This window comes from Octopus sinensis, linkage group LG20 (genome assembly GCF_006345805.1).
Source record: "Octopus sinensis linkage group LG20, ASM634580v1, whole genome shotgun sequence".
Lineage (NCBI taxonomy): Eukaryota > Metazoa > Mollusca > Cephalopoda > Octopoda > Octopodidae > Octopus > Octopus sinensis.
This window is the reverse complement of record NC_043016.1, coordinates 31,417,907-31,486,744: the sequence shown is the minus strand read 5'-3', so window position 1 is coordinate 31,486,744 and position 68,838 is coordinate 31,417,907. Positions and strand designations below refer to the sequence as shown.

At 38.9% G+C, this 68,838-nt stretch overlaps 1 protein-coding gene and 1 non-coding gene across 2 annotated transcripts; both read left to right on the top strand.

Moving 5' to 3' along the window:
• Positions 1–15,356: 15,356 nt before the first annotated feature.
• On the top strand, positions 15,357–27,777 carry LOC118767274. Its single transcript, XM_036511594.1, has 3 exons — positions 15,357–15,404; positions 22,212–22,798; positions 27,670–27,777. The coding sequence occupies exons 1-2, from the start codon at positions 15,359–15,361 to the stop codon at positions 22,787–22,789; spliced, it is 624 nt and encodes a 207-aa protein (XP_036367487.1). The 5' UTR covers positions 15,357–15,358; the 3' UTR covers positions 22,790–22,798; positions 27,670–27,777.
• Positions 27,778–57,199: 29,422 nt separating this feature from the next.
• Positions 57,200–62,586, top strand: LOC115222644. The gene is made up of 2 exons (XR_005003156.1): positions 57,200–57,495; positions 62,298–62,586. It is a non-coding gene; the product is annotated as an uncharacterized LOC115222644 (transcript).
• The last annotated feature ends 6,252 nt before the right edge of the window (positions 62,587–68,838 follow it).

Genomic DNA, 68,838 nt, shown 5'->3' with positions numbered 1-68,838 from the left:
CCGCAAAATTACCAGTCAGCGGACACATAGATAGATGTGCTGGAAATGTAAATCCGAAATTTACAACTAACCCCGCTATATAAATTCAGTGACAACGCAACATTCACACAACGCCAAAATAAAGAACTATATGTCATAAAAAAATTTTGACAAGTTTAAACACCCTGGGCAGGAATACTAAAACAAAAGATAAGTCCTCCGAAAAGGAGAACCAAATTTCACCACGGCCGCTACTTCAAACAGACACTCACTCTGACGGAAATATGCCTTAGTAAAAAAGGAAAAAAATTTTTTCGTGCAAATCTGACCCTGATACATACGATACAGCTAAGGGTCAGACCCGATTCTGATTGGTCAACAAGTTGATGACGCTAGCTCTGCTAGAATGGACAGGATACAAACAGGGGACAGTCATTAGTCAGAATATTGATGACGTCCTTTTCTGCTTGAATAGTCACCTAACAAGTACAGACAGGGGGCAGATCTAATGTAGCTATAAGTCGTGATTGGGCAGAATCTGGATGACGTCCCGCTATGCCTGACTAACGAAGCGACTGGTCAAGACAGGAAACAAACAAGAGGAGTTATAATGCAGCGATTGGTCAAAATAATGATGACGTCCCGTTCCACTTGGTTAAAGCCACCTAACGAAACGATTGGTCAAAAACATTGATGACGTCACGCTACGCTAGATTGACCACCTAACAGGCATTAAAAACCGAGCATTTCACAAAAACTCACTAGAACCACCCAGCGAACTCCACCATGGGTCATCACAATTGCTTAAGGTAAAAAATGAATTCCTCGCTCTTTCGCAAAACATCAATCTTCTGTATTGACCGCTTTCCACCACTTTGATCTGTTTTTTGTATTGAATACGTATCGCCACCGTGGGCCACTGCATCGAACACTTTGAACATTACTTCAAACTATATATCAACTATACATGAACTATATATCAACTATACATGAACTCTAAGATGTCTGACTCCGTTGTGTATTATAAATGAATTTCTGTGTTTTGACGGCATGAGCTGTCTCTTTTTATATATAACTTTTTTTGATAAGGTTCATTTCAGGAACTGAAACATGTTATAATGTATATATAAAAATTAAAAATTGTATAATACAGCAGCATTTTCGAACTTCATTTTTTACAAATATATATATATATATATATAACATATATATATACATATATATATATAATATATATATATATATCCCTATATATATATACATATATATATATATAATATATATATATAATATATATATTATATATTATATATATATATATATATATAGATATATATATATATATATATATTATATATATATATATATATATATATATATATATATATATATATTATATATATATATATATATATATATTATATATATTATATATATATATATATATACACACAGGTGGCAAGCTGGCAGAATCATTAGCACACCAGGCGAATTGCTTAGCAGTATTTCGTCTGCCGCTACATTCTGAGTTCAAATTCCGCTGATGTCGACTTTGCCTTTCATTCTTTCGTGGTCGATAAATTAAGTACAGTTACGAACTGGGGTCGATGTAATCGACTTAATCCCTCTATCTGTTCTTGTTTGTCCCCTCTGTTTAGCCCTTTGTGGGTAATAAAGAAATAATATATATACATATGTATATATATGTCTATGTGTGCATGATCCCAGGAAGAGAGGGTGCATGGAGTGCTAACACACCTCCTAAAATTCTTGGAGGCTGCAGAATCAAAATTTGCAGCCCTACTTACTTTTCTCAGGTTTAGAAAACATGCATAAAAAGGGATGGTGACACACAATCTATAGAGTGTGCAAAGGTCAAGCAATCATTCCTCATTGTCATTTATGCTACTAATCCATGACTTTCTCAGGTAGCCTGGCCAGGAGTCTTAGTCAATATCCGCTCTGGCATTAAAACTGCTCATAGAACTTAGCTTGAAGTCAGATTTCTTCTGAAAAAAAAAAGAAAAAAGGGAAAAAAACCTTGTTTGTAAAAAAAAAACTCTGGACTTGAGTTTGCAGCCCCTAAGCAAATTTTATTCCCAAGCCACTGTATGTGTGTGTAAGTCTTTATGTTTGTAGCTGTCCTTCACATCCACTTGACAACTGATATTTGTTTATTTACATCCCTGTAACTTAGTGGTTTGGCAAAAGAGACCAGTAGAGTAAGTATCAGGCTTAAAACAAAATAAGTCCTGAGACCAATTCATTCAACTATAACCCTTCAAGGCAGTGCCCAATATGGCCGCAATCCAATGATTGAAGAAAGATAAAAGATTGAAGACTGATTCCATGAGATTTTTGGAAAATAGTACAAGGGTTCCATAAGAAAGTAAGTTTAGGAACCCTTGGCTTAGATAATGATACCTGAAGGAAAAAATATCTCCTCAGTAAATTCTTTGAATATTTGTGGCACTGTCAGTCAGTGGCTCTAAAACAGACAAATATCAGGTTCACCATAGGGACATTTTTTACCCAATCCCTTCTTTATTAATGTGATTACAATATAGATTTCGGAGATGTACTTGCATAGCAAGTGACCTGATCTGAGACTGTGCGCTGAAACAAAGGCAATTGCAGTGTGGAAGGTGCTTATAAGCCATTTAAAAACACACAAAAACCATTAGATTCACTTCAACATTTAAATTTAATTTTAAATATTTTCATCACTTTGAGACTGTGACCTGTTCACTGACAAAATTCTGTGCTGCATCTCATAGATTTCACATCCAAAAAATTTTTCTTTCTTCATCAAGGTGTTAGATAAGCTAAAAAAAGTTTCAAAAGTCATTTTAGTTTCATTTAATGTTTGTCAACAGTTTTTGTAGCTTTCATCACATCCTCCCAAGAGCATCACTGAGGATTAACTAAATTTTTCATCTTTTATACATAGGTCCATCTTCTATTTGCAGTATTTCTTAGGGTGCATTGTAAAGATTGATTAAACTTATGAGAGTTAAGTAGTTTTATTATTTATGCAATCTAAGTCTTCTTGTAAGGAAGTATACAACACCACAAAAGCCAGTGCAATATAAACTGGAAATCCTTTGAATAGAAAGCAGGCACTTTCTGTTAACTCCTTTCCAAAAAGATTCTACAAGTTTGTGTAATTTTAGTCTTTGGATCTGCAAAGTCTTTGGATCTTGTCACTGGCAAAAATCAATTCTTATTCAGAGTAACTGCACTCTTTGATGAGTTAGGGACTGTATGCCACTCAAAAGTTCTTTCCATATGTATGTGTGTATGTTAGTATTTATGGATGCATGCACATACGTACATACATATGTATGTATGTGTGTGTGCGTGTATGTATGCATGTATGTATATGTATGTTTATGTATGTGAATACACACATATACACACACATACATACATACGTACGTACATATATACATACATACATACATACATACATACATACATACATACATACATACATACATACATACATACATACATATACATTTGGCCTTCTGAACTGGTCACTACAGGAACTCAATGAGACAGATGTCCAAACTCACAAGTTACTCAATGATATGAGAAACTTCAACACCAATGGAGATGTAGTCAGGTTGTACTTCTCACGCAAGCATGGTAGACATGGTCTCAAATCTGTATTGATGTCATATGAAGCAGCACATATCGTGACACTAAAACAACATCTGCAGCAGGGGAAAAGGAGACCAATAACTATCTTACCTAATTTGTAAGCATGAAAACAGTATCATTAGGATAGGTAGTGAACTTGAGGAGAGGGATGAAATAGGAAATGATATTGGTCTCTCCTCAAACAGCATTGGTATATTCTGTTTATTGGAAGAGCAAAATAAAAAGAAAATGGACTTGTTCACTGGGAAGTTATTTCATGGGTACAAATCATAGAAGGTACTGATCAAGTCAAGAGCTTAGTATGAAGTACTGACAAGTTTATGACATTCCACTTCAAAGGCTACCTCCATACTATTCAAGAACAAGACCTTCTAACCAAGTACCTACCACTTATGATTACTTACCACTCACCAAGTACCGACCACTTTAGAGTACCTACCACTTAAGAGGCAGAAAACAATGACAGACAACAAATGTAGGCTGTGCAAAGCCAAGAGTGAAGACATCAACCACATTATTGCCAGCTGTGAGAGAATGTCTTCTAGATATTATCTTCCCATGAGGCATGATGCAGTGGCCAGAACGATCTGGAACAGAATAACAACAAAGAAAATACCTACATCCAAAGCTGAAAAACAATTACTGAGGTTTTCTATAAATTTACAAGTCATATAATTCTATCAATATATTTCTGAGATGAAGAATTTATATTAAGCCTATTCTTCATATTAGTTGAACTGGTGTCCTCATCTTGGTTGTTGCTTTCACCACGTTTTGGTTGGTGTAGGTTCCAGCCTTATTCAAGTGTCTTCTGTTGAACTCAGTTATTGTATCAGAATTTCAAACATCTACCTATTTCAAAATTCAGATATAATGGGCAAGTTCTACACAAGACACCTGAAGAAGGCTGGAGCATACAACAACCAAAACGTAGTGAAACCAACAGTTGAGATGAAGACATCAGTTTGACTAATATAAACAGCAGACAAAATTGCAAGAGTCAGTTGCAGTGATTACAGAGTAGTGCCACTGTAGAAAGAAAATAGCTCACTGACTGTAAAGTTCTTATGGATAAGTGAACTGCTTTCAGAAGACCTCCCTGAGTGAACAATTCAAAAATTGTTTTCACTTCTTTTCTTGGAGATATATAAATAAAAAAGCCAGAGGCAAGTGACAGCCATTGATTACATCAACATGAAGAAAGAAAATATAAAGTCAATCATAAATGGAGTTCGTTGGATCTCAGCAACAGACCATGACAGTTTCTTGACAATTCTGGTAATTCTACTAAAGACATGAAAAAAAAGACTAGTGAAACTGCTGCTGATACATTTTCAGTTCCCTTGCTAGTGAGAAACTCCCATAAAGTTAAAAGAAAATATGGACAAAGCAGAGCAGAAGATAAAAATGGCTGGTCTATCTTTTTGACTTCAAATAGCTGAAAAATCATGGAACAAATTTTCAATGATTTTACAAATTACATTCAGCACAACTTCCCTTTAGAAAGAAGCCATTAAACACAGCTACTACAGCATTATGATTGGGTATTGAAACAGTATTTTTACATCTACTTTATTATGCTGGCATTATTCCGTATATTTATTGTAAAGATACCAACAATAAACAAGTAACAGGTTGGCTGAATTCCAAGATCATTCAGAACAAGAGAAGAGGAAATCATATTTGTCAGCCATCTAGACTATTGTTATCAATTATGGACATCACATAGTACCAAGCTAACAGCAGAACGTGAGGTAAGCCAAAGCTATTACACAAAAAAAATTGCCTCAATATAACAGATGACTTGCTGAGAAAATTTGAAAGAATTGAAATTTTATATGTAGTGGAGACAAGTGTTTTTCTATCTCTCTAAATAAAAGAACAATAACACTGACATTGAACACATATACACCCTGCTATGAAATACATTTTATGATCTCTTCTTCCACTAGAAGAAAACAATAAACAACTTACTGAGAAATACAACTGTTGCTTAAGTTCAATAGAATGTATGACCTAAATCACACAACATGTGATGAATCTTGACGTTGAAAACATGAAAAAATATGGAAACTTAGTTGGCTAAGTGAGAGAAACAAACCAAGTGCTGCAATCAACAATCCTGATAAATCCTGTACTTCAACTCTTGCAAATCTCTTTCGTTAATGAGATATAAAAGAGCATCATGTGAAAGCTTTCTTTTGCCATGTACAAATCTATTAAATCAAAAACGAGCACCATTGACCAATTACAGCATTCTTCTGTTTCATGTACTTGGACATTTTGCCTCCATGAAAGGAGACCAATCTCCAACTAGAGTGGAATACTGGCATCTCTGTCTTTGAACTTACCTCCATGAATTCTAGCACAATTTCCTTTTTACATTTCATGAATCTTTTTTTGGCACCAATTCATCATCATCATCATCATTTAACGTCTGTTGTCCATGCTGGCATGGGTTGAATGGTTTAATCGAGCTGGCACACTGGAAGGCTGCACCAGACTCCAGTCTGATTTGGCTTGGTTTTCAACAACAGGATGCCCTTCCTAATGCCAACCACTCCGAGAGTGTAATGGGTGCTTTTACATGCCACCGGCACAGGTGCCATTTGTGTGGCACCGATATCTTCCACAACTGTGACTTTGCTAGGCTTGATAGGTCTTCTCAAGCATGACATAATGCCAAACGTCTTGGTCATTGCCTCCATGAGGCCAAACACTCGAAAGAAACTCAGCCACTTTGCTTCTGTGAAGTCCAATGCTCAAAAGGTGTTCTTTACATGTCACCAGCACAGGTGCACTTGGCTTGACAGGTCCTCTCAAGTACAGCACATCATCAAAGGTCTCGGTCACAAGTCATTGCCTCTGTGAGGCTCAAAGTTTGAAGATTATGCTTCACCACCTCATTCCATATCTTCCTGGGTCTACTTCTACCACAGGTTCCCTCCACAGTTAGAGATCAGCACTTCTTTACACAGTTGTCCTCATTCATACACATCATATGACCATACCAGTGCAGTTGTCTCTTATGCCTAACTTTTCTCTCAAGATGCTTACACTCTGTCAAACATGCATACTGCCTTTATTTCTTTTAAGCCTACATGTCCTCGGCTGTCACAGCCCAAATTTCACTGCCATGCAACATAGTTGTTCACACATAGGCATCAAACAATCCGCCTGTCACCCTGAGAGAGAGACCCTTTGTTGCCAGCAGGGGTAGGAGCTCTCTGAACTTTGTCCATCCTAATCTTATTCTCACAGTTACACTCTTGGAGCATCTGCCTTCACTACTAACTTGGTCACCTAGATAACGGAAGCTATCTACTACCTCTAGCTTGCCCCACTGGCAGTTGATGGAGTTTATTTTCTGCCCATTTTCAGCGTTTATTGTACCTGTACATCTTCCACATACAAAGCTAGTTACTCTGTTAACCTTCCTCTGATATTGCTGCACCTTTTATGTGTGCAAAGCTTACACCAGGTGCATCTTATAGAGTTTCTACCTATGCCTTTTCTACAGATCGAGCAGGGCTATCTACCTGATGGGATTTGAAATTCGTCTGCCTTCCTTTTTACTAATACCTTGGGTTTTGCTAGGCTAACTCTAAGGTCCTTCCATTCTAGACCTTGCTTCCATACCTCTAGTTCAGGTAGTGATTCAGCCTAAGAGCAAGGTCATCATCATAGAGTAGTTCACAGGGGCAGCCTGTCTTGAATCTCTCTGTTATTGCCTGGAGGACTATGATGAACAAAAGGGGGCTGAGCACTGATCCTTGGTGAACCCCTACTTGTGCCCTGAATTCTTCGCTGTACTCATTGCCAACCCTTATCTTACTGGTTGCATCCCTGTACATAGCTTGTACAGCTCTCACAAACCACTTGTCTATACCTAGTTTCTGCATTGACCACCTGATAAGGGACCAGGGTATCCTGTCAAAGGCTTTCTCCAAGTCAACAAAGGCCAAGTACAGAGGTTTATCTTTGGTTATGTATTTCTCCTGCAGCTGCCTTACCAGAAATATAGCATCAGTGGTGCTTCTCCCTGGCACGAAACCAAACTGCATCTCATCTAAGCTAACTCTCTTCCTCCCTAATTAGTTGGGCTCTGACTCTCACCGAAATTTTCATCACCTGATCCAGCAATTTGATACTCCTGTAATTATTTCTATTCTTACTTCAATATCAACTGATGATATCTCATTGATATCATAAGAATGTTACAAGCTTTTAAGTGAATGTCAACTAATTCTTTCTTTGAAATACCTTAAAGCACAAACATAAAGCTATAAGTAATAGCTTGTAAATATCTTGTGTAAAATCTCTTTTCAGAAAAAAAAAGGCTCACAGACAGCCTTTGACTTTTTCTATCCAAAAGGGTTTTTTTAACTCAGTATTTACATGCTTATCATTACATGCTTTATGTTTGAGCTTTGAGATATTCCAAAAACAGAATTAACAGATAATATATTTGAACATTTTTTTTCTTTATTTTCTTCTTTGTTTTTCTCCTTACACGGCATGCTTTTTTTCCTTTCAAATAGTTTTTTTTTCTGACTTTATTTTTGCTCTGTTTTGCATAACATTTCATACATGTTGGCACGTGCTTGAGCGCATATTGCTTGGCATACACATACTACAGAAACTGAATTTTCTCTGGTGATTATTAATTTTTGTCTTGCAGCTTTAGTATTCATATTGAACACACAGTAGCACAATATAACAATATTATATATTTCAACTTTCTATAAAGCAATTTTTGTCATGTCTCATTCATAACCTGTAAAATTCACCTGTAGCTGGCATTCATTCCCATTTCACAATTCTTACATGCACCTATTGCAGCTCCAGTGCAGCTTTGAATTCCATGCCATCTTTAGTTTTGCAGACACCCATATGACTAGTATCATCTCATGATTCACACTTGTATCTGGCTTTACTACGCAACTCTCAGTTCAGGATATTTAATATTCTCCTTTTGCCAGCTTGCTGTTTGTCATTCAGTTACATTGTTATCTTTCAGTGCAGTGACACATATGAGACAAAGGTGAGTAGTAACAAACTAATAAAACATCAAGTGCACATTGCAACACATTGCAGAATCAAGATCTCTACATGACGGAGACTATATTTTCTTATTTCTTTATTGCCCACAAGGGACTACACACAGAGGGAACAAACAAGGACAGACAAACAGATTAAGTTGATTATATCGACCCCAGTGAGTAACTGGTACTTATTTAATCGACCCCCAAAAGATAAAAGGCAAAGTCAACCTCGGCGGAATTTGAACTCAGAACGTAGAACTCAGACAAAATACCGCTAAGCATTTCACCCGGCGTGCTAACGTTTCTGCCAGTTCGCCATCTTCAGGGAGACTATATTTTATGTCAGGGAAAGAGCTCAGCTGAGAATAGAGGAAATAGCATTGGCTTGACTGTGAGAAAATCTCTACTGAATATGGTGGAGTCCAGTGCAGGTACAACAGAATTTACTTTCTTTCTTCATTTCATAAATCCAATGTGCCTGTCAATGTTATCAATGTCAATAGACCAAATTTCAACTCTACACAAGACAAATAGGCTGAGTTCTTTGAGCAATTTTAGTGCCAGAGTGGATGTTGACTAAGTCTCCTGGCCAGGCTACCTGAGAAAGTCTTGGATTAGCAGCATAAATGACAATGGGGAACGACTGCCTGATCTTTGTGCACTCTATAGATTGTGTGTTGCCATCATTTACTTCTAGAATAAACCCCAGTCCAAAACGTCTCTGAGACATGCCTGCTGCAATGATTAACACCAACTAAACCTGATATTTATACAGTGCCGCTACCTGAGAAATGTATTTATGACTCAATCCTTTCAGTTGCTAACTGCAACACAGATTACTCTTGGGATGGCTGCAAGTTTAGATTTCAGCCAAAGAAAATGCATTATATGAAGTCTCTAGGCAAATAGTTCCTCAATACCAGTTTAACACACACCTAGTGACAGAGTTCAAGTTGCTGGAGGATGGTCTCTGTACAAATCCAGCAGAAAGAGGTGCATGACTAAAAGTAGACTCTCCCAGAACACCAACCACAACACTGTATTCAAAACTTTTGACAAGAAATGGAGCAAATCACAGGATTTGCTTGAAGTGAACACAAGGAAGTTCATTGCTGGGGTTTTTTTTTTTTTTTTTTTTTTTGAACCAAAGTATGCTGAGCTACTGGAATGAAAATGCTACTTTTCCTAGGTCACCCAAGGAGCTCTAAAATCAAGAAGCAAAGCCTGGAAAACAAAAACAATCAGTTGCAATGAATGCTTTTCAAAAGCATTCATTGTTTTTAACACAGGTGTCATCCATGAATGTTTTAGAAGATCAAGAAAGCCATTGGCTCAACCATGGGCTAGGCAGCATCACTAAAATGTGTAACAAGAAAGTTCATCAAAGACAGGCAAGAAGACAGGTAGTGTGCTACTCTGAGCTCTACTCCACAGGAAACATCTTGGACATTAAACTTAACACTGTAGAATACCTGCTTATTTTGATGGAACTGAATAACAGAGTAAAACTGTTGACAGTCTTCTTGGCATGAAAGGATAGCATTCCAGTGGCTACGAAGACAACAAAAGACAGTCTTATTGTACAGGTTTAGGAAAAAAAGAGAATATCATAGGACATGAGCGGCTGCAACATTCAGTTTCCGTCTACCGAATCTACTCACAAGGCTTTGGTCGGCCCGAGGCTATAGTAGAAGACACTTGCCCAAGGTGCCACTCAGTGGGACTGAACCCAGAACCATGTGGTTGGTAAGCGAGCTATTTACCACACAGCCACATACATACACACACAAAAGTTTACTATGGTATATATCCAAAGACTTTAGATGTCATTGCACACTCATAAATTACTTCAATTTATCAGATACGTATGACTGTTGCAAACATTTACGTTTACACAAATACATCATGGACAAGTAATGACAGCACAAATGGACAACCTTTGAAGAATCATTATGTTCTCATCAGCTGCTGCTAACCTTATATTAACTACAGCTGCGAAATTGTATTTAAAGCCTTTGTTATCATCCTTATAACTTAATCAGATTATAACAATTGTTTTTTGTTTGACACATTTTTAGTTGTGACATCGATCCCTCTTTTCCAATCCAATTAAAGGTTAATAGAAACATAAACACTTTCAAGTATCTTCTGTAACTCCATAGAAAAGTCTTCTATGAAAATCAAATACTACTGCCACATAAGAAATTTTTGTAACAGGACTAACATACAACATACAATATGGCTATGTGCATGGATTTAACATCCTTATACTACAATTTTCCTTAGGCAGATCTCATTAAAAGGACATAAATTATGCAAGTAATTTAATGTTATTAAAAATGTTATATTTCCAGTTCTTCTGATCAAGGGGAAGTTTTATATTGGTAAACCTAGGAATAATGATCACTATTGATGATTATTTTTTTTATATACAGGTGTGGCCATGTGGTAAGAAGTTTGCTTCTCAACCACATGGTTCAGGGTTCAGTCCCACTGTGTGGCACCATGGACAAGATGAAAGTCAGAAACTGATAGAAGCCCGTTGTATATGTATATATATATATATATATATATATATATATATATATATATGCATGTATTTGTTATTTGTGTCTGTGTTTGTCCCTCCACCATCGTTTGACAACCGATGTTGGTGTGTTTGTGTCCCTGTCACTTAGTGGTTCGGCAAAAAGAATCAAATAGAACAAGTACTAGGCTTACAAAGAATAGGTTCTGGAGGTGATTTGCTCAACTAAAGGCAGTGTTCCAGTATGGCCACAGTCTGAAACAAGTAAAAGAATATATATACAGTGGGCTTCTTTTAGTTTCCATCTACCAAATCCATTCACAAGGCTTTGGTTGGTTCAAGGCTAAAGAAGAAAATGCTTGCTCAAGGTGCCATAAAATGGGACTGAACCTGGAGTCATGTGACTGGGACGTACGAGGGGCGTTCAATAAGTAATGCCCCTGACCCACTTGCATTTGTTTGATCTAGCTGAAATTTTGCATGTGCACTTATTTATACCTCTATAGATTAAGTGGCGAATTACAGCTCTGAACTAATTGTGGTTTCTGATTTACAGGTGTTTGAACTGAGTCAAGTGTGAAATGGAGCCTGTTGAGTGTCGAGCAGTGATCTGGTTTTTGTATTTGAAAGGACGCACACCACGGGAGACTTTTGATGAAATGAAAGTAACTTATGGTGATGATGCCCCATCATATGACCTTGTAAAACGCTGGCATTGGGAATTCAAACATTGTCGGAACTCTGTGGAAACAGCTCCCAGATCTGGTCGCCCCCTTCTGCCGTTGATGAGACGTCTGTCCGTCAAGTTGAGGCTGCCATTTTGAAAGGTCAACGCATAACTATTCGCCAAATAGCCCATAAGGTCAAGATTAGTACCGGGTCTGTGGAAACTATCATTCATGACCATTTGCGTATGCAAAAGGTGTCTGCCAGATGGATTTCCAGGTTGCTTTCCAGAAGCAAGAACGCGTTGAGTGCTCGAGGATGAATTTGGAGATGTGCCAAGAAGATGAGTCAAAATTTTTCAAAAGACTGATCACACAGGATAAAACCTGGGTCCATCACTATGATCCATAGACCAAAGCGCAGTCAATGCAGTGGAAGCACCGTGACTCACCCCCTCAAAAGAAGGCAAGGGTGCAGCCCTCCGCTGACAAGGTTATGCTCACAGTCTTCTGGGACCAGGACGGAGTAGTGATGACAGATTTCCTGGCAAAGGGTACCACAATTACAGGAGCCTATTATGCTTCACTTTTGAGGAAATTAAGAGAAGCTATCAAAATCAAGAGGCGGGGCAAGATCAGCAAAGGCATCCTCCTCCTGCAAAACAACACTCCTGTCCACAACTCGCGTGTCGCCAGATCAGAAGCACAGGCATGCAGCTATGAACTCCTCCCCTTGCACCCTTTGATTTTCACCTCTTCCCAGCCATGACGTTGATTTTGAAAGGAAAGCGTTTCCCAGATGATGCAGCCTTGATTTCTGAAGTCACGTTGTGGTTGGAGGACCAAGCTGGGGTCTTCTACAAAAGCGGTCTCCAGAGCTGTATCAAACTCTGGGTAGTTCCTATGTAGGAAAAGACTAATAACTGTGCCAAGTGTCGTTGCTCTTCTGCTATGGGAAGTGGGTCAGGGGCATTACTTATTGAACGCCCCTCGTAAGCTTCTCACCACTCAGCCACACTTGCACCTATATCTCAGATATTTTCTTCTATTTATTGTTCACTAATCTGTCCATTAACTTCTTCCTCTAGAATATTTAGCAGTGTTTTGATTATGTTTTTACCTCCACCAAGGAAGTAGGTTATGTTTTCATTGGCATTGGTTTGTCCGTTTGTCTATCTGTGTGCAAAATAACTCAAAAAGTTGTTAACGGTATTTGATGAAACTTGCAGGAAAAGTTGGTAATGACACAAGGAACAGATACTTATTTACTTTTACTTGTTTCTGTCATTTGTCTGTGGCCATGCCGGAGCACTGCCTTTAGTCGGGCAAATCGACCCCCGGACTTATTCTTTGTAAGCCTAGTACTTATTCTATCGGTCACTTTTGCCGAACCGCTAAGTTATGGAGACATAAACACACCAGCATCGGTTGTCAAGCGATGTTGGGGGGACAAACACAGGCGCACACATATACACACACACACACACACACACGCGCATACATAGATTACAGGCTTCTTTCAGTTTCTGTCTACCAAATCCACTCACAAGGCTTTGGTCTGCCTCAGGCTATAGTAGAAGACACTTGCCCAAGGTGCCACGCAGTGGTAGATGATGAAATTTTGGTAGTAATCCAGGAATTTAATGGATTCTTGAAGGATTTTTCATTTGTTATATTTACTTTACATGAAGTATTACAATGTTACGTTCTTTGATTATCTCCCTTGAAAACACGTTCATCGTTTTCATGTAACCTATGGTGGCGTTGCTGTTTCAAAAGTTTATTTTTCGTTTCTCTGTTAGTCATTTTACTCGTGTATCTATCTTAAAATGAGCTGCTTGGCGGAAGTCTGCGGAGGATGACATGACAAGCCTTGACTATTGGGATCGACTCAAAAAGCTCAGGCTTTGCTCCCTCCACCACCACTGTGAGCTCTATATCATCTGTATTATGTGGAAAATATTCCATCAACATTACCCATCTTTAAAATTCGTCCGAGGCTTGGCCCCCATACCATCCATCCACTACAGAAATGTTCGTGTCATCTCACAACACTATGACAGAACTACTTCACCTCAATTGGCCCTGTTCTCTTCAACATCGTGCCAGACACACATAAAGGAGGAAAGTGACTACACAGTATCCAAACGATCCCTAGATGATTACCCACAACAAATACCAGATAAACCACCGACACTCTGATATGTCTCTGAAAACAATAACTCTCTGCTTGAATGGGCTACGCTTCCCCAGAGCTGACTGTGTATCACTTCCAGGTGGTGCTATTAAATTAGACATAGCCTGAGTCAACTTTGGCCGAAACTTATCTAAGTAATCTAATCTGTGCTGTAACCTTTTAATCAAAGCATGACAACATAGGTAGAGGCTGATATCTTAACATTTCTGATGGTCTTAAGTATTAAAAAAAATATTAGAGATTTATATAGAACTACATTCAGAGTATATCTATAAGCTATTGTGTTTAGTTAGACCTGGTTTTAATAAAGCAATCCGAAATTAGAAAAATCAAAAATCTGCAACAATCTCGGTCCCATGAGTATCGGATAATGGATTTTCAACTGTGTAGAGAAACTGATTGTGGTGATCGTAGTTTTGACGGTAATTGTGGTGAAGACAGAGACAGTGTTGATGATGATGATGGTCGAGATAAGTATGGGAGGAGGATAAAATAGTATCAGTATGGCTGTGTTTTTTTTTAACCCCGCCAAGGAGGTTATGTTTTTGCTGGTGTTGGTTTAGGAAATTGGGCAATTTTCAGCATGTGTGTATATGAGCTGAAATGAGCTGCTTGGCGAAGGTCTGCGCTCTCCGAGTGCTTTTCTAGTTTATATATTTTTTTCTTGTATTGCTTAATCTGCCATTATAAATGTGTGTATTAGCAATTTTGGATGTGAAAATATGTTTATAAATAAAATTTTTAAAGTTTGTGAAATGAGCCTCTTTTTAACTGTTGTCTACCTGCCAAATATTGAGAGCAGATATTTTTTAGGCAGTTTTAGTTCTTTTTAACAGTAACCCAATGAAAACTTTATTTGGTAATACTTAAATAGATTGTATTTTGAAGAAGGAATCAAAAAGACATTTCACACCAGGAGAATTAAAAAATATAATCTTTTCCTCTCTAGGCATAAGGCCCAAAACTTGGGGGGGGGGGGAAGACTTCTGCCCGTCCTCTCCCCCCACAAAAACCACCCTTAAAAATTTTTTTCAGCACAAACACCCCTTTTCCGCTACAGGGAATATGAATCTGCAAAAAAATTGGCAAAAATCGACATTACTAATTACTCATTTATTTGATCCCTGTTTGTCGAATGGTTAAGAACTTCAATCACAAGATTACTGTATGCCACGAAATTATTTCTCTGTCTACTGATAAGTTTTACTTTAATTGTATATTTTCCAGGTTAAATACATTTTATTGTGATTTCTGAGGAAAGAAAATAAAAAAAGAGAAGATGAGAGCAATATATATATTGCTGGCACTATGTTTTATTTTATCAGGTAATACTCTTTTTATTCACTTAAATTTTTTTCCTTTCACTGCTCACTGGATCACCTATAACCCTTGAAGTAGAAAAGAAAGGGGATTTTCAAAGATTAAGAGCAAGAAATTTTCTAATGTTTTTCCTCACACACACACACGTGCACACACACACACACACACACACACACACACACACACACACACACATTAAATAACATATACCAAAGAGTGTAGTTAGAAAATCATTTTCGTTCATTGTTTGCAATTGTTTCATCATTGGTCACTGTAACCAATCTTGCATCAAGTCATAACCATGTCAGTTACCCGACATCTACATGATAACATGAAATAAGTATAGTGAGTTTTTCACAAACCCCCATCAGCTCTAGTCTTTGCTGCAGTATGGTAGCTTTTGTACCTTAATGACCCTGAGAACTGCACCAGCAGAGCACACATCCCTGACAGAGCTTCTAGTGCTGGACAGGCCAAAGGATAGAGACCAGACTAATACAGACCACCTCTTCCCAGAGATAAAAATGGGTTTTTGTACAGCCAACATTCCTACTTGGATAAAAAAGCAAAGTTACAGAAGCATCAATGACAATTTAATATCAAGACCTGGAAGAGGAAGGCCTTTAGGAAACATATGCTTGATGCACAAGAGGGGACAGAACCCACAAGGGAGATGGAAGAGAGACTGAAAAAGCAGGGATCCAACTGGAAAGGAACTGAAAAGATAGCTCTGAGTCAAGAACAGTGAAGGAAAAACATCAATAACCTATGCTTCATGGGAAGTTAAAAGCTTAAGAATAAGATTTTCACAACAAATCAGTTTGAAGTGAGAACTGAAGTTAAGCAGATGTGTGTTATAGTCACTACTCTCTTTTCTATTTTCCTCATAGCTATGCATAAACTTGAGACCAAGTTTGAGTGTAAACTCTTTCCTGATGTCCATATTTCATATTGCACAGACAGATGGCAAACCACTCAACTTCGTCAGACTCTAAGCCAGAACAAAGATTATTTGGATTTTAATACACAGATAATACCAGAGTTAGTCAGATTTTAGCAAAAGAACTACAACCAATTACCGACATTTTTGTTGATGCAAGGGTCTGGTTACCTATCAACATTAGTAGAACAATACTCTTGGATCAGCAGTAAGATAATAATCAGGAACTTAGTCCAACCACCCAGATATATCAACAAATAGTGAAAAATGTGAAGCATCCCCAATGACTAGGTTGTCTTTTATCATAGAATGTGGATATTGATGAATAAGATCACACAGTGGTTAAAATGTATCAGTGTAATCTTTAATCATCTGAAAAGCCAAATATACGATGGCGATGTGAAATAAACAACCAAACTTATTGTATATAAGACAGTTGTATTTTACCTGTTCTCCTAGATGGCTCTAAAACCTACACATATTGTCAAGAATTTTTGTTGATGCATGAGTGTGGCTACCTCTCAACATTAGTAGAACAATATTCTTATATTAGCAGTCAGATAATGATCAGGAACTCAGGCCAGCCTTCAAGTCTGACAAGTCATTTATACCACTAAAAACCTTATAGGTGTGAAACCAATGGTCACTCTCTGACCAACCATAACCAACAATCTTTTAAGTATTACTGCTCCAAATTTTAGACAATGATTTTTTTCAGATTTGTGAACTATTAAACAATTACATATATATTTATATATATCATTGTCATCACCATTTAATGTCCATTTTCCATGTTGGCATGAGTTGGATGGTTTGACAGGAGATGCCCAGGCTCCACTTCTGGTTTGGCATGGTTTCTGTGGCTGGATGCCCTTCCTAACACCAACCACTTTACAGAGTGTACCGGGTGCTTTTACACAGTTCTGGCACTGGTGTATTTACATAGCACCAGTACAAGTGCTTTTTATGTGGCACCAGCACCCCCAAGCCCACAAGATTAAGAATACTCAACCGGAAAGAGATGCAGGAGACAGACTTGTATGCAAGAACAACCATGCTTTTACTTGGTTGGGCATGTTTTGTTAAGTACAGTAAAGCGTCAGGTGTCTCAGTACCTTGTCATCCCACCACGTGAGCCCCAACATCTGTAGATCCTTTCTCACCATTTCATCCCATATTTTCCTGGGTCTACTCCTTCCACATGTTCCCTCTACAATTAGAGATCAGCAGTGGATCTCAAAGCACATTAAGCTATGAATACTAGCGTGTAAATATTGGCTTGAAAAACCCTTTTGAATAGAAAATGCGGCATAAACTGGAAATAAAGATGTCTGACAAAAATCAGGTACATCCAGTGGTAGAACATCTGAAGCATTCTTGAGCCTACCAATATATTCTCATTCTGCATTAAAATCATTTTAATAATTATAAATATGTGTTTAATATTGTATGATAATTTGTATTAGTTAAACAAAAATAATAAAATAAATAAAATTCTGAAATAATTGATATTTACATACAAAGCATTTCATATTTACAAAGAATGCTCATGAGCAAAAATGCCATGAGATAAAGCACATGAATGAAGTCAAAAATATCTAAATAAAAGATTGTTCATGAGAATAATTAACACATTCATGTAAAGCAGTGGTTCTTAACTGGGGTCCATATAAGATTTTGTGGGAGTCCATGCAACAAAATAGTAAATTGGAGATCCACAATAGTATTTTTTTAAAATTAGCTTTAGATGTATGTATTGGTATGTATTGCAAGGAACATCTAGGTTTCTTTCTCTAGCATTTGACATACTTCAATCTATACAAGTTAATGTGTGATAAACAAAATAGGAATTTTGAAAGAAATTTCTATAAAACTACTTCTTAAACATTGGATGGCTATGGGGGTTCACCAAAATAAAATAATATCCATAGATGAAAAATGGCAGACATTCCTGGCATTATATGTATTTAATGCTATGTATTATTGCAAGAAACAGCTAGGTTTCTTTCTCTAACATTTTACAAAGTTTAACCTATGCAAGTTGATGTGTGAAAAACAAAATAGGAATTTTAAAAGAAATTTCTATAAAACTAGTTTTTAAACATCAGATGGCTATGGGATCCACCATAATAGAATAGTAATCAACGGAGTTCATAAATAAAAAATAGTTGAGAGCCCCTGCTTTAGATGTATGTATTGGAGTATGTATTACAAGAAACAGTTAGGTTTCGTTCTCTAACATTTTACAAAGTTTAACCTACACAACTTAATGTGTGAAAAACAAAATAGGAATTTTAAAAGAAGTGTATTTCTATCAAACTAGTTTTTAAACATTGAATGGCTATGGGAATACATCAGAATAAAATAATAATCAAAGGGGTCCATAGATAAAAAATGGTTGAGAACCCCTGATATAAAACATAACCCATAAAATCCATAGAGACATTATTTTAATAGTGTTAATATGAATGAATAAGTATCAATCTGAAAAGGACAAACCTTGCCATTCATCCTTTTCAGGTTAATAAAATGAGTATCAACTGAGCACTGGGGCCAATGTAATCGACTAGCCCTATCCCACAAAAACTTCAAGACTATAGTAGAAAGAAGAATTATGAATGACTGAATGGATGTGTGTGTGTGTGTGTGTGTGTGTGTGTGTGTGTGTGTGTGCACATGTTTCTCAGTCATTATATATTTGTAGGAGTTTATAACTTCATTTGTCTTGTATTCATTACATTAATATCTGCCTCTTGTTAAAAGCAGAATAAAGACCCTTTTATATTAATGAAAGGGCTATAAATCAACTTTGAAATGCTCAAACTTACTAAAACTAACCATTCCAAACACCTGAAAATAGCTGATCTCAGCAACTAGACCCAATGAAATTTCAGAGTTTGGTAGCATTGTATTTGTAGCTGATGCTGGTGTCACGTAATTGGCACCTATGCTGGTGGCATGTACAGAGTGTCTTTTGAGTGTTGGGCCTCATGGAGGCAAGGTGGCTGATGCTGGTGGCACATGAAAAACACCTTTTGAGCCTCACGGAAGGCAATGACCAAGACCTTTGGCATTATGTTGTGCTGGAGAAACAGATCCATCAAGCCAAATAAAAGCACAGTTGTGGCAGATACCACGCAAATGGCACCTGTCCTGGTGGTGCATAAAACCACCCATTACACTCTCGGAGTGGTTAATGTTAGAAAGGGCATCCAGCTGTAGAAACCATGCCAAATCAGACTGGAGTCTGGTGCAGCTTTCCAATTTGCCAGCCCTGGTCAAACCGTCCAGCCCATGCCAACATGGACAACAGATGCTAAATGATGATGATGATTATGATAATGATGTTTAAGCCAAACAATCAAGAGAATATTTTGGTCTTTTTGTACAAGATACAGGCATTTGAATAAGTGGAGACAAAATTGAATAGTTAAGAAGCTCATCTTGTAACCACATGGTTTTGGGTTCAGTCTCACTGCACAGTACCTTGGGCAAGTATCTTCTGCTATGCCTTGAATTTTATAAAAGGGACTATGTGAAAGCCTGCAATATGTGCGTGTGAGTGAGTGTCTGTGTGCATGTTTTTGTGTTTGTTTTCACCTCTCCATCACATCCTCACTTGATAACCATCGTTGGCTTGTTTAAATCCTCATAACTTAGCAGTTCAGCAGGAAAGACTGCTAGAATAAAATACCAAACTTAAAAAATAAATACTGGGGGACTAATTCGTTTGATTAAACCCTTGAAGGTGATGGTGATGTTCCATCAAACTGTGTAGGGAAAATAACAAGTATTGATTGGATCAAATCATTATCAAAAGGCATATCAGAAAAATTGTTGATAGGCGCAGGAGTGGCTGTGTGGGAAGTAGCTTGCTTACTAACCACATGGTTCCGGGTTCAATCCCACTGCGTGGCACCTTGGACAAGTGTCTTCTGCTATAGCCTCAGGCCGACCAAAGCCTTGTAAGTGGATTTGGTAGACGGAAACTGAAAGACGCCTGTCGTGTATATGTATATATGTGTGTGTTTGTGTGTCTGTGTTTGTCCCCCTAGCATTGCTTGACAACCGATGCTGGTGTGTTTATGTCCCCGTCACTTAGCGGTTCGGCAAAAGAGACCGATAGAATAAGTACTGGGCTTACAAAGAATAAGTCCCGGGGTCGGGTTGCTCGATTAAAGGCGGTGCACCAGCATGGCTGCAGTCAAATGACTGAAACAAGTAAAAGAGTAAAAGAGTAAAGAGAAGTTGCACTCTTCACTATCATTACATGACTTCGGTTTTGATGAGTCATCTATGTCATGAGGGTGGCAGATGAACCAGCAGCTGTCCAAAAACTGTTGCACAGACATCTGTTACATTCACAACTGATTGAAGTAAAGTACACATGAGAAGTACACAAAAGAAGTAGTTCAAAAATGTATTTAACCCTTTCGTTACCAACCTGGCTGAAACTGGCTCTGGCTCTGAGTACAAATGTCTTGTTTTCATAAGTTTTGAATAAAGATCTTCCACCAAACCTTAGTAGCAATTTATGTTCCTAACACTAGCTTAATGATAGCTAAGTTATTTTACTAAATTCTTTGTTATATTTAAAGTAATTGAAAGAAATACAGAGCATCTCAAAATAAATACAGTAATGAAAGAGTTAATGGAAACTTGGAAAAGCAGGCATCTCTGTCTAACACTCTTCATAGATGCCAGGTCACCAAGAATGTAATTGTAGTTATCTTTGAAGTCCATGGAATAAATAACAGAAGAAAATAATGGTTGGAATGAATCATTCTCGATCTTGAGGGATTGCCACTAATTTGTGAATGTGTATTGACGCTCAAATTGTTTACATTGACACTGTTATAAAAACAGTTGTTGTTTTTGAGTTACATCTCTTTATTCTCATAGCATAGGGATTTGACAAAAATGGATCAATGAAATAGATTCCAGACTGAGGTAGTGAAGTAAAGTTGATATGATCAACTGAAGCTCTTAAAGGCAATACCACAGCAGGGTTGCTGTCCAAGGAATGAAACGAGCAAGTATAAATAGAATAGGTGTTGATGTACTGAAGGACTTAAATAATAAATTAATAATGAGTTGATGAAATGAAATGTCTCTCTTGGTTAGAGAAACAAAAATAAAAACATGGCAGTAACAGTTGGTGACACACACAAGAAAAGGGTGATAATTTCAAGAAGTTGAGAAGGTGAATGTTTTTAACTCTTTAGCATTTAAATTGGTCATATCCAGCCAAAATCTTCAACCTGTTTTGTGCTCCAACTGACCAGATTCAGCCTCTCACACCAACCCTACAATGTCATTCTAAAACTAAACCATCACATCATTGAAATCTCAAAGCTATGGGATAATGCATGATTAATTCAAATCAAGTGAATAAATAAGCATTAGAGTGATTTGATAGAGTGATTTGAATGCTAAAGGGCTGATTTTTCTAATGATGAAATGGAAAAGCTGATCTGTTTTGGTGGGATGGTTAGAGCTAAAATTACCACTAGTGCTGTTTTAGTAATTTGTTTTATGTTTTTAATTTCCCCACCCCTCACCCCTCAACAAAAAGTTCATCAGAAATGTTTTTCATATGCCATTCAGTAAAACAACATCAATTTGATCTGTCTTCATTCATGCCATTAGCTTATTTGAGTTGTATCCCTTAGCTCCATACTGCTTAGTATAAAAGTACAGTGTTTAAAGAAACAAATTCTCAATAATGAACAAGTTCCTATTTTAGAAGCAAGTTATTCAAGGCAAACTGAATGAAGAAAATTATATTTCGCTGATGTCATGAAATAATTGCATGTAACTTCTTCTTAATTCTTTTTTTCTTTTTACTTATCATTTCCATGCTGTTTTTCAGTACAACATCTAGCCAGTGGTCAGCAATCTGAAGCTTCAGATGACAACGAAGTTGAAAATGAAATGGAAAATGAAGTTGAAGAAGAAGTTGAAAAGGAAGTGGCTGAATCTCCAGATGCCAAAAAAGCTCCTGCTAAAGAGGCTGAAGAGAACACTGCCATAAAAAAGGAAAGCAGTGAACCTGATAAAGATGAAAAAAAGGTGAAGAAAACAAATGCTGATTATGCTAGAGGTAGACGACGTCCAGTCAGAAGACAACAATCTTTCCAAAGAAATGCCCAACCAAAACGTAGACGATCAAGATATAATAAAATGTGGCAGAGCCGAAATAAAGGAGGGAAAGTTAATAAAATGAATAGAATGCATAGAAAGAATAGAATTAATAGAATGAATAGAATGAATAGAAAGACTAGAATGAATAGAATGAATAAAATGGATAGAGTTGTAAGACCAAGAATGCCTAATAAAATGATGAGAGGTGGAAATTCAATGCATTCAAGAAATATGAAAATGTGGAACAAGAATGGATATCATAAACGGAGGAATGCTCTTATTAAAAATAATAGGAGACAGGGATAAATTTTAAATGTAAGTCCTACTAAAATATATTAGTTTTTGTATTTATATGGTTGTTATTTAGATGCTGGCTAGACTTGGTCTAGGACACCTAAAAACAAAGACATTCTAGACATAGCCAGCCATTTTTTTTTAATGTATCTAGACAAATGGTGTAGCTAAAGTGTATGTTGCCTAGAGACAACGCCTGAGTTTGTTTCCTCAAACACGCACTTCCTGGATCAATACAACATAAAGGAGCTTATACCGCAGCCCCATAAAAACAGCCCTGATAAAATTTTGCATGGAAAGCTATAACATACTTCATTTCAAATTAAATATACAAATACCAATCAAAACATCTACTTCTGGCAAGTTAAATACATTAATTTTCATGAAACACTAAAAATGATGAAGCACTGATATAGCTAATTTAAAAGTTTTTTAAAGGAGAAAAGAACAAACAAAAACCCATCAATCCATAGTAAATAAATAAATAAATTAACATAATTTAATGTCTTAAAGTTGATGAACCACTTATTGATTCCCTCCATTTTCTTATTGCTCTATAAATTAATGGTGAAATATCTCTTTACCCTCACCCATTTAGTACACTCGGTAATGTAATTGCAATGCAATAAAAAACATTGTGTATTAATAATTTGGTATTCTACCAGCAGTATATTGGATAAATATTATCCCTTAGTGGGTTGGATTCACAACCTCTAACTTTCTTGGAGTTTTATATAAATATAATATATTACAAAATTAGAAAATGGAGAAACATACTTAAATCAATCAAACATCAACCAACAGATGATACCCAATCAATACTTTATTACACCATTACATAACAGTAAAGGCATTATACAAAATATATTGTAAATATAATTAGACAAGGAAATAGAAATCTAAAATCTAAAATATAATATGTAATTATATCATATCTGACAGCTGTTTCGGCAGTAAAGGCAAGCATGCCTCATTTAACCTATAAGCCATATAAGGCAGGTATAAATGAGACATTAACAAGGATGCCCCACGGCCTCTTCAGAGAATTTAATTTATTATAAGTGTGAAAAATTTTTTTTTTATATACATATAAATATAAAAATATAAAATATAAAAACGTGTGCATAGACACCCATAATACTACACATATATATATATATACTCATTAATACAATAATACAAAATAAACAAAACAAAATAAAACAAAATATATATCAATATATATTAATAAACACAGTTATTCTACATATTGGGCTAATAGTTCTAAAAACTAACACACAGGAAAATATATGCACACTCACATTTAAATTAAAATCAGACCTATACATGAAAAATAATAAAAAAAAAAACACAGTTCAGTTCATAAAATTATAAACCTGTAAAAGTCAATAAAAATTACTATTGATATTAATAATAATAATAATAATAATAATAATAATAATAATAATAGATACAATTGTGTCTGTACCAAGTACATCCATCGGACATCGACATATCTATATATATATATATATATATATATCAGTCTGTCTACTTATCTATCTATCTACCTATCTGTCTGTCTGTCTGTCTGTCTATCTTCTATCCATCCATCCATCCATCCATCCATCTATCTATCCATCTATCTCTCTATCTATCTACCTATCTATCTATCTATCTATCTATCTATCTATCTATCTATCTATCTATCTATCTATCAACTTACCTATCAAACTACCTACATACCAACCTACCTACATACCTACCTACCTGCATGTCTGTCTGTCTATCTACCTAACTGACTAACTAACTAACTAGCTACCTACCTACCTGTCTGTCTATATGTGATTGTATGTGCACGTGTGTGTGCATGCATGTATGTGAGTGAATAGTCCTTCTGTCACTAACAAACATACAGGCATATATGTCGAGAGAGAAAGAAATGGAAAAATCACAGCATTTTTATTTGCTTTTTATTTTTGATATTGAACAAATGTATGCCTGCCTGCATACATACATACATACATACATACATACATACATACATACATACATACATACATACATACATACATGCATGCATGCATACATACATACATACATACATACATGCATGCATGCATGCATGCATACATACATACATACATACATACATACATACATACATACATACATACATACATACATACATGCATGCATGCATGCATGCATACATGGATAGATGGATGGATGGATGGACGGACGGACGTACGGACGTATGTATGTAACGGGAAGCTTTATGAAAATAAACAAAAGACGAAGGCAGGTGGAAAACAAACGAACAATTGTATTAGTATGGCGCTCAGGAAATATAAATAAAACAAGTCTTTAACGTTTCGAGCCTACGCTCTTCAACAGAAAGATACACAGAGAGAGAAAAACACAGAAAGAAGGAGAGAAAAAAAATGCGTGCAGTAGCTAACGAATCAACATGGCGATCTGATTTCGGCCAGAGGTCAAAGATCAAACATGAGACGCGAGAGCGAAATAAGGGGAGATAATAGGGTTGAGGGACCAGCTAAAAGTGCGTGGGAGGGGTCTGGATGTGTATGTATAGGGTTGGTGTATGTATTAGTATGTATAAGGGTGTGTGTGTGTGTGTGTGTGTATGAGAGAGTATCAGTGCGTGGGATTGGTCTGGACGTGCGTATGTATGGGGTTGGTGTATGTATTAGTATGTATTAGTATGTATTAGTACGTATTGGTATGTATAGGTGTGTGTGTGTGTGTGTGTGAGAGAGTATAAGTGCGTATGCGGGGTCTGGACGTGTGTATGTATAGGGTTGGTGTAAGTATTAGTATGTACTAGTATGTATTAGTACGTATTAGTATGTATTAGTTGGTGTGTGTATTAGTATGGCACATCATATGTGATGTGATGTGTAAAGTCATGTGGTGTAGTGAGGAGAAGAGGGGGAGGGGAGAAGAGGGGGGAGAAGGGGAGGGGAAGAAGAGGGGGGGGGAGGGTGAAGAGGAGAGGATGGGAGGGGAAGGAAGGGAGGAGAGGATGAAGGAGGAAAGAGGGAGGGGGGGAGAGAGAAGGGGAGAGAGGGAGTGAGGGAGCAGAGGGAAGAGAAGAGGGAGGGAGAAAGAGGAAGAAGGGAAGGGGAGTAGGGGTGAAAGGATGAAGGACTGAAGAAGTGGGGGTCGGGGGGAGAAAGGATAGGTGAGGAGGGAGAGGGGGGTTAGATGAGGAGGGGGGGAGAGTTGAGACCAAATGGCGTATAAGAGCGAAGAGAGAAGATTAATTCCTGTTCACGGCGCAAACGGGAATCCGGATGGCCTCTGTGTAAGGACAAACCGAACACAGATAGGTGTTGCAAGGAGTGACCGGTGGAGCGGAAATGGCGTGAGACCGGTGTGTCGTTCGCAAGGTGGATGTCACGAAGGTGTTCCGCGAACCGGTCAGCCAAGCGGCGTCCCGTTTGTCCGATGTACAAGGAATTGCAGAGAGAGCAAGAGATGCAATAGATAATATTGCTGGAGGTGCAGGTGAAGGAGTGGATGATGGGATAGGGTCGATGGTGGGTGCTAGTGAGGCGGGTGGTGTTGGAGAGGTAAGGGCAAGTGCGGCAACGTGGGCGGGAGTATGTATGTATGTATGCATGCATGCATGCATGCATGCATAGATAGATGGATGGATGGACGGACGGACGGACGGACGGACGACGGACGGACGGACGGACGGACGGACGGACGGACGGACGACGGACGGACGTATGTATGTATGTATGTATGTATGTATGTATGTTCAAAGGGAGGTAACTCTGTCTCTACCAGACGGGGTTTACACTTTGAAATAAATTTAATTCAGGGGTCTTTTTCACCACAAAGCTGACTATTTTTACCTCCATTAGTAAAGAGGTCTTGTTCCTCTGGCCAACAGGTCTGAGGAGTCACCTATACGGCTAAGTGCAATAATAGATGTCAAATCAATGATAACTTTCTGACAGACCATAACCAACAACTACATAAAATATATGTTTATGTCTGTCTATCTATCTATCTATCTATCTATCTTTCTATCTCTCTCTATATATATGTGTGTGTGTGTGTATACATATACATATATATATTAATTACTGGTGAAGGTTGGGTTTCTCGCCATAAAAGGTAACTTTATGGTGCATCATCAGACTCTAAGACCTGTTGGCCTATGGCCTCTTTAAAATGTGGAGGGAGAAACAATACAGATATAAACAATGGGGATTTATTTCCCTTTGGTGCTGGTCATCGGTTTCACCTGTCGGCTATGAGGGTAATAGGTAGGGGGCTATCCTCATCTCTCATCAGTAATCAACACACACACACATGCACTCACTCAAACACACACATGCACTCATACACACACACACATGCACTCACACACACATGCACACACTCACACACACACACTCCCTCTGCACTCACATACACACGTGCACTCACACACACATACAACTTTTATCTTTTATTTGTTTCAGTCATTAGACTGTGGCCGTGCTGGGGCACCACCTTGAAGAATTTTTAGTCAATTGACCCAACCTCAGTACTCACCTTTTGTTAAGCCTGGTACTTATTCTGTTGGTATCTCTTGCCAAACCACTAAGTTACAGCGACATAAACACCCCAACACTGGTTGTCAAGCGATGGTAGGGGGACAGATTCAGACTCAAAGACATATAAATATATATATATGTGTGCGTGTGTGTGTGTAGTGGACTTCTTTCAGTTTCTGTCTACCATATCCATATGGTATATATAAGTGGCAGGATATTGCGAAGGGAGTGTGATTAAAGGGTGCAAGTAAATGATTATATCTATTAAATTTTCAGTTTATTTTTATATTTTGAATCATTCTTCTCTTCTTTTATTTTTTCTCTCTTTCTTTTCAGATGTGGCTTTGAAAACAATATAATAATTATAGAAAATATTTACTTTAACATCAGCAATAGGAATCCTAAAGAAATATAAGCGTTGCCAGTGAAAGATTCTATACTGAATAAAAATATTGATATATTACCATCTCTTTTTGTTAATTCACTTTTCTAAATTAATATGATTAATTAAATAAAAAGTAATGTGAATAAATAAGCATTACATTTGACAAAGCAATCTGAATACTAAAAGGTTAACCTATTTGATAATACTGGCTTGGTTTTTTTCTTGTTGTTTTTTGTTTTGTCTTTTTCTTTAAAAAGTAGCCATTATTCATGTAGCAGAGTGCCCATCTGCATTTCACATGTGTGATCCAAGAAGAGCATAGAAGCCAATACACTTGGAATCAGTGTTGTTGCAGTAATTACCAGAGCGATGTGGTACTCAAAGATTCTGCTTCAAGATCAGGGGTTATCAAGCACTTTTTATCTATGGACCCCTTTGATTACTCTTTTATTCTGATGGACCCCCATAGCCATTCGATATTTAAAACTAGTTATATAGAATCATCTTTTAAAATTTCTACTTTGATTTTTCGCACATTAACTTGTATAGATTGAAGTGTGTCAAATGCTAGAGAAAGAAACCTTGATGTTCCTTGCAATACACACCAATACATACATGTAAAGCAAAATGTTTTCAGGATCTCTTCAAATTCTATTGTAGATTTCTAATTAACTATTTTGCTACATGGACAACCAAAAATCTTATATGGACCCCGGTTGAGAACCACTGTTTTAAATAGACATTTTTTCTCCAGACAACTCCCAAAGATTTTCCAAAGTTGTCCTTCTCTTAGATGGGCTACCAAGTATGGTTTATTAACTCTATCTTCCTCAATGTAAATGTTTTTGAAGCACAAGTGAACAGGCTTCGGCCTTATTTCTGTCAGAAGCAACAGTTCTGCAGGGTTTATGCGCTAAGCCACATGAATAATGTATGTAGACTAGTTGGACAGCAGTAGATTGATAAAGCTGGAGGAAGCTTGCTACCTTGTGCATATTCCAACACAAAAGAAGATAAGCGATGTTGGGGGACAAACACAGACACACAGGCTCAAAACGTAAAAGACTTTTTCTATTCCTGAGCGTTATACTAATACATTTGTTTGTTTTGTACACCACCTGTCTTCGCCTTTTGTTTTTTTCGTAAACTTTCCCTATATATATATATATCACGTGATCACGTGACCGACCAGTCCATCAGATGTAGTTACACATTGCTGGTCACAATGTGTTCGCATTGTTTTAGCCTTCAAATGATGCCACCCCGCCGGCTAAGCGAGCAGGCCATATATATATATATTTATATATATATTATATATATATATATATATATTATATATATATATTACAGAGATGTACTCGCATAGCAAGTAATTTGATCTGAGATCGTGTGCTGAAACGAAAACAATTGCAGCGTGGAAGGTGTTTATAAGCCATTTAAGAAACACACAAAAGCCGTTTGATTCACTTCACAGCTTTTGTGTGTTTCTTAAATGGCTTATAAACACCTTCTACGCTGCAATTGTATATATATATATATATATATATATATATATTATATACATATATACAACAGGCTTCTTTCAGTTTCCGTCTACCAAATCCACTCACAAGGCTTTTGGTCGGCCCGAGGTTATAGTAGAAGACACTTGCCCAAAGTGCTACACAGTGGGAATGAACCCAGAACCATGTGGTTGGTAAGCAAGCTACTTACCACACAGCCACTCCTGTGAGATTTCACAGAATGGATTGGTTTCCTCATATTGCCATTCATTTCAGTCATCTGTCATCTCTGAGAAACTCAACATTTTGAGGTCAATCTTCACCACATCGTCCCACATCTTTCTCTTCCACAATCTCTTTCTACATTTAAAAATCAGCACTTTTTAGTACTGCTGTTCTCATTATCTGAATCTCCTGGTCTTCCGGTGCAGTCATCTCTTTTGCACACTATATCTGGTGCCTCTTATGCCCAGTTTTTCTCTCAACACATTTGTACATTGCCATGCATGCACACTGACATCAAACATCTATTAGAGTGTGCTAGCTTCATTTCTTTCTAGTCTTCACATACCTTTTTGTGTTCTCAGCTGAAGTCTCACATGAACCATGTAACATTGCTGTTAGGACACAAGCATAATACAATTTGCCTTTAACTCTGAGAGAGAGTCCTTTACTTACCAGCAGGTGTAATAGTTCTCTGAACCTTTTCTAGCCAGTTCTTATTCTAGCAATTATACTGTCGGCAAGTCCACAATAAATTCCATAGCTAATGAGGTTTTGTAGGTAAAAGACACTATCTATTACTTATAAGGATCCACCTGAGTTTTCCAGACAATCTATTTCTTTCATGCTATTACTGTTTATTTCACCTATACACCTGAAGTCTGGTATAATATTCTTGGGTCACTCTATCTTTATTCACAGTGCCTGCATATGATACATTTTCATCTATACCTAGGTACTTGTAACATTATTTATGTGGAATGGGGGAGATAGAGAGACCATTGATGGTCTCAACCAGGCATGAAGTGGATTCAATCCACCATAGCCAAATTTCAAGTAACAGCTCAACAAAACTTTTCTCACGGTGGAAAAATAGATTTTCTGTGACAGCAGTTTTACATTTTCCAGATTGCCTTTGCTAGGCCGAAATAATGTCTTCACCACTTGACCCTGCTAACCTCTTCTATTTCACCAAAAGCTAGAATTAAGATAACAAGATCACCAACTAAATCTATTGTCTATCCTTCTGGATAGTTATAAAAACAAGAACCCCTGGTTCCAGATGCCATTTTGGGATTTTCATCCACGCATGCGCAGGGATTAGTCTTCCGGAAGCCCCTTATGCACATGCACAGTTATCAGCAGCAGCTAGGCTTGACTGCTATTCTCTCTCTTCACCTTTGCTGCCGACCGAGACAGGCGCAACCAGACCAGCTCCGTGTGATGGCGATCCACGACTTCAGCGAATCTGTAATTAAACCGACTCTGCTGCTTCCACCACCACTACCCCCACCACCCCAGCGACCAGGTTACCAATGTCCAGAGATGAAATACTTATTTCGGTGAAATAAATTATTATTGTTATTTGTTCAGAGATTCTTGTTCTCACTATTTTCCTTTCCACGACTATGTTAGGAATTGTGAGGCACCCATCCAGTGCCAACATCATTTCCTACATACTCTTTTCAGGATGCTGTTTGCTGAAACTCACTTAATGAACATTTCTTTTATTATTCTTCACTCCTTAAACTTGGAATTAGGCACTCTAAACCATTGTATCCTCTCAATATCTTTTGTAGTCACATTTTCTCTTTGACTCCACCTCGCTGTTTCTGATGTCACATAAAAAGAACCCAGTTCACTCTGTAAAGTGGTTGGCATTAGGAACAGTATACGGCCATAAAAACCATACCAGACAGACCTAAGTAGCACCCAGCATATTCCACTCTGTAAAGTAGGTGGCATCAAGAAACTATGTCAAAGCAGACCTCACCAGTGTTGGTGCCATGTAAAAGATGCCCAGAACACTCTGTAAAGTGGTTGGCATTAGGAAGGACATCCGACTGTGAATTAAAACCATTCCAAAGTAGACAGTGGAGCTTGATGCAGTCATTTGACTTGCTAGACCCTGCCCAAGCTATTAAATGATGATGATGATGATGATGAAGCTTCAAAAAATGAAATAAAAGACACTACAATTGACCAAACTTTGAAATTTTCATCAGAAGCTTACAGAAGTCTAGCTTTCAGCTGAAGGAATTCACAGCATTTGTTGCATTTGCCATTGCAAAATTTCTATAGTTCTGATTTTTAAGTGTATTAGTAAATTTAGCTTAAGTCTTATGTGCAAGTAGGAATGTAGATTATGTTCAATTAAATAAATATGTAAAGTCTAATGTTTATACTTAAAAGTTAAATAAGAGTAACGGATCTTTTCGGTTTGATTGGCAGTTTTTTCTAGCGGTGTCATATGAAATTGTCACCCATAATTATGACCCTAGTATCGATCTATTGCATTTCAATCTGTTTTAGGGTTAGGGTTAAGGGTGGGGGGAAGGGTATCTTTCTTACTTCACAAATGTAAATAAACCCAATCTGTTTTTTAAACGAGGGTCATATTCATACGGCACAGAATATTTCCCCCTAAAATAGACGTCATTGATTGGTTGAAATTGCAGAAATTAAAGAAAAAAACAACAAATATCTTACAAACTATAGAATTTTCTCAATAAAGCCAAGAGAAAAAGATGTTTTATAAACATATTCTACCAGTATACGAAATTTAAAAGTGTTAAGTTACGTGGAAATTATTTTTTAAAACTGCCGTTCAAACCGAAAAGATCCAGAGTAACTTATAAACTAGAAACGTTCATCTATTATGAAAACAGAATATGATATAAAAAAATATATTAAAAGCTTATTTCAAGAGAGACTGAGTTCTGTGCATAGTCATCCAACCTGCTAGAAACAGCATCTAAATCTCACTCACATTACATCCTACCATAACACAAACAATAAGATTATCGGTCATAATAGAACTCGAGAATATAATATACATTACGGAAATTTAGCTGGCAATTTTTTTCTTTCATATTTAATTTTTTATCTACATGTTTACCACCGAAAGTTCATTTTTTTAAAGTGAAATAAATAGGTTAGTGTGCCCTACATTTCTGACAGCTTGCAGCTTAAGTTTTTCCGACTTGCATATATTCTTCCTCACTTTAATATAATGAATATATCAGTTGTTTTTCTATACAATCTCAATAAAATAAGCAGCAATCTCTCTCTTGTATATATAATTTTTTTTTGTGGTAATTTAGTATTATTTTTAACATAATTTAAATTATAACATTATGGTTGTGTAAATTAAGCGTTCGATTCCTCGTTTCAGTGATTCTTGACTAGTATATAGGTAATATTTGCAACATTTTCTGTCAGCAATAATATCATTCTGTTTCTTTTTATGCATGCAACAATTTAGCCATGAAAGGAAATTGAAGACATCGTTTAATATACACATTTATAGTATTCGCAAGAAAAACGAAATCAAAGACGAAGTCGATTAGAAGTAGATGTATAGTTTATTCCCATTATTCATAAGACAATTGCATGACAAATAAATAACTTCAATTTAGTGTGTGTGTGTGTGTGTGTGTGTGTGTGTGTGTGTGTGTGTGTGTGTGTGTGTGTGTGTGTGTGTGTGTGTGTGTTTGTGTGTGTGTGTTGACATACAGACTGATAATAAGAAAGAATTGCTTCCTTCTCATGATCTATACTCCTCCAACAACTCGATCATCGTATTTAAAGATATAGATATATAATCAAAGTTGATACCAGTTGTTTTGCCTGTTTAACATATTCATCCCTTCATGTATCATCACTATCATCATCATTTAACATCCATCTTCCATGCTGGCAAAGGATGGATGGTTTGACTGGAGCTAGTAAGCCAGAAGGTTGCACTAAGCTCCACAGTCAGTTTTGGCATAACTTATACAGCTGGGTGCCCTTCCTAACATCAACCACTTTACAGAGTGGACTGGGTGCTTTTTGCATGGCACCAGCCATTGCAAGGTCAGTTTTGTCATGGTTTTTATGACCAGATAACATAGTGGACTGGATGCTCCAGCACCATCTGCAGCAAGGTCACCAGGTAACTTGCAAGACAAAGGTCCTTGTTGTGGGGAGCACTGAAAGAGGTGGATTTTTATTACAGGTAATGAGATATTAGAGCAGAACAGAGGGACAGAAACAGGTGTCTTGCTGGAGAGGAGATACATGGTTACCCCAGACAGGAGGAGGAAGAGGCAACACACACACACACACACACACACAGTTAACAAGGGAGATGTTCACTTTCTCTGGCGATGTGCCAAGACATATTCTCTAGGTACAAGGATGAGAATATAAACGGGATGGTAGAGGATCGCCCAGACTGCATGAGTAGAGAGTTCACACGAATCCAGGCAGAGTAGGGAGGAGAGGATTGGGTTGCAGGAGTGGAGAGGGAGAGATAAACATAGTACATGATGAAGGGGAGATGTAAGGAAGAGAAGATGAGATGTAGTTTGGTTTCTTGAGGTAGTTTGTGTGAAAAATTTAATGCTACATGTGCGATGGAGTACACAGCATTCCCAGAACTCAGTTTTGCTAAGGTTGGTGGGTCTTCCCAAGAACCTCATATCACTAGATATTTCAGTCCATAATCATCTCCTCTGTGAAGCCCAACATCTTGAGATTGCCCCTCACTACTTCATTCAATGTCTTCCTGACTCTTCCCCTTCTAAAAGGTGCCATCTACTATAAGAGATCAGCACTTCTTTATACAACTGTTTTCATTTTTATATATCACATGTCCAAATGACACATATGCATGCTGCATCTGATTCCTCTTATGCCCAACTTTTCTCTCAGCATATTTTCACTTTGTCGTACATGCACACTGATGTTGCATATCCACTGGAGCATATCAGCTTCATTCTTTTCTATTCTATGCATGTCTTCTGAATTCAGAGCCCATGTCTCACTAGCATGGAATATAGCCATTCATCATTCATACACAAACATCACACAACCTGACTTATACTCTGAGGGAACAATGTTAGCTGTGAGGTAAGAAGCTTGCTTCCCAACCCCATGGTTTCAGATTCAGTTCACTGCATGGCACCTTGGGAAAGTGTCTTCTACTATAGCCTCAAGCCAACTAGAGCATTGTGAGTGGATTTGGTAGACAGAAATTGAATGAAGCCCATTGTTTATATGTATGCATATGTGTGTATGTGTGAAAGAGAGAGAGGGAGTCTTTGTGTCTGTATTTGTCCACCCACCTATCCACTGCTTAACGACCAGTATTGGTGTGCTTATATCCCTATAACTTTGCAGTTCAACAAAAGAGACTGATAGAATAAGTACTAGGCTTAAAAAGAAATTAAGTACTGGGGTTGATTCATTCAAATAAATTTTTTTAAATCCTTCAAAGCAGTGCTCCATCTTGGCTGCAGTTTAATGACTGAAACTAGTAAAAGACTGGGTGCTTGCAAGTTTTGTTTTTTTTTTGTGCTTCCAACCAAATATTTCACCATAATAAAAAAAACCCCTGCTTAACACATAAAGTGTGATGGGCCATGATTGTGGTCATCAGGTACAGGTCAACAGGCCATGATAGATGTATTTAATTTATGGGCATTTTTTTGGGTCTAATGTCACTCCAATGCTCCAATACCCCGCAGAATGCAAGAGGACTAATAGCTCAACTAATAACTTTTCAGATGATGTAAAACTTGCCACCATTATATACTAAGAAGATATTTAAACTATTTTTTTGGTTTTTGTGTGTGCATGGTTGTCTCATTTTCATAAAATGTGCTTTCAGCAGTGTATGTGATGTAAGTGCAAATCCCAGCGATTTATGGGTTAAAAGACTTCAGCTGATTCACAACCAGCATAGAGTGAATTGAAGAGGTTCATACTCTCTCTCTCTCTGTTGTACTGACCTTAATATGTCATTGTAACCACATGTGATACCTTAGAGAACCAAAGGTGGCGAGCTTGCAGGGTTAAAAGACTTCAGCTGATTCACAACCAGCATAGAGTGAATTGAAGAGGTTCATACTCTCTCTCTCTGTTGTACTGACCTTAATATGTCATTGTAACCACATGTGATACCTTAGAGAACCAAAGGTGGCGAGCTTGCAGAAACATTAGCACACCAGGCAAAATGCTTAATGGTATTTCGTCTGTTTTTATGTTCTGAGTTCAAATTCCACTGAGGTCAACTTTGCCTTTCATCTTGTGAGAACGACCATGCGAAAGGAGAGGTGACGAATGAATGACTCCTTTAATACATCGCACAGTCACTTACAATGAAAGCAAAATGGATAAATGAGTAAGAGTGCCAGCAAGAAAAGAAAGAGACACAACCGTTAGAATGTTTAAGAGAAAGATTTTATTTAGGTGTTAACATGTGTGTATGTGTGTGTTCGTCATGCATACATAATGTGTATATGTGTGCAAACAAGGGTGTATGCATGTGAGATAAAATACAGAGCATAGAATGAGTCTATATCAGGATGTTAGAAGAATGTTCTCACACAATGAAGATAAATACTAGTTCATAGTAAGGTACACAATAGTTGAAGAGCTGTAACAAGAAGTTGTGGCAAAGAAGCAGAGCCGGTTGAAGCACGTGTCGTGTAAGAAGTTGTGGTTGCTATGCCACTGCTGGTTACTTGATACAGGAAGATCTCACAAGTTGCACTTGTTGTTAACCATGGTCAAGTGATTCACAAACAGTGTGGAGTTGCACCTGAGTGAATGTTGCTGTGTACATAGAAATGTTGTTGACATTTAGACAGAGACAACAGAGATGGAGGTTCTGATGCTGCTGGTGTTGTCTGTCGCTGTGTGCTCTGCAGTCAGTGGTTAGATCTTAGAAGGTCTAGAACCAAAGACCTCAACTCAATGAATTGCTGAAGTTTTATAGCAAATTATCAGCTCAAAACGGAGATTTAGAAGAGAATCTCTTGTAACCTTATCAGAAGGCTGAGATTGGTTGGGTTGCACATTGGCACGTAATAGAGCAAGAGACAAATTGCGCCAACACCAACCAATCAGAGCAGTGGACACAACAGGGTCCAAGCAGCCGAAGGCTAGCTGTCATCCACTATGTCCATATTTATGCTATATATAACAGAGAGAGAGAATTTCACTAAGTGTCCACTACACTCTTTTCAAGGTCAATAAATTAAGTACCAGTTGATCTAATCGACTTGCCCTGCCCCTCCCCAAAATTTTAAGCCTTGTGCCTAGAGTAGAAAAGGATATCTAATAGAACCAAAACTCTTTACTGCTTTTCGAATGCATGATGCAATTTGCATGTCCAAAGTTCCTTTTGAATTAATCACGCTGTTGAGCATGTTTTGTTTTGTTTTTTAAACTGGATATTTTTATATTTCTAAAATGTTTTAAACAGTTTTCTTATATATTCTTTACCATCATCATCATCATCATCATCATCATCATCATCATCATCATCATCATCATCATCCTCACTAGCATCATCATCGTCATTTAATAACCCTGCTCCATGTTGGTACGGGTTAGATGGTTTGACAGGATCTGATGGATTTCTGGGGACTGTGCCAAAGCATACACTGGAGCATCATGTTCTAAGTACTCTTTTAATACTACTGGCACTAGTGAGGGTGCCATGCAGTTTGCAAGCCTATGAAACTCAAGGGAAGGGGCTTTATGCTAGAAGATAAGAGTTAAGGTATAAGAGAAGGATGCTGGGCAGAACAGGTTCTTGTTGTGAGAGAGGGAGAGTGAGAAATTAATCATAAGCTTCATAGTGCTAAATAGTGATGGTGAGGTGTCCAAGTGGAACTTCAAGGTACAAGGGGGATAGGCATGAGAGGGAACACACACACAGACATGGAATTCCAGCAGCCTGGTTCCCGCCTCATTGCAGGAACCAAAACCATAGCCACCATGTATGCCATGGAAGCCCCCTGCATCTTGTCCAACATGTCCATTGAAGTCACCAACCACAAAGAGACGGTCCTTGTCATTCATCAACAAGGTAGTCTGCAAGAGGGTGTCATAAATTTGGTATATTACATATATACCCAGTCATAAAATTGAAAAAAAATAGTGTAAAAGGTGCAAAATGTGTAGTAAACGAATATGATTAAAAAATGGGCATGGAAATATTTTATTTTTACCTTATAATGCTAGTATATATATACATGAACACGTATACATACATATATATACACACACACACATACATGCATATTTATATATATATATATATATATATATGTATGTGTGTGTGCATATATATCATCATCATCATCATCATCATTATTGTTTAACGACTGCCTTCCAAGCTGGCATGGGTGGGACATTTTCACAAGAGCCAGCCAGGCAGAAACCTTCACCAGACTTCTGTAACTGTTTTGACAGGATTTTTACAGCTGGATGCCCTTCCTAACACTAACCATTCTACAGAGTGAACTTAGTGCTTTTTACGTGACACAAGCACAGGCAAGGTCAGTTTTGGCAAGGTTTTTACAGCTAGATGCCCTTCCAAATGCTAAACTCTTTGCCATGTGGACTGGGTACTTTTAAGTGGCACCTGCACTGACAGGGTCACCACGTACGCACTGGCAAGACGAAAAAAAACCCTCTTTTGAGAGGGCAGAGTGCATTGGAGGAGGTGATTTGTGTTGGATGATGAAAGCTTATAGTGAGGCAGAGAGACAGAAATAGGTGTCTTGCTGTAGAGGAGGTGCAAGGTTATCCAACCGAGAGGAGGCAGAGAGAGAGAGCAGGAATAAAGACAAAAACAGGTGCGCTGCTGCAAAGGAAATACATGGCTATCCAACCTGAGGGAGGTGCAGGAGAAGGAGAGAAAAAGGGAGAGAGACAGCAGGATAGAGATGGTGGCAAAGTGCTGGCCATATGCAATGATACAGTGAGACAGGGCATGGGTGGAATATGCAGGTTGGAAGCTAGCAGATAGCAATGATACAGTGGCACAGGGTCAAGTAAATAGGATTGGGGAATGGGATGTAAGCCTGGTGCATGAAGTGGATATGTGAGGAAGGGAAGAGTTTGGTAGTTTGGTTTGTTGTTGTAGAGTGTGTAAGAAATTTTCTTGTTAAGTGTGGGTGGGACACATACACATATATATATCTATATATACATATGAACTAGAACATCACTTTCTGGTTTTGCACTCGAAGGTGAAAAAAATAATTCTTTGTGGCTGCGTGACTGTTTAGAGTGTAGGTAGTATGATTTTGGGGTGCTTTTACAGTGTGGGCGAAGTATAAAGACTATTATTGCCTGTGTGGTGAGTTAGTTCATGATGGACGCTGATGTGAATGGACAGAAATGGTGTCTGCTGGAAGACACTGTGCGACATTGAGATCTGATATGATGGAAGCTGACATGAGCGGTTTTATGTAGTAGTCGGTGCCATGCGGTTGATGTGAGGAATGGATGTGAGATAATACCAGGCAATTTGTATGGAATTGTTGACAAAATATTTGATGTCAAGTGTGAAGTTGGTTTCAGCAGTTAATGTGAATAGTAGATGGTTTTGAACTTGCTGCGAAACTAGGGTGAACTTGGCAATGTAAAGAATGCAGAATGGTACCATGAATTCAGTATTAACAACAGAATCCAGTTGGAAAAAAAATATATATGGCTCCCCGTGCTGGTGACACGTAAAAAGCACCATCCAAACATGGTCGATGCCAGTCTCGCCACCCCGACAGGCTCCTCTGCCAGTAGCACATAAAAGCACCATCCAAACATGGCCGATGCCAGTGGCACATAAAAAAGCACCCACTACACTCTCAGAGTGGTTGGCGTTAGGAAGGGCATCCAGCTGTAGAAACACTACCAGATCAGACTGGAGCCTGGTGCAGCCACCTGGCTTGCCACTCCCCAATTAAACTGTCCAACCGATGATGATAATGATGATGATGATGACGAAATCAAGCTCACCAAAAGAAGTCTATACATTTGAGATAAATGAAAGAACTCTCTTAAAACTCTCTAAATAACTGTCTATTTATTCCATAACTGTTTATTCGCCTCTTTATTAAAGTTCTTTTATTTTGGTTAAACTCAACAGTTTTGTTTGTTATTTTCAACTCTCCTAACTTCTTTGACTGCTGCTTCTTCTGCTCTAAGCAAGTTAGTTTGCTGAGTTCATCTACGGTCTTCTGAACTATCAGATACAAGACTATTGGAACCTGTTAGCACTATCAGAAGGTCACATGAGGCATAACAATTATATATGATTAGCTACATTCAGTTTCTGTCTATCAAATACACTCACAAAGCTTTGATTGACCCAAGGTTATAGTAGAAGACACCTGTCCACGGTGCCATACAATGAAAGCCAACCCAAGACCATATGATTAGGAAGCAATTTTCTTATCATACAGCCATGCCCATGCCTAAACTGCCATTCCTACACAAGTCACTACTGGTAGTGAAGACATCTTATTCTTCAAGATTTTTAATTAAGGAGAAAAAAAAATAGTAAAAAAAACTATAGCATAAGAAATCCTTTCTACAAGGCCTGAACTTTTGGGGATGGGAGACAGTCGATTACATCAACCCCAGTACTTTACCAATACGTTATTTTATCTACCCTGAAAGGATGAAAGACAAAGTTAGCCTCGGCAGAATTTGAACTCCAAACATAAAAGTGGAAGAAATGCCTCTAAGCATTTTGTCTAGAGCAGTAACAATTCTTATTTCTTTATTGCCCACAAGGGGCTAAACACAGAAGGGACAAACAAGGACAGACAAAGGGATTAAGTCGATTACATCGACCCCAGTGTGTAACTGGTACTTAATTTATCGACTCTGAAAGGATGAAAGGCAAAGTCGACCTCAGCAGAATTTGAACTCAGAATGTAACGGCAGATGAAATACCTAGTTTCTTTACTACCCACAAGGGGCTAAACACAGAGGGGACAAACAAGGGCAGACAAACGGATTAAGTCGATTACATTGACCCCAGTGCGTAACTGGTACTTAATTTATCGACTCTGAAAGGATGAAAGGCAAAGTCGACCTCGGCGGAATTTGAACTCAGAACGTAATGGCAGACGAAATACCACAAAGCATTTTACCTGGCATGCTAATGTTTCTGCCAACTCACCGCTGGCTGTAACAATTCTGCCAGCTCAATACCCTCATGATTAATTCTCAAAATGTAATTCGTATAAGAAGAAACAAGCTGTTACTTAACAACAGCAAAAGATTTATATATTTTTCAACTGTTTTTGTCTTTGCTGATGCCAACACTAAATATAAAAGCAAGAAATATGAAATAATGTCAATGTGTGAAATATATACATAAATAAATAAGTGTAATTTAATAATCTTTCTATGCAAAGCAATACTGTATGACAAAAAGCTTTACCTTGAAGCTGTTGCCACCCAGCATGAGTATTTGCTGCCTCGCAGCATTTAACTAATAACCTTTCACATTTTATTTGTACATAATCACAGGGTCTATTGAAAATAAAAATAATAATCCTTTCTATTAAAGGCACAAGGCCTGAAATTTTGGGGGAGGGGCAGATTGATTATATATCAACACCAGTACATAACTGGTACTTATTTCATTGACCCCAAAACGATGAAGCTGACCTCAGTGGAATATGAACCCAGAACATAAAGACAGACAAAATTACTGTTAAGCATTTTGACCAGCATGCTAACGATTCTGCCAAAAACCAAAGAATTCAAATGGTTTATGAATTCTCTAGTTTATTATTTATTTGGCCCTTTATATTTATTTATTTATTTTTTGCATCATTTGGTACATTATTATTCAAATTTATATTCTTCATCCATGCCATTAGCTCATTTCAGTTATTTCCCTTAGCTCAGTCATCACCACCACCACCACCTCTACCACCACAACCACCACTGCCATCATCATTACTTAATGTCCAGTTTTCCATGCTTGCATGGATATGATGGAATTTGCTGAGGCAGATTTTCTACAGCCAGATGGATGTCCTTCCTGTCATCAATTCTGTCCAAGTAAGGTTAATATTTCCCCACAGCTAAGGCGGCAAGCTGGCAGAAATGTTAGCACACCAGGCGAAATGCTTAGCGGTATTTCGTCTGCCACTACGTTCTGAGTTCAAATTCTGCTGAGGTCAACTTTGCCCTTCATCCTTTTGGGGTTGATTAAATAAGTACCTCTCCTCTCTGTGCTTAGCCCATTGTGGGTAGTAAAGAAATAGGTATTTCGTCTGCCATTACATTTTGAGTTCAAATTCTGCTGAGGTCGACTTTGCCTTTCATCCTTTTAGGGTTGATTAAATAAGTACCAGTTACGTACTGGGGTCGATGTAATCGACTTAATCCGTTTGTCTGTCTTTGTTTGTCCTCTCTATGTTTAGCCTCTTGTGGGCAATAAAGAAAAAAGAAATGTTAGCATGTCGGGTGAAATGCTTAGCTGTATTTCTGGGTTCAAATTCCGCCGAGGTCAACTTTGCCTTTCATCCTTTCAGGGGTCGATAAATTAAGTACCATTTGCACACTGTGGTTGATCTAACTGACTGGCCCCATCCTCCAAAAATTTTGGGCCTTGTGCCTTGAGTAGAAAAGAATATTTCCCCACAGCAGGATGTGTTTTTCACAGAATACTGGAAACAAACAACCTCACATGCATGACAGTTTTTTCCCATATACGACCATTGAGTGATGTCTTGACAAGAGTACACATAAACACAATTACACACGTGCACACACACACACAGAGTTTCTCTCTCTCACTCGCACACATATAACACATACATAAATAGCATGCAACTTCTAGTGGATACTTACTACAGTTAAACCCAAGATTGACAGAAATACACCTTTAGCAATGCCATTGCCACTGCTGAATGATTTTCCTCTGCTTCTAATATATTTTAGTGTGTTTTAACACTATACATCTATAACAGATACTATCACTGACTAATAAATTTATCAGGCTTTCCAATGATGTTTTTGCTTTAAGTATGATACACAGATTTTTATTTTGAACTAACATTCATGACAAATACACGCACACACACAAACATTTACATTAGTTACGTTCTCCTCCAATTTGTGGAGCTTAGTTACTATATTCTTAACCCTTTTGTTACTGTATTTATTTTGAGATGCTCTGTGTTTCTTTCAATTACTTTAAATATAACAAAGAATTTAGTAAAATAACTTAGTTATCATTCAGCTGGTGTTAGGAACATAAAGTGTGACTAAGATTTGGTGGAAAATTTTAATTCAAAACTTATAAAAACAAAGCATTTGTACTCAGAGCCAGAGCCAGTTTGGGAACGAAAGGGTTAATGCTTGATATAATGCGAAAATATCACAGTGATAAAATCAGTCAATAATTCTTTATAATTATTTATACTAGGAGTCATGCATACAGTTACAAGTAATCCAGAATAATATTTTAAATTTTGAAATCATATTTATTTTTGGCATATGAATTTTTTGAAACTGTTTCTAAATCTTTGATTGTCTAAATCATTCCGCTTCACCAGCTATTCTTTCCGTGAGGCATGCTGCACCATTTGGGGAACCACTATCTCACTGTTACCCACCTGTCTTTTTTTTTTCCTTCTCCTTGTAGTTTTAGATCAATAAAATGACTTAAGGGTGGTTTTGGTGGTTATAATTTAGAGATGGTGGTATAATTTACTTTTAATTCTTTTCATTACAAATTTTTTGGCTTCATCTTATACTTCAGATCAGGCTGAATTCAGCAGCATAGTAAAGTTTGCTTTCCTCTGTAGCAGAATCATAGATAAAGAATAGTAAGACATTTGAAATGAGGAAATGTAGTTTAATCTTAAAGAAATACTTTTTTTCACAGATGTCTCAAAGGCTTTGATATTTCCTCCAAATAGAAGTTGATTAATATCTCCTTGCCTTTATTGTTGATCCTGAAGAATCTGGGTAAGTAAAATCAGTTTGTCTTCTAATTATATCTATTCTAAAGAAACACATCTACTGGAATTGGTTTGGTCTTCTTAATACTGGTTTCAAATTTTGGCATAAGGCTAGCCATTTCAGGGAAGGGTTAGGTCAATTACATTGACCCAATGCTCAACTGGTACGTATTTTATTGACCCCAAAAGGATGAAAGGCAGAGTCGGCCACAGTGGAATTTGAACTCAGAACATGCAGACAAAATGCCACTAAGCATTTTGCCTGACATGCTTACACTTCTGCTAGCTTACTGCTTTATATGGTATTCTTACAAGAGAAAGAAGGGCAACGCCTAGGTTGGTGGGAGAAAAGTAAGAAATTAATCACAGATCAAAAATCTATCCCAAATGTTGCAACAGAATGTTATGTAGTACTATTACACAGCTCAATGAATTACATCAACCACCCTGATTGCTATCATGAGAGCTTTCCAAATATTCGTCACTTTATCTAGGTTCCCATCAGTTAGATTCTTTCCTTGTATCTTCTTGTTTGTTTGTTTTTTTGCATTGAATAATCAAAGAAGCAACTGTTTCTATTAACATTGAAAGGCTTCCAAATGTACTAGCAATAACAGCAAAGAGACAAAATAACAAAAAAAACCCACCATATCTGTAAGAAGCATAGGGCTGGTTTCCTGGTTTCTCTGGCATATATATTCTTTCCAGTCTGTTGCAGAATTACTCATTTTTATCAGTTAAGTGGACTGGAGCAACATGAAATAAAGTGTCTTGCTCAAGAGCACAACACATCACCTGGTCCTGATATCGAAACCACAATCTTATGATTATGAGTCCAACACCCTAGCCATTAAGCCATACATTTCCACCTTTATTTTTGACAATCAGATGATTGTCTTTCCTGGCACTTTGAGAAAAACATTAATAAAGTTACTGTAAGATTTCCTAAAAGACAGAAGCTAAGCTGTAGCAGTCGCCAATGGTCATCTTTCTACAAATAGCATCTAAATCCCTACTCCGCTGACAGATTGACCGACCGACCAACTGGCTGGCCAACTAACTGACTGACCGACCGACAGTGATAAAAAAAAGTGAGCCCAATTCAGTTGCCACATGTATATACATTTATATATACACACACACACATGCATGCACACACACACATATATTACTCTTTTATTTGTTTCAGTCATTTGACTGCAGCCATGCTGGGGCACCACCTTCAGTCGAATAAATCGACCCCAGGACTTATTCTTTGTAAGTCCAGTACTTATTCTATTGGTCTCTTTTTGCCAAACTGCTAAGTGATGGGGGACGTAAACACACCAACATCGATTGTCAAGCGTTGGTGGGGAGACAAACACAGACGCAAACAACAAACACATACATACATAATATATACATATATATATATATATATATATATATAATATATATATATATATACATATACATATATACATACATATATATACAATGAGCTTCTTTCAGTTTCCGTCTACCAAATCCACTCACAAGGCTTTGGTCGGCTGAGGCTATAGTAGAGGACACTTGCCCAAGGTGCCACAAAGTGGGACTGAACCCAGGACCATGTGGTCAGGAAGGAAGCTTCTTACCACAAAGCCACTCCTGCACCTATATTTATATATATACATGTATGTGTATATATATATATGTATATATATATATATATATATATACAACCCCACAACATAGACTGGTAGTTAGTGACTTTAGGATCAGGCCTAGGAGAACAACCAGAAGATGACCAACATGGAGAAGAAGGATCTGGAAGCTTAAAGATCCTGCGAATGGACAGAGATTTAGGGACATATTACTTGAAGCCTTTGACGAAGTAGAAGGGGATAGAGCATCACAGGGGGTAGAAGACAACTGGACGTTTCTAAGGGACAACCTGCTGAGAGCCACTGACCAGATCTGTGCCTGGTGCAAAGTCCCCTCTCGACCTAGAATAACGTGGTGGTGGAACAATGTTGAGGACAGGGCTATTAGAGAAAAGAGACAGGCTTGGAAGGACTGGAAAAATGGGGGTAGCAGGGAATTGTATCATACTGCCAAAAGAGAAGCTAAGAGACAGGTTTATTTAGCCAGAGGGGAAGCAGATAAGAAAAAAATTTGCCAATGTTCTGCGCCGTGAGGACCAAAGACTGGAGGTGTTTCGCGTTGCAAGACAGTGTGTGAGAGAGAATTGTGATGTGGTAGGAGAGAAGTGTGTTCGCATGGAAGATGGTTCACTTGTGCTAAATGAGGATGCAAAGAGAGAGGTTTGGAGATGCCACTATAAAAGGTTGCTGAATAAAGAAAATGAATGGGATAAAGAGAGTCTGCTGAATGTTGACCCAACAGAGGGACCAGCTATCCGAGTTGATAGTTCCTTGGTAGTTAAGGCAATTAGAAGCATGAAGACAGGGAAAGCCCCATGCCCATCAGGAATCACTGCAGAGATGCTCAAAATATCTGGTAGTGTCGGCTATAGCCTAGTCACCAGTATAGTTAATCAGGTGATACACGAAGGAGTCATACCCAATGACTGGTGTAGCAGCATAATAGTCAACTGCTACAAAGGTAAAGGTGACGCCCTAGATACAAATAATTACAGAGGTATCAAGCTGTTGGGTCAGGTGATGAAGGTTACGGAGATGGTCATAGCCCAACTAATTAGAGAGAGAGTTAGTTTAGATGAGATGCAGTTTGGGTTTGTGCCAGGGAAAAGTACCACTGATGCTATATTCCTGGTAAGACAGCTGCAGGAGATATACCTAGCCAAAGATAAGCCCCTGTACCTGGCTTTTGCTGACATGGAGAAAGCCTTCGACAGGGTCCCCCGATCCCTTATCTGGTGGTCAATGAGGAAACTAGGGATAGATGAATGGTTAGTGAGAGCTGTGCGAGCCATGTACAGGGACGCTGCTAGTAAGGTGAGGGTTGGCAACGAGTACAGTGGAGAATTCTGGGTAGAGGTAGGGGTCCACCAAGGCTCAGTCCTCAGCCCCTTCCTATTTATCATAGTCCTCCAGGCAATAACGGAGGAATTCAAGACAGGATGCCCTTGGGAGCTCCTCTATGCTGATGACCTTGCTCTAATTGCTGAGTCACTATCAGAACTGGAGGAGAAGTTTCAGGTGTGGAAACAAGGATTAGAATCGAAGGGCCTTAGAGTCAATCTAGCTAAAACCAAAGTCGTAATCAGTAAGAAGGTAGACAAATCACAAATGCCTTCACGTAGATGGCCCTGCTCGATCTGTAGAAAAGGTGTAGGTAGAAACTCTATAAGATGCACCAAGTGTAAGCTATGGACACATAAGAGGTGCAGCAATGTCAAAGGAAGGCTAACTAGGAAGATGGTTTTTGTATGAGGCAGATGCTCAGGAACAATAAACACTGAAAATGCTCTGGGACCAACTTCTGTCACTTTCCAGGTAGAAAAACTAGAAATAGTTGATAGCTTCCGTTACCTAGGTGACCAAGTCAGCAGCGGGGGCGGGTGTGCTGAAAGTGTAACTGCTAGAGTAAGAATAGCTTGGGCAAAGTTCAGAGAGCTCTTACCTCTGCTGGTGACAAAAGGCCTCTCGCTCAGAGTAAAAGGCAGACTGTATGACTCGTGTGTACGAACAGCCATGCTACATGGTAGTGAAATATGGGCCGTGACTGCTGAGTATATGCGTAAGCTCACAAGAAATGAAGCCAGTATGCTCCGATGGATGTGTAATGTCAGTACTCATACTTGACAGAGTGTAAGTACCTTGAGAGAAAAGCTGGACCTAAGAAGCATCAGTTGTTGTGTGCAAGAGAGATGATTGCGCTGGTATGGGCATGTGGTGAGAATGGATAAAGATAGTTGTGTGAAAAAGTGCCACACCCTAGCGGTTGAGGGAACCTGTGGAAGAGGCAGACCCAGGAAAACCTGGGACGAGGTGGTGAAGCACGACCTTCGAACTTTAGGTCTCACTGAGGAAATGACAAGAGACCGAGACCTCTGGAAGTATGCTGTGCGCGAGAAGACCCGGCAGGACAAGTGAGACCATAACCCGTGGCCTTCTACATGGGATGTAGCCAGCCCACGTATGCATACCTTCCCTTCTTGGGACACAAAACTCTACTTGTGAAGACCTGTTGAGGCAAGTGAGGATCAGAATCGAAATCGATAAATGGAAATTGCAGCTGAGTTACCAGTGCCGGTGGCATGTAAGAGAACCATCCGAATGTGGCCGTTGCCAGCGCCGCCCAGACTGGCCTCATGCCGGTGGCATGTAAAAAGCACCATCCATTCGTGGCCGTTGCCAGCCTCGCCTGGCCCCCGTGCCGGTGGCACGTAAAAAAGCACCATCCGTTCGTGGCCATTTGCCAGACTCGTCTGGCACCACCATCCGTTCGTGGCCATTTGCCAGACTCGTCTGGCACCACCATCCGTTCGTGACCATTGCCAGCGCCGCCCTGACTGGCCTCATGCCGATGGCACGTAAAAAGCACCATCCGTTCGTGGCCGTTGCCAGCCTCGCCTGGCCCCGTGCCGCTGGCACGTAAAAAGCACCATTCGTCCGTGGCCGTTTTCCAGCTCCGTCTGGCACGTAAAAGGCACCCACTACACTCACGGAGTGGTTGGCGTTAGGAAGGGCATCCAGCCATAGAAACACTGCCAGATCAGACTGGGCCTGATGCAGCTGTAGTGATCCTATATAACGGTGCGCGAGCGCGCACCGTCCATTTCTGTTTCGCACGTGCGGGGTTGGTGCTTTCACCACCGGAAGAAGGACCATTTGCCTACGTGGCAGTTTAGCTGCGAGGCAAGGGGAGCATAGGACGTTGACCACCAGCGTCCAGTAGGCAGTGACTTGAGACACAGCTATCGAAGGTACAAGACGTGTAGTTCTCTCTCTCTGTCCGGATTTGATAGCAGCAGTCAGGCTTTTCATAGAAGAAGACGCGTATTATCTTCGTTTCCCCCTGACATTTGTTGCCGACCACATCATTTTCTCTCCCTATTCGGACGCCATCTTGACCAGTGTCGTTTGCATTTGAACACTGTAAATTCTACAGCGATAAAGTTCAGCTCTGACACATCCATACCAAAGGGATACCAGATACACCACTTATTTGTTACTGTCATAAGAGAATAAAGTAGATATATATTTTTTACGTCTGCGTCTTGTTGTTTCTGACTGGTAGAATCTGGATATTAAAGCAACGGAAAGTGATTGCACCAACTGCACCCAAAAAGTGCAGAGAAGATATTCACTGCCGTTACACAGCCTTCTGGCTTCACAGACCCCAGTTGAACCGTCCAACCCATGCTAGCATAGAAAGCGGACGCTAAATGATGATGATGATATACACACACATCTATATATATATTTATACACACACACACATATAAACTACCAGAGATACCCAGCATTGCCCGTCTGACATGGAATAGAAAAATTAGACTTTTCTTTTATATTTTCTCTAATGAACTGGAATACCTGTGATTCAAATTTTATCAAAATTGCGGAAGAAGAATTTTAATGAGGGTTCTTTCCCTCTTTACACATCCTAACAAAAATTCTAATCATGACACATTTATCCCATACTGCTCATCTTTATACCCAGATTCCAAAATCCAGATCTTATGGAACCTATTCAAAGGATTTTGCTCCTGAAAAATGGAGCTCATGGAGCTCTAAAATATGGGAGTTAAGGCCCCTATTGGGTAGGGGGATGTCTTCATGTCAACCAGAGAAGATGAATTGTTGGGAATCTTTTTTAACTTGGGTCTTATATCTATTGTTCAAATTTCTTTGAAATCGGATATATATGTATGTTCACTGGGTTTGTAAAAGAGAGCGAAGCCAATAAATGAATGATCACAATAAGCAGTCAGCTACCCTACCCTAGTCGTTACCACTCCCCAATGTAGGATTCCTCACCATACAGGTGATGAGCACTGCCATAAGATGCATTAAGGATCTATAGCAATTGGAAGGGTGTAACCCAACTCAAATAAACATTAACAACTGTGTGACGTGAGGGCTAAGGGGAAATGAAAGTGTCACCTCTGGAGTTTGCCAATGATCACTATGCCAATAGTTAACTGGACAGAATAAATTTGCAATCTATAAATCTCTTTGAATAACCAGTCACTTATCTGGGAAGGCCTTGAAATCAATGTTACCATCTGGGGACTATCTCTGACCCAGTGATAATAAAAACACTCAAAGGAGGTCTGCAAACCAAATAACTTTACTCAACACTTTGGAACTGAATAAGTGGAGGCAAAGATGCCTCTCCTTTATTTGACAACTTATGCAGCACATTGCAGAGATCACTATCTAAATATATCTCAAAGCAAACTCTTACACTGTTGTACCATTGAATTTCAAATAATGCTCATCTTTTATGCTTGGATGACCCTAAAGCTTCCAAGAGTACAACTGTATTCATCTTGGTTTAAGAAAAATGACTAAATTGTGAGTGTTAAGCCCCCATTAAGGGGTCTTACTAACGATTTGACTGAGGTCTGGCGAACCAGATGGCTGCACCAGACTCCAATCTGATCTCGCAGAGTTTCTACAGCTGGATCCTCTTCCTAACGCCAACCACTCTGAGAGTGTAGGGGGTGCTTTTATGTGCCACTGGCACAAGGTCCAGTCAGGCAGTACTAGCAATGGCCATGCTCAAATGGTGTTTTTTACATGCCACCTGCACAGGAGCCAGTCCAGCAGCACTGGCAATGACCTCACTCAAATGTTTTTTTCACATGCCAGTAAGGCGACGCAGGTGCATAAATATATATATATACATATGTGTGTGTGTATATATATATATATATACACATATACATATATACACATGTATACACACACACACAACAGATGTCTTTTAGTTTCAATCTGCCAAATCCTCTCAGAAGACATTGGTTAACTTAGGGCTTTTGTAGACACTTGCCCAAGGTGCACTGCAGCGGGACTGAACCCAAGATCATACTGCTGGGAAGCAAAATCCTCACCACACGGATCAACTGAGCCTATGTCGACCCTGTGCTCTAAGCTTTCGAATGCCGGAAGAAGAATGTTGAAAAAATGTTGTCTTTACTCTCAGCTAATTCACCAAATAGTATAATTTGTTGCACAGTATCACAATGAACTGTTACAGCTGACATAGATAAGGAAAATTGATTCATTTTGCTAATGTCAACAGATGAGTCTACAATTACTGTAAATTGTTCAGCCACATCCTTTGGATGTGCTACTGCTTTCAATCAACCAGTGCTGGATATCATTTGTGGTTGTCAAATGTGCTGGCAAATCATGATTTGTGCATTACAGTGCTTGGGTTGATATACTTGTAGTGGATCTTGCATGCATGAAGTGGATTTGATCCACCATAGCCAAATTTAAATTAACACTGCACCAGAACTTTTCCCATGGTGGAACAATGGTTTTTCTCTGACAGCAGTTTTACATTTTCCAAATGCCTTTAGCTAAGCCAAAATAATGTCTTCACCACTTGACCCTTTCTAACCTCTTCTACTTCACCAAAAGCTAGAATAGAGATAACAAGACCACCAACTAAATCTATTGTTCTCAATGATATATCTATCCTTCTGGATAGTTATATAAGCCAGCACACCCCAAGCAAAAATCAGTTGGTCACAGTCGGTGACGACTCAACAAGTTCAGTCACAACATGACGACTCAATTAGTTAGGGAACGGACTGCAAGAATCATGATCACAAGGAATGCAGCTGCTAAAGACAATGGTCAGTGAGAGAAATGAAGTTTACTGTCAGTAACTGGGAGACAACATTCCACAAGTCTACAACTCTTACTAGCTTTAATTCTGTTCTCTTACATCATTCTATCTCTCTCTGTATTTACTACTAAACAATGAAGAGGACACAAACACAAACTTAACTTCACATGCTTTTGGATTTATCCTAACCTGCCCATCGAGGCAAAGTATTTGTAACGTGACGGTAAATAAATACTTTCTTAAAACTTCATGCATTGTTTATCCTTCTCATCCTACAACATGCAATTATAACAACAAATATTAATCATTACAACTGGTGACCCCCGAACAAGAGAATTGCAGCCTTCTTAAGAACCAAAACATTATCGTTATAAATATTTACCCATTAGATACTCAATGGAGAAGAATTTTAGCTTGAAGGTGTCTTCCTGCAAAAGGTGGAGCTGACAACCCAGTGTTTGTTCCAAATCCAAAGGATGAAGTAGGCTTTGAACTGGAAAACATTGTGCATAAGCTACCATAGCCTAAGAATGTTGGTATGTTTGTCAGCTGTTCTGACCAGCTTGTGTTCAACTGTAAGTTGTCAGTGTGGTAGCTTAATTGATTTGATTTCTGACATCTGTTTCTATATCCAAATGATGAAGCCAGCAGAGTTAAGCAAGATATTGTGTCTCAGTTGTCATAATCTGACTGTTGGCATTTCTGGGTGCATTTGAGACACTTTTCATTTAATTGTGACTTGAAATTGTGGAAACTAAACTGGGATAACTTTTTTTTATCACTGTTGATATTCATGACTTTTTTTATGCCTGAATTTGTTTTTAACAGACTACTATAACCATAAGCACAAAGTAATCATTTCATTCAATGTTGTTGTTATAACATTATATTTTTCAGGCAGAACAATGGTTTTGCACTCAGTTATCTTTATTTGAGACACTGAACAACTTACCCTTGTGTGGTACAACTTACCCGAGAGGTTGGATCAATTTACCCCACATTCAGAGCAATTTGAGCCAATAGAACCAGTTGACATTCATTTTTTCAAAGGTCACAGTGACTTTCAGTGAGGGGATAGAAAGTTAGAAATAACTACAAATATTTCTTAAGGATTAAATTTGAAACTAAGATACTCATTTCTGCAAGATCATCAGTAATTTTTATCCTAACATGCCAAGTTTGAAAACTGGCTCAACTTGCACTGCCTTCCTATAATGGATGATGTTCTAGTAATGTACAATTTTCAACAAACATCTAACAAAGTCACTAAAAAATTGTTTTTATTTGTACCTAAATGGAACCTTAATGATGATACTTGCAATCAGCATGTGGTGTTATGAGCCAGGCTGTGTTGTAGGGAAGGATCAGAAGTGAGGGAGTAGGCATGTCCTGTCAGAAGTGGGGCCTGTGGAACCCACCAGAAGTGCTGCAGTGGACATGTGGCATTCAGTGAAGCACGAGGGTCAGTCAGCAGCCGAACAGCACATCAGAGTGGGCGTGTGAGAAGGTAGAGCATCGGATAGTGCACGTAGATGTGGAGTGAACCTTGGAGATCGTGACAGCACGTGGATGTAGACCCTTTCTCCGGGAAAGACTACCATAATTCTCTCTTTGCTTCTGTCTTTTTTCTTCTTTTACATCACAAGCTATTTCAGCTCAAACAAGAAAAAAAATGAGTTTGGACCGTGTTTCGAATGAGACGGTTAGGCCATTTTGTGGCAAGGGAGATGTGACTGCTTTGCTGCTAAAAATTAAGTTCGTGGAAAGACTCCAAGGTATAGATGATCTAGTGGGTTTTATACTGCTGTACCTTGATGGATCGGTGTTGGCGCTATACCTGGAAATGGAAGAGAAGGACCAGTTGGGTGCAGAAAAAATAGAAGACTAGCTGATGGAGGCTTTCGCAGAAGGGCCATTTATGGCATGTGGTTGACTGGGGAAAACAAAGTGGATGGGTGAACAGGTCAATGTGTTTGCCAATGAAATCAGGAGATTGGCTAGACTCATGGGATAAAGAGATGGCGCATTAGAACAAACCATAAAATTAGCCTTTGTAACAGGATTTCCTGACCACATGTCGGTCGAGCTGCAAAAGCTGCCGAATATTCACTCTATGGCAATGGGAGAGATAATCTCATGGGCCAGAGCTATTGTCTTGTGTTACAGGATGATACCTTTGGCAGCAACTGCAACACTGAGAAGGGGATGACCAAAGAACAGCAGAGAGGGGTCGAACACGGAACAAGCGTGACTCTTCAAAGGGCAGTGTTTTCGGTGTCAGGGTTTGCACATGGCAAGGGAAAGAAGGGAACCCAGGCCTGGAGCGATTTGCTATAGATACAGACAGATATGCCACATCGCTAGTGAATGTGTGCAGGGAAACGGTCCAAGGGAGACTATTGCACTGGTAATTGTCCCATTGAAGGAATAGAGGCGTGTTTACAGCCGTTGCCAGTAGAAGTCATGGTGAACAGAAAGGTGTCACAAGCCCTCGTGGACACAGGCTGCTCAACAACCCTAATGACTCCAGAAGTGGTAGAAGAATGGAGTGGAGTGAGTAGTGTAAGGGCTGTTGATGGTACGGAAGTTGAATGCAGAGGAAGTACCGATGTGGAGATGGTGATACGAGGAACAAGATTGAGGTTGTGGGCTATTGTAATTGATCATGTAGTGGATGGGATCGATGTTGTGATGGGGATAGATCCCATTGTCCACTTGGGAGGTGTTACAGTCAAAGAAGCCAGTGTAGTGTTCGATGATGCGGGGGTGCTATGCACTGTGAGTTCATGACAGGAGAGTGGTGAGAGCTGCAAAGAAAAATATGCTGCACACACCATCACAGACAAAGATTTTCGAGCTGTGTTCGATGGCTGGCAGTGGACAGTGGAATGGTAATGGAAGGGAGGTCCTCCAACACTGAAGAATGCAGTAGGCTGCTATCAGCATACACTGAAAGGGGATGCCAGAAGCGAGTTCGAGGGAGAAGTGGACTGGTGTATCAAGGAAGGTGATCAGATTCCTTGGAAGGAGGAAGTGAAGACTGGAGTGCTACTGCTGATGGCAGTGGTGCAGCTGACGAAACATAAAATCAGGCCAGTACGGGATTTCCGGGAGCTGAATAACTACGTATTGTGCCATATGGGCGGTGAAGCTACGGACATTTGTAATGAAACCTTGAGAGAGTGGAGGCAGACAACGGGGGCCTCTACAATCGTCAACTTGAAGTTGGTATACCTGCAGCTGCATGTGGCTAAGAGACTGTGGAAATACCAGCTGGTAAGGTATAAAGGACAGACATACAGCCTGACCAGGTTGGGATCCGGGCTGAATTCAGCACTGAAGATTATGGCGACAATTCTCAAGACCATCCTGGGAAAGGCCGACAAAGTGAAAAGAACCACCAATACCTATATCGATGACATCCTGGTGGATGAGAGCAAAGTGTTGGCAAATGAGGTCATAAGCCACCTGAGGAGTTTTGGGTTAACTGCCAAACCACCAGAGGCAATGGAAGGAGGAGCTGCCCTGGGACTCAAGCTATGGAGCGACAAGGCTTGCGTGTTCGTGTTTCAGAGAGGGAATGAGATCCCAGAACAGGGCTCAAAGACGAGATGGCAGGAACTATTTTCTGTGTGTGGGAAGCTGTTGGGATACTACCTGATTGCAGGATGGATCCGGATGGCATGGTGAGCTGAAGGAGTGAGGTGGAGTGATAACGTGGGCGAGAAGACAACCATCATGATGCAAGAAGTCTTGGAGAGGGTGACTGTGGAGGACCCAGTAAGAGGGAACTGGTATGTGCCCAAATTGAAGAAGGGGATCGTGTGCTGTGATGCCAGCAGCATAGCGACGGAAGTTGTCCTGGAAATTGGAGGTGTCATGGTGGAGGATGCGGCCTGGCCTAGAAAGAAGGACGACTGCAACCACATCAACGTAGCGGAGCTGGATGCCATGCTGAAAGGGCTGAACCTGGCCCTGAGGTGGGGGCTGCATACCATCGAGATCCAGACCAATTCGGCCACTGTACTTAGGTGGGTGGGATCAGTGATCACAGGCAAGCAGAGGGTGCAGAGATGCTGATAAAATGCCGGCTGGGAATTCTGGGCAAACTAGCTGCTGAATTTGACCTGAGACTGAGTGTGATTTTTGTGCCCTCAGAGAGGAATAGAGCGGACATCCTGACTAGAGTAAAGAAAGCCTGGTTGCAGGTGCCAGAGGATCTAGAGTAAGGAGTGGCTGTGGTGTGTCGACTGAGTGACTCAGAACTGAGGAGATTGCATACCATGCATCACATGGAGGTGGACAGGACCCTGTTCCTAGCCAGGAAAGTTAACTCTGACATGACCAGGGAGAGTATACAAAGAGCAGTTGGGAGCTGCGACAGGTGCCAGTCCATTGACCCCGCTCCAGGTGTGCATGAGACAGGAAGCATTCCAGTGGAACACAACTGGAATCGACTGGTAGTGGACGTGATGCCTTACCAGCAGGGGACATACCACTCAATGGTTGATTGCGGACCGGGGCGGTTGGCCATATGGAGGGAGATGAAGACAGGGACCTGGGAGGAAATCACAAGAATACTGAATGAAGTATTCCTAGAACGGGGCCCTGTGGATGAGCTGCTTTTTGACAATGGCACTGTGTTTTGCTCGGAGGTGCTGGGGGAAATGCTCAACAAGTGGCATGTCAGCTGTTTTTTCAGGGCAGCATACCAGCCAAGTGGCAATGGGGTTGTGGAGAGGCATCATCGTACCATCAAGACCATAGCAGAGAGGGGCCACATCTCACTGGTCGAGGCCATTTTTTGGTATAATATGTCGCCCAGGATGGGACAGGCTGAGGAGTCAGTGCCACACGGGGCAATATTCAAGTATGAGTGGAGGCATCCATGTACTGTATCGCTGCATCCTGCAGAAGAGAAGGAGCATGCCATTGTGCAGGTCAGAGAAGTCTGGGTTAAGCCCCCAAATGCACAGTGCACATCACAATGGGAAAAGGGGACAATAGCCTCTGTGAATTCGAGAAACAACGTATCCATAGATGGCATACTATGACATGTTTGGGATGTGTGCAGGATCATCACTGCGATGGAGGATGGGGCCAACAATAATGGACAAGAGGTCAAAGCCAGCAGGAACATGCTAGGAACTGAGGTCAGTCCTGAACTTCCACAGCGGGAGCGGTGCCTTCCTTGCTAGTTGGCTGATTACAAGACAAGTTAAGGCATGTGGTCGGAGTTGAGAAGAAGGCATGGGCAGGTTAGATGAATGATGTTTAGATCGGGTGAGGGGGGGCGTGTGCTGTTATGGCATGTGGTGTATACGAAAACTGAAAGAAGCCCGTCGTGTATGTGTATTCGTCACCGTAACTTAGCGGTTCGTCAAAAGACACCGAGGCATACTTTCGATATGAGTCCCATTTACGTCACATGTATTTGTTTACACTTGAAGATCGTCACTTTCCGTAAAATTTTTATTTTTTTATATATGTGAGGTTAGGGTTAAGGGTGGGGGAAGGGTATCTTTTTTCTTCAGAAATGTAAATAAACCCACGTGGGTCTATAAGTGACAGTTATGTTACACTGATATACTAGGCATACAAAGAATAAGTCCTTAGGTCGATTTGCTCAACTAAAGGCGTGCTCCAGCATGGCCGCGGTCAAATGACTGGAACAAAAGAATAAGGGCATGGAGATTGCTTCAATTCCCCTCTTAAGCAACTTTATAAAATAAAACGAAAAAAAAAAAAGAAAAGGAAACGAAATGCTGATACGAATATTATGTACTAAAATCAGAGATCTCGTCTGGTTGCTTATCCACTTCAAACGAATGGAATAGATCCTTTACTTGTAGCCGACGATGTATAAATAAAAATATTGACGTACTTAACCAGACAGAACTCAGATGACTGTTTACCTCTTCGTAGCTAACTACAACTATATTGTGGGTAGTGAGGTCGCTTCTTAAACGATTAGCTGGGAGGGAGGGGAACCGTCAAGTTTAATTAAATGAGGTGTAATTACACTTGGAGCCCTTCCTTAATTACTTTCAAGAGAAAAGACATCTATAAAAAAAGAAAGCACTTATAAATAAATATATTACCAAATAAATAAATAAATCTTTTAGAGACCTGTATGCTCGGAATCTGAACATTTTGTTTCCCGTCATGCAAAGTCTCATCGTAATCGGAGATTCCGTCTAGTAGCTCTCTGCAAAATCTTTTTATTTTATTTTTATACATATATATATATATTTTGGTTTGGGTTCCATTTTAGAAGGGACTAGTTATTTAACGCCCTCTGAAGTCGAATTTTTCATCGGTCTATTTTCGTGTGACGGCATTTCACTACCAACGCAGTAAATAGCTTTATGTAACAACATTGTCGCTGTTGTGTTTCGCGCGGTTTTGTCGTGTACAATGGGTAAACGTAGCTGCCCGTTTTTTGAACCCCCCATCCAAAAGAAAATACATGTTGGTGTGAAAGAAGTCGATAATGGTGTTTCTGGGAACATGGAAGGAGTTTATGGTGAGTTCTTTAGACTATATATCGCTTAAAATGACAACAAATTACAACCATTTTGTTTTTTTAGTGTTCAAAACACCAGACATCGAATATAAACACTAAAAAGAATAATGGTCTGTCAGTACTAATTTTGTTCATCAGTTTTATCATATACTACTTGAAACATTGTTAAAAGTCAACTTGTTTACTTTTTTTATCGTGTACATTTATTGTAAATTATCTGTTGATATGCTGCCATGTTGTGAGCAGATCTGATGAAAAACGTTCCATGTGACCATCTAATTTTGTTTATTTTTATTTTATTCATTCATACAATCTTTTAATATATATTTTGTTGTTCATACTCAGTCAACTGTGATCGAACAGACCTCTGATCAAAAGTAATCCACCTGTAATCACTTTTTCTTTTACTTTTACTTTTTATGGGTATTTGAAACTACGTTGTTTCCAAGTGTGTTCCTAAGGAAATTTGGTTGCTAAGTTCGGACGTCCACGTTCAGACTTTCTCGTTTGTTCGTGGGAAATATAAGTGTTATTTTTTAACCCAGATCAGGCCAATAATCAAAAGCATTTCAGTCGTGGCCATCTCCTCTTTTTAGAGAATCTTTGGTTACATTGCCTTTATTTAAGACTGACAGTTGAAGGACCACTTAAAGCTGTCTTTTAGTTGTTTTGATGTTTAGCCACAGGTAAACCATGACTGAACAGGCCTATGATCGTCCTCGTAGGGAAAACCCATGACAATACTTTAAATAAATTTAAAAGTCGTTATAAGCTTCGAGATGTTTTCACTGAAAACCTACGCATGTGGTGCCCAAAAGGGTTAAATTCGTTTGCGCACGCGTCAAACGAATTAAACAATCCTTTTGGGCACCACATGCGTAGATTTTCAGTGAAACTTCTTGAAGCCTATGACAATTTTAAAATTTATTTAAAGTATTGTCATGGGTTTTCCATACGAGATAGTTTTACCGTTTTTTCTTGCATAGATCTAACGGTAGTAGGAGCTAGGTTCAAATGCAACAAAAAGTGGAATGATCGCCTTTTTGGCGGAGGTAAAGATCATGGACCCGCACCCCCCTGGGTTTTTTTTTTTTCTTCTACAGGAACACACTATGTCGAGGGCGGAGATTCCGAATCTGCAAAAAAAAAAAAATCTGCATTTCAAAATTTAACCCCACCATCACCACCAACTTCTTGAATTTTCACTTTTTGAAAGAAAATTTGGCGGGCGAAATACGTAAAAAAATACGGAGATTATGATTCTGAAAGAAAAAAAAAATTGTCTCCGCCCTATGACACGAAGTGGCGATGTTTCGCTTGTCGTAGCACAAGTTTCCGTCGATTTCCGTAAAAAACTTTTATTTTTTTACATAAGTAATGAGAGCGAAAGAGACTAAGAGGAAGCGGTTTTATGACGAGGAAATTTCTCTTTGAAGTCCCCGTGTGTGTGTTTGATGGGGTGTGGGAGACAGACAGTATGTTGTGTAAGTGAAGTGCTTCTGTTAGTGTGTGCGAAGAGACAGAGAGAGTAATGTGTGAAAGAGAGATAACTGAAATTTTTTACTCGGTGTATGTGTATATGTATGTCTGCATGTATGTGTGTGTGTATGTATCTATGTGTGTGTGTATGTATCTATGTGTGTGTGTGTGTATGTATGTATGTATGTATGGCCGATTCAGTGTTTACAATTTTTACGGAAATCGACGGAAACGTGTGTTACGACAAGCGAAACATCGCCCACGAAGTGAAATTAAAAGTGTTTTCTCTACAATGTTTCATGAATGTGGAGGATTATAAAATAGCAGACGCAAAAAGTATCTAAACAGAAAACCTGACCTGCTAGAAACACATTTTCAAAATTTTTATACGAATTACCAAAGAAGAAAACATTTCAAAACTTAAACCCATCCCCAATTTCTTCATTTTTCACTTATTTTAGAGATATTTTTTGGCGAAATACGGAGATGATTCTAAAAAAAATTGTAAAATTCCAATTTTTCAACAACAACAAAAAATAACAAACACTCCCCCTCTCCACCCTATAACAGAAAGGGAAATTCCCCCATCCCCTTTTTTTCTTTGCCAGAGGGGCAAAGAATGAAAACATGTTTTGGGGTTTTCAAAATCTTCAATTTTCAGTACGCCCCAACCGGAAATCTGATAAGCTAGTAACAACAGCCAAACCGAGTATCAACTTTCTAAATACGAATTACCAAAAAAAAATTTTAATGTCATTTTGTTGTGTGTGTGAAAAAAATCTAATTTTTACATACCTCTTTTAATCCCAAAAGACCCTCAACCACAACATGGGTTATGTTTATTTATTTTTTTTTTTTGAAAAATTGAAATTTTGCAAATTTTTTTTTTCAGAATCATAATCTCCATATTTTTCTACGGATTTCGCCCCCAATTTTTTTTTTAAGTGAAAATTTAAGAAATGGGGGGTGGGTCTAATTTTGAAATGCATTTAAAAAATTTTTTTTGGCAGGTTCAGAATCTCCGCCATCTATATAGTGTGTTCCCATGAAAAAAAATCCTAAAGGGGGTGCGGTCCATGATCTTTACCTCCGCCATATTCCAGAAATATTGATAGGAAATGTTTTCTTTGTCATGGATGTAGAAAAGTTGACAACATCAGAAAGTAACAGTTCTTTGAAAAATCAAAACTTGAGCTTGGGTACAGAGACAAACAAATAATTTTTGACATTTTCGTTTTCAAGTTTCACGACCTGTTGGTAATTACATGTTAATAGTGTGAAAATGTATGTTTGTTGCAATGGAAAAAGAGGGAAAGATTCCACCTGAAAATAAGATTAACAGAGACTGGAGGTTAAAACTTTAACAGCTTTACTTCATACTTGAGGATAATGGCCCAGCTTGATATGTAGAAAAGGTGTCGCTAGAAACTCCATAAAGTGTACCTGGTGCAAGCTATGGACACATACAAGATGCAGCAGTATCACTGGAAGACTAACAGAGAAAGTAGTCTTTACATGTGGCAGATGTGCAGGTACATTAAACACCAAGAATGTACAAAAAAAATAGACTCCCTCAAATGTCAGCGGGGGATCCTTAGAAGTAGTAGACAATTTCCATTACTTAGGTGACGTTAGTAGTGGAGGAGCTTGTTCCGAAAGCATAGCTGCTAGAATAAGAATAGGCTGGGTGAAATTCAAAGAGCTACTACCTCTGTTAGTTACAAAGGGCCTCTCCCTCAGAGTGAAAGGCAGTTTGCATGGTGCCTGTATATGAATGGCTATGCAACATGGTAGCAAGACATGGGTTGTGACTACTGAGGATATGCAAAGACTTGAAGGGCATGAAACCAGTACGCTCCGCTGGATTTGTAATATATTCACCTGAGTGTAAGTGATTTGAGAGAAAAACTGGGTATGCTGCCTAGCATTAGATGTAGCATGCAAGAGAGAAGACTGCTGGTATGGCCATGTAATGCATATGAATGAAAATAAGTTGCATCAATAGGTACTGATTTATAATTGCAGAGGGAACATGTGAAAGGGGTTGACTAAGGAAAACATGAGACGAAGTGGTGAGAAAGGATCTACAGACATTGGGACACAGAGGTGATGACAAGATGCCGAGACTCCTGGCAGTTTGCTGTGCTTTAAAAGACGAGTGTGGCCGTTGCTGGTATCGCCTGACTGGCCCCGTGCCAGTGGCATGTAAAAGCACCCACTACACTCGGAGTGGTTGGCGTTAGAAAGGGTATCCAGCTGTAGAAACTCTGCCAGATCAGATTGGAGTCTTGTGCAGCCATCTGGTTCGCACCAGACCAGTCAAATCGTCCAACCCATGCTAGCATGGAAAGCGGACGTTAAACGATGATGATGATGTCAAGCTAATTAAAAATGTAGTTGTCCTTGCATACAAGTTGTTCTCTGCATCACTCTCCAGCTGAGCATTCCTAACCTTGCGGGCTCGTGGGTGTTGGTGCTGTAAAAAGCACCCAGTAAAGTATTTGGCATTAGGAAGGGCATCCAATCTTAGAAACCATGCCAAAACAGATATGGAATGTGCGCAGCTCTTCAGCAGGACAGTTCCGGTCACACCATCAACAGCATGGAAAACATGTTGAATGTTATAAAGACTTGTTACATCAGATTTACAGTATTCTCCAACTATACCCTTAAAAATAAGCAATATAACAGGAGAAATATAATGAAAAAGTCCTTAGGGTCTAAGAAAATTTAAAGTCCTTGTCCAGCACTCTATAAAACCTGGGTGGGCCCCTTACCCTACCCTGCTGCCATTAAGTAGATTACTGGAACTTTGGCTACCATGACTAGACCAGGGATGAATACTGGTGTGGTTTCCCCTTCTCCAGGCAGGTGGGATTTGAACTCAGAATGTAGAGAGCTGGACGACATACCATAAAGCATTTCTGCCAATGCATCAGTGATTTTACCACTTGCCCATATGCAGAGCAACATAAAATGAAGTGTTTTGCCTCCAGAGCACAACATACTGCCTGATCTGGAAATTGAACCTATGATTGCTAGATCATGAGCGCAACACCATAACTACTAGCTCATGCACCTTCACCTTCATGCTATTGATTACTAAATGTCCCCTATAAATGATTGCCAAGTCTTATGTCCATAAGATAAGTCATATCATCCACCAAGAACAAGATGTCATTAGATGAGGAGTGGCTAATTTTTATTGTTGCATTCACTTTTTATTCTCTTTTGTTACGAGACCCTTTTTGTTTTTAATCAGCCATCTGCTTCCCCTGTAAATGATTGCCAAGTCTTATATTCTCTTTCTTTCTTTCTTCCAGAAAGAACAAAAATGCTTCTCTTTGCTGGAGCCTTATTGAGCAATCAAGACAAGAACAGCAACTTGGTAAAATCTGCTCCCAGTGCAAGTGAAAATGACACACCGGATTCTGAAGAAGATACATGTCAACCGAAAATTCTACGAGGGCAATGTCAAATCGATTTCTCAGGGAAACTGATTCCTTACAGAAAAGCAAATTGGAGTCAGAGTGTTTCTCAGTAGCATAAAACATGCATAATTTAACTGTAATCTGTGTAAAAAAAAAAAATTTTTTTTTAAATTTTAAATACGAAAAAACTTTATTAAAGTTTTTTCGTATTTAAAATTAAAAAAAAAATTTTTACCATAGGATAATTGATATACGTGTTGCAAGTGATAATATGTGACATTACCATATCTAGTTCAGCAAACCTCACCTCTTGTTTATCTTTTCTTCATCCAACGATAAAATCAATATTTATAATTTAATGATTTTTGTTTTCCATTCTATAATTTACCTTTTATTTATTTATTTTTCCTTTGCATAGAAAACGTGCCAAATGCTCAGGCTCCAGCTAAGAGAAGCATTTTTGCTCTTTCTGGAGAAAGAGAATATAAGACTTGGCAATAATGTAGGTGTGTGTGGGGGGTGGACCGATTAAAACAAAAACAAAAAGCGGAAAGATCTCAGTACAAAAGAGAAGAGGAAGTGGATGCAACAATAAAGTTAGCCATTCCTCATCTAATGATATATACTAAAGATCTTTTCAACTCATAATTTAGAAGGAAAAAAATATACTTTAGAATTTATAATTTAGATTGGTTAAATTTTTCATATATTGATGATTTTAAACTTTTTTTTTTTAGTTATTGTGCTTAAGTTAAAGTTGAAAGACTAATGGGATAAAGAGGTATGGTAATCAAAAATGAGTAGGTTAATTTCTGTTCTTAATTATGGGTGTGTCATTTAATTAACATGCTGTTGGGAAAAGACATCTCACTATTAGTTTCATTTCTAAACCCTAAAAAAAAAAATGTCATTCTTCATTCATATGTAAATAAACTATCATTGTAGTGTGATGGTTCCCAACTCTTCAACAAGTTTCAATTTCAACTTGAAACAGTTTCATTTACATTTTTAATCATTCATCCCTGGTAAAGACATATCATGTTGACTCTTTCAAGGCCTTATGCCTTTGTAATATATTGTATAAGAACTCGTCATTATTTTGTTTGTTTGTTTTGTTTTTTTTTAAATATCTACTACAAGCATTTTATTGCAAATATGAGAATAACAAGTTTTTAATGACAATATGTTTTGCTTCTTTTTTCAAAACCAATTGTTAAAATGTAATTATAAAAATCTTTTTAATTAATAAACTATTGTTTTTATCTCATGTTTTTACTTTGTAAAGTATTTTAAAACCATAAAAAAAAAACACTGCTTGTTTAAATACTAGAACACAGAATCTCAAATTGCCACAACTATTAAACATTTAATAATCGTTAAATGGTTTGACTGGAACTGGTAAGCTGGAGAGCTGCACCAGGCTCCAGTCATCTGTTTTGGCTTGGTATCTATAACCGGATACTCTTCCTTAACACGAACCACTTTATAGTGGGTACTCTTTTTTTGTGTCACCAGCACAGGTGTCTTTTTCATGTCCCCAGCATAGGTGTCTTTGTCGTGTCTCCAGCACAGATGTTTTTTTTTTTGTCCCCAGCACAAGTGTCTTTTTTGTGTCACCGGCACAAGCATCTTTTACATGTCCCCGGCACAAGTGTCTTTTTCATGTCCCCCAGCACAAGCGTCTTACATGTCCCTGGCATCAGCGTCATTTTTGTGTTACCGGCACAACATCTTTTATGTGTCACTGGCACAAGTGTCTTTTTTGTGTCACCTGCACAGATATCTGGAATATGAATGGCATCAAGATCATCACTTGACTTGAAAAATAAAGACATGCACCTGTACACTATGCAGTTTAGCATGTTTTATGCCAGATGTCTTTTACCAGTGGGGAAGTTGTGCGAGAGATTGATGTTGCTTCAGTGTTCAATCTACCTGGCCATTTACACTTCAGCATGCAGTCTAACCTTAAGCCCTAATCCTAACACAGATCAGGTCATTTCACACCATAAAGTACAGATACTGCAGTAGACTGCCTTTTAAAGTAGCACCATGAGATTTAAGTAAAAATTATGTGTGGCTGTGTGGTAAGAAGCTTGCTTCCCAACCACATGGTCCCAGGCTCAGTCCCACTGGACAAATGTCTTCTACTAAAGCCTTGTGAGTGGATTTGGTACATGGAAACTGAAAGAAGCCCATCACATATATCTATGTATTTCTGTCTTTGTCCACCTCCATCGCTTGACAACCAATGTTGGTGTGTTTATGTTCCTGTAACTTAGCAGTTCAGCAAAAGCAACCGATTGAATAAGTACTAGGCTTACAAAGAATAAGTCCTGGGGTTGATTTGTTCAACTAAAGGTGGTGCTCCAGCGTGGCTACAGTCGAATGAAAGAATATCTCATTATGTGGCACCCAGGCTGACAAAAACCATCTGAATGGATTTGTTAGATGGAAATTAAAAGAAATTAAATTAAACGTGTGTGTTTGTCCCTATCACCACCACTTCTTCACAACCAGTGTTGGTTTGTTTATATCCCCATAAATTAGCAGTCTGACAAAAAAAGTGACTGATAGAATAAATACTAGATTTTGTAAAACATAAAAGTACTGGGGTCGATTTGACTGAAATTCTTCAAGGTGGCTGCAGTCCAATAACTGAAACAAGTGAAAGATATATTACATAGACATTATTTACATTTGACGGATATTTGTCCTCATCTTGTTTGTTGTTAACACAACATTTTAGCTGATATACCCTCCAGCCTTCATCAGGTGTCTTGGGGAAATTTTGAATCTGGGTTCTCATTCCTAAGGTATTTTTCGATATTATTATTATTGTTGAGGTCACTACTTGGAATCTTGGGGTTAAGAGCGCAAGCTACTGACCCCAAAATTCCAAGCAGTGACCTGAACAATAATAATAATAACATTGAAAAATACCTTAGGAATGAGAACTCAGGTTTGAAATTTCCCCCAAGACACCTGAAGAAGGCTGGAGGGTATATCAGCCGAAACGTGTTAACAAACAAGATGAGGACAAATATCCATCAAATGTAAATAATGTACATAATCCCTCATCTCTTAAATATAGAACTGTATGTTACATAGGTTTCAGTTATGCCACTTTACATCACCCATATCTTTTACTTGTTTCAGTCATTAGACTGTGGCCATGCTGGGGTTCTGCCTTGAAGAATTTTTTTTGTTGAATGTATCAACCTCCAGTACTTTTTTTTTTGTTTTTAAGCTTGATATTAATTCCATAAGTCTCTTTTTGCTGAACTACTAAGTTATGGGGACATGAATACACCAGCATCAGTAAGTGGCAGTGGGGGACAAACACAGACTCAAAGACACATGTAATCACATAGATATATGTATACATATAGACAAAGGGCTTCTTTCAGTTTCCATTTACCAAATTCACTCACAAGGCTTTGGTTAGTCTGAGACTATAGTAGAAGACATTTGCCCTAGGTGCAACACAGTGAAATTGAACCCAGAACCATGTGGTTGAGAAGCATGTTTCTAACCACGCAGCCATGTCTGCTCCTATAATATATAACCCATTTATATATTGAAGTTAATTTAATTAACTAAATCCCTACCCTACAATTTGTGGCCTGAACCAAAGAAAGAAATCAATATTACAGAAGTGCTCTACAAGATGGTCAGAATTAAAATATCCGAGGGTAGGTCTGGAACCTTGCTAATAAATCTCAATTTATCAATGTTGCAGCCTGCATCAGTTTCCAACCATAAATATATTAGAATGTTCTCAATATAACCAGATAAGGTGGTGAGCTGGCAGAAATGTTAGCATGCCGGGTGAGATGCTTAGCAGTATTTCGTCTGCCATTATGTTCTGAGTTCAAATTCTGCTGAGGTTGACTTGCTTTTCATCCTTTCGGGGTCAATAAATTAAGTACCAGTTATGCACTGGGGTTGATGTAATCAACTTAATCCGTTTGTCTGTCCTTGTTTGTCCCCTCTATTGCCCTTGTGGGCAATAAAAGAAATAGGAAACATAAGCAAACCAGGTGAAATGCTTAGTGATATTTTATCTGTTTTTACAGTTTGAGTTCAAATTCTACCAAGGTCGACTATGCCGTTCATCCTTTCAGGATCGATAAATTAAGTATCAGTTGTGTAATGGGAGTTGATCTAATCGACTGGCTCCCTCCCCAAAAATTTCAGGCCTTGTGTAGGAAAGAATATAACACAATAAGGTGGCAAGCTGGCAGAATCACTGGATAAAGTGTTTAGCAGCATTTTGTCTGTCTTTACATTGACTTTGACTTTCAACCTTTTGGAAGTTGATAAAATAAGTACCAATTGAGCACTGGGGTCACCATAACCCAGTGCCCTGCAACTGGTATGCCATGGCACACTGATGTGCCATGAGATGATGCTAGGTGTGCCACTGTAACCTGAATATAATTTTTTTCCCTATACTTTTAGTTATATTTTTAGTTCAGATGTGCCACCGAATTTTTAAAGGAATAAAAGTGTACCATTGTGAATAAAGGGTTGTGGAGTACTGATACAATTGACTTAGTTCCTCCAAATTTTGGCCCTTCTGCCAAAATTTGAAACCAGTGTTATTAAAGATAAGGTGGCAAGCTAGCAGAGTCATTAACACACTGGACAAAATGCTTAGCAGCATTTAGTCTATCTTTACATTCAGAGTTCAAATTCTGGCAAAGTTGCTTTGCCTTTTATCTTGTAGTATGAGGAACAAAGTGCAATTCACCTACCCCCTCCAGTTCTCTTGCAGCATCAACTTTCCAGGCTATATCTGTAGGTGCTCTACTCACCTAACCTCTGACCAGAACATAACAGCAAATTTCCTTTAGTCTACATATCCATTCACCATGACCAACCCAAAGCAAAAGAGACTCATGCAGGTCCTGCTCCTGCGACACCCTTCACTTCTTGCCTTCTGATAAGGCTCCTCAGCCATTGATGCCACTGACCATTTACTTCTGGTTCACCTCATTCTCACACATCCTCCTGATCTCACTGAATATTGCTGTGTGTGACATATACTAGAATACTTCCTCAAGCAGTGAAGAAGCAGTTCCTGTTCCACTTATTGAGCATTTCCTTCAGCACCTCCAAGTGGAATACAGTTTCACTGTCCATAAGCAATTCATGCTCAAGGATCTACTCCAGGAACATCTCGTTCAGGATTTGTGCAACTTCATCTGCAGCCCCCATATTAATTTTCCTCCACACCACCATCTACCTTGGTTCACAATTGACCATCAAGAGATATGTCCCCTGCTCATAGTGCATCACATCAACCCTGTATCCCATGGCACTGCCAACTGGGTTTTCTTCACCCTGGTTAGGATATCTACCTTATTTCTTTATTAGGGCACAAAGACCACACTCAGTTTCAAACCAAATTTGGCAGCTAGCTCTACCAGAATTCCTAGGTGGCACTTTATTAACATCTCAGCCACTCTTTTTGTATGTACCCTCTTCTCATCAGTGATTACTGATCCCATCCATCCAAGTACAGTAGCCAAATCAGTTTTGATTTTGATAGTACACAGCCCCCATTTCAGGACCAGATTCACTCCCTTCAGCTCTGCATCCAATTTGGCCACATTAATATGATTGCAATCGTTAGTTTGCCTGAGCCAGGTAGCATCCTCCACCTTGACACCACCTTCCAGAATGACTTCTATCACTAGGCTGCTAGTATCACACCATATGGTCCCATTCTCTAATTTGGGTACACACCAGCTTCCTCTTACTAGGTTTTCTGCTCCTACCCTCTCTAGAAACTCCTGCATCATAGCCACCATCCTCTCTCTCTCTTGCTTTGTCTTCCACCCCCAGCTTAACTTGTCTGCTCATATCTTGACATAGCTAAACACTACTCAAAGCCACCTGCAATTGGATAGTAACCTACCAGTCTCCCTAACATCTTGTTTCTTTGCAGTTTGATCACCTTAAACCATCACCTCTGGTGGTTAGTCTAAACTTCTTTGGCTGACCTATGACCTCTGCCACCAACACCATGATCTCTTCTACCGAGATATCAATATAGTAACTGGTGGTCTTTTTTACTTTGCCCACCTTTGCCAGTATAGACTTGAAGACCATGATCTTCGGTGCTGAATTCAACCTGGAACCCAACATGGCCAGACAGTATGCCTGGCCTTTATTTCTTACCAGTAGATTTTTTTGTAACTTTTCACTTACATGCAGCTTCTTATATGCCAACTTCAAGTCATCAATCATGCCAGCCCTCATCATCCATCTTGCAATGTCTCTTTGCAGACATCGATAATCTCACCACTCATGTGACACAATACAGCTCTCAAAAAGTCCAATACTGGCCTGACCTTGCTCTTCATTGGCTGCACCACTGCCACTAGCACCAACACTCTACTCTTTACTTCCTCCTTCCAAGGGA

Excerpts from the sequence above, each read along its gene's own strand:
- LOC118767274 (XM_036511594.1), top strand. The coding sequence starts at position 15,359 with ATGAGAGCAATATATATATTGCTGGCACTATGTTTTATTTTATCAG. Across the intron at positions 15,405-22,211 it reads ACTATGTTTTATTTTATCAG|TACAACATCTAGCCAGTGGT; the intron begins GTAATACTCTTT and ends GCTGTTTTTCAG.